We start from the raw sequence: 72,089 nt of genomic DNA on the forward strand, positions 1-72,089 counted from the left end.
GACTGGACTTTGAGGTCTCCAACACTCTGGACACACACACTGGGCACGACTGACCTCAGCAAAGACTTATCTCCAAAGAGAGAGAAGCTCCACCCAGGGCTTATATGGGGGAGACTAGCCCCCTATGTACAGGGGGGAAACAGGTGCAAGGGGCCCAGGGGACACTGTAGGAGGCTGCCTGACAGGACAGCAAGGGTACGGGGAAATATCTCCCATACTGGGCCACCACATATTTATATAGTGATAGGTGAAAAATGTAACTAGACCCGGTTATATTGAGTGTAAGCTCTTGTGCCCAGAACAAAGCAGGACAGCTTCATGAGACATATGCCGTCTATAGAAACACATGGAGTCACGTACATACAACCTTCATGTGAGCATTACATCAATTACATAGACATAGTGAGGTCTCAAGTGGGTCACATGATATTGTACAGGTTACGGTAGAATAAGTTCTTGAAGGTGTCTGTCACCAAAATAAGTCGTGACTGTCACTTACCTGTACAGGTGTCTTGTGCCCGGCTGCAGACTACGATTGTCCATAGTAGGAGGCCAATGTTCTGTGGGGAGAGGATCATGGTTCCTTCTGTGATCTCTGGTTTTACCTTCTAACACAGCAGAATTTATAGACAAGTGTCCTCTTGGCTTCTATCTACTGACAAAATCTGGGCGGTTAGTTAACGGGAAACAGGGATTCCGGACAATGACCCGTATCGATCTGTAGGGACATAATAAGGCAGGGGGGGGGGGGATCAACTCTTCTGGGTGACACCAAGCCAACTAGGATTAGGTGGGTAAGGGTTAAAGAGAAAGGGGTGAATTTTAGGCCCTCCGGGATGCGTTTGAGTAGGTGAAGGGGGCTCATTGACTCTGGAAGAGTATATGGAGGAAGGGGCAGGACGGCCCCATGTGGTGGCCCAGTGTTACCCCATACTCCTGCTGTCCTGTCAGGCAGCCTCCCTCCAGTGTCCCCTGGGCCCCCCTTACATCTGTCCCCCATGTAAATATGTTTATTATGTATTATACTGTGTAATGTGTGAAGAAAGCGTTGTCACTTTAAGACTGTTTACCATGTGAGTTGTCATGTGATTGTTACCCAGGAGGTATCAGTGACCAGATGACTTAAGGGTGACCAATGGGACCCCACCAGAGTCTCCCCCAAAATTTGTCCTGGGTGGAGCCTCTGCTCTCTCTCTCTCTCTCTTGCTTCCTGCTGAGGTCCAGTCAGTCATCAGTCACAAGTCAAGTCAGTCACAGTCATCATTTGTCAAGTCAACGTGGCCTGCATTAAATTGACCTCATCTACTACAAGTCCCAGCAAGCCCTTAAAGGGGTTATCCAGCATAAGAGGATTTTATTTTGTACCTGGCAGACAGTAACGGACATGCTTAGGAAGGATCTGCGCTTGTCTGGGGCTAAATGGCCATGCTGTGAGATTACCATAACACTGTGGCTAGCTTTCTGTGAACTTGTATTTCCTGTTTTCAGTTTTCTTGTTTGCCTACAAATCCCATGATACCATTTCCCTCCTTCCCACACATCAGCTACCCCACCCATTGAAACATAAATGAGCTGCAGACATGTGGTTTTCAATCAGGGTGCCTCCAGCTGTTGCATTACTTGCAGATTGATCCCTCCACCCATTGAAGCAGACAGGCTCCCTGTCATCAGCTGACTAGTGAGTAAGGTCTCGACCGCATTGCAAGCTGGGAAAAATCCGAGACAACAGTCATTTTGTATGGTGGTAAAAATAAATATTGGGATGAAAATCACAGAAGAATTGTGAGAAAACCGTCACACACAGGTACAGACACTATAATATCAACAACACTAACTTTATTGCCCCTGTAGCATAGTCACATAAAAAAATTCCTGGAATACCCCTTTAAGATCTCTGAGTCACTGGTCACCTCCGTGGTCCCTGGCTGAACTGTATAGACTTTACCACCTGTCTAACCTCAGTAAAACTACCGTTATCTGTAACTTGGCGTCGGAGTCATTATTGCCCCCGTGCCTAGCCCAGGATCCAGCGGTATACCTTCAGGTGACATTGAGGATAAACCACGCCCTGGCGTCACGGATACAAGGGGTTAATGCCATCTGCCCCTAGGGTAATTCTATCCACCCTTTGCATTACACCCCCATACCACACCCATCCTACTGTTATAATACAACCCCCCCCCCCCCCCCTTCTGTTCCAGCACTTTGGAAATGTATCAGTGCTGCCAGGAAGCTAACCACCCTCCTGCCTCCTGCCAGGAAGCTAACCACCCTCCTGCCCTTTGTCTGTTATATATTTATTTGTATGATTGTTTTGTGTTTTACCTTTCCTGTACCAAACCCACCAGCACATCGAAGGGGGGGAGGGATAATGGCAAAAGGCATCAGAGGGAGGGGGAATTATGGCACAGGGGGATTAAGATGGAAGGGGGTAATGATGATTCCCACCTCCATCTTTATCCCCTTGTGCCATTATTCCCCCCTCCCTGTGATCCCCTTTTGCCATATCGGTTAATAATGGCACAAGGGGATTAAGATGGAGGGGCGAATTTATGCACAAGGGGTACCTGGGAACATACTTTCCCCCTTTGGGGGTACAGTCGCGAAAAAGGTTGAGAACCACTGACCTAAAGTGTATGGGCACCGTATAGATGGATGGTATCCCCTGACATGGAGCGCCCCCGCCATTGTAGTATAATACCAGGTGGTGACTTTTTAGTGTTGTTGACAGAACAGCTATAATCCCCTTTATAGCAATGGCCGGGGGGGACTGTGTCCACTGGAAAGACAAACCTAGTAACAACTGGAAAGAAAGTTTGATTGAGAATGAATGAGTATAATATTCATACCATGGATGGAAGGAAGATGACATGGTTCAATATCGATCCATCATTCCGGATAACAGGTCTCATCGGTAACGGAAGACGGAACACAGGGGATTATATAGTTACAAAAAACATATAGAAGAGAGAGGTTTATATGACCCAGATATACGAGAACAGAGAACTGTAGTCCAGCGCAGCTGATCGTACATAAATATTTCTTGCTTTATTCAAACAGGTAGAAACACATCAGGACAGAAGGACAAACAGGAAGTGACGCATTTCGGATGTAGAGAAAACACTTAATCGTACTACTAAGGGTGCTCACTTCCTGTTTGTCCACCTGTCCTGATGGGTTTCTACCTGATCGAATAAAGCTTAAAGCATAAAGAGGGACATTTATCAATGTTTGCTTATGTATTCTTTTTAGTAATTTTTTCCTTACTTTGTTTTTTGCTTATGTGTGATTTACCGTATTTTTCGCCATATAAGACGCACCTTTTCTTCCCCAAAACTGGGGGGGAAAAGTCGGTGCGTCTTATACGGCGAATACACCCCTATCGCGGCGGTCCCTGTGGCCATCAACGGCCGGGACCCGCGGCTAATACAGGACATCACCGATCGCGGTGATGCCCTGTATTAACCCTTCAGACGCGGCGATCAAAGCTGACCGCCGCGTCTGAAGGGAAAGTGACACTAACCCGGCTGTTCAGTGATTTCACCGCGGCGTCCCGAACAGCCCGACTGAATAGCCAGGTTAGTGCTTATAGGACACCGGGAGGGACCTTACCTGCCTCTTCTGTGTCTTCATCCCCTGTATGGCCGGCGCTCTCCTTCCTCGTCATGTGACGGCGACGTACGTGCGTCGGCGTGCGTAAAGATGTGACGACGGCAACGGAGAGCGAGGATACCCCGCCGGCAGCAGAGACGTTCCGGAGCGACGGGAACACGGCGACAGCAATGGAGCGACATCCAGGGCAGCGGTGACGGGTCCGGAGCGGCGGGGACAGGTGAGTATTACCTCCTATGCAGTGGTCTTCAATCTGCGGACCTCCAGATGTTGCAAAACTACAACTCCCAGCATGCCCGGACAGCCAACGGCTGTCCGGGCATGCTGGGAGTTGTAGTTTTGCAACATCTGGAGGTCCGCAGGTTGAAGACCACTATTGGGTTCAAAATCTTTATTTTTTTAGATTTTGCACCTATAAATTGGGTGCGTCTTATACGCCGGTGCGTCCTATAGGGGGTGAAAAATACGGTATTTATCAATTGGTTTCAGCCTGTTGATAATTTTCTTTCACGTAAGCAATTTTTCCTTTTTCTGCTCCATGTTTGAGCTGGAGTAAATGTAGTAAATTTTTAACCTTGTTGCGACTTTTTTTTTTTTGCGCAGTCGCGACTGTCGCAGTTGATAAATACCCGACTAAAGCAAATCCATTTTGAAAAATTTACTACGCAAGCAAGTTTGAATTTTCTTGCTTTTCTTGCTCTTCATGCAAATTGTCGCACGAAAACACACGTAGTCGCAGTTGCGACAATTTTGCAACAATTATAGTGAAGAAAACCTGACTAAACCTGTTGATAAATGTCCATCAAAGTTTTTACGCGCGAGCAGCGACGCCGGACTACAGTTCTTTTATTCCTGTTTTGCTTTTTGCCTTTTTTTACACTAGGACAAGTATTGCTGTACCGATTATTTTGTGTTCTATAAACCTCACCTTGACTTTTGACCCCTCAGGTATTATATGGGGGGAAAAAAATTATAAAAATGTATATGTGCCAGACACTCTGCAATGACAAGGACTAGTATTATCCCAGTTTGTTTTGTCTATTTGCCCTTCATGTTTGCAGTCTTCCTGCTGTGCTGCACTTTGTTCTGTGACAACCGTAGGATTCCTGTAAACCACATGATTTCTCTCTAGTTATAGAAATATATATATAAATATAGTGTCAGTGACCGCACCGCCTCTTCACATCTGTAATTTGCAATGTGATTACTGCAGATAAGGTGAAATCGCTGTCTGTTGGGATCAGAGCTACTGAAGTACATTCCTGATAGGACGGATCGATAACCACGGGCACCCAAGAGCAGGGAGGAAGCTATAGGGCATGCTTGTTAATATAAGAGCCACATTGGATAGACTTCACATACATAAAAATTAAGAATTACATGTAGCAGCCCCCTGTAGGTAGTTGCAGCCCCCTGTAGTAGCAGCAGCAGCCCCTTATACAGCCCCCACAGAAGTTACTTAGCTTCTGCTGCTGCTCACGTCACGTCTGCTACATGAACGCCTGCTCTTAATCTATAATAGGACCACAAATGCCAAGTGCCACTTATAATACAGGGGTCTTCTTATGTGGCACAGGGGCCTCAAGGCTCCCTGAGGCACCAGGGCCTGGATGTGGCTGATACCTGTGTACACCCTATAGCAGTGGTCTCCAACCGGCGGACCTCCAGATGTTGCAAAACTACAACTCCCAGCATGCCCGGACAGCCGTTGGCTGTCCGGGCATGCTGGGAGTTGTGGTTTTGCAACATCTGGAGGTCCGCAGGTTGAAGACCACTGCCCTATAGCAAGGGTGGCCAAACACAGCCCCCCCCCCCCCCCCCACTATATGTAAAGTAGTGACCCCAAATGGGAGGACGTGTTCTTTTTTAGCTCCTTGAATGATAGTTCCTAAGAAGAAGTGAAGCAAAAGAGAACATTTTGGTGATAATTTTATTCAGAAAAAGACAGGTGGCGCTGTATATATATATATATATATATATATATATATATATATATATATTATTATTATTATTAGAAATGTTCTAATTTTTCTGCATAGAAGCATGTCCGCAGGTTTTACTATATACAAGTGTCCAGCAGTAAATACAGTGAGGTCTGCACGATACGTATACATTCTCTTTCCCATACTAATACAACACCAGGCAGATTATGACGTGCAGGGCTCTGGGCAGCTGAGTGACAATCGCGGTAGATATAAAGATGGCCCGTATTGGGGGGGGGTCACTCCATAAGAAAACAACTCCAGTACTGAACTTCTCTCCTCTATCCCGCAGGTCTGATTTTCATCTCCGATCTCTTGTAGGAATAGTTATAACCTTTTCCCGTATACCAGTTAATGCCGTCAGCAAAGGATTCATGTTTCCCGGGATGGTAGAGCCCATTCAGGTTGGATTGGTGACATTGGTTATACCACCAGGCTCCCTTGTACACATCAACACAACTTCTTGGATCAGCGTCGTTGTCTTGGTCCAAGGTGGAGAACTTCATGCCATTGTGGTACGACAGAGAATCTCCTAGAGCAGGATACAAGTATATAATAGTGAGGTCCATGACTTGTGTGGTCACTAAGGGTGGCATATATGATGTACTGATGACTGAGATTAGAGTTCGTGACGCCAGGAGTGTTAACCACCACACTACCAAGGGTTAGCGGTTGCCTGTGCCAGGTGCTCAAATGCCAGGTTAGGGGAACCCCTTTTACTTTACTTTCAAAAGCTTGCAGGATACACTGGAACAGTGCAATTTTAATGCAATGTTCACAGAAGGATGTTGTTGGGAATCGCAGTTGCACGTGGGCACTATGGGAATTGTAGTCCTCCTCGACTACATTTAAATTGAGTGTAGGTAGGTCTGAACTTGAACTGAACAGACTGACTGGAACTCGACTTTAGATCAGAAGTTCGGACATCAAAGGTCGGCAAAAATGGACATCAATGGAGCGCTGGACCATCAAGGATGCACGGCAGATATTGGCCCTGATTTACTAAGAGTGGAGCGTTCATTCTGGAGTGATTTCAATATCACTCGCCTTTTTTTTTTCAGGCTTATTTACCGTATTTTTTGCCATATAAGGCGCACTTTTTCTTCCCCAAAACTGGGGGGAAAAAGTCGGTGCGTCTTATACGGCGAATACACCCCTATCGCGGCGGTCCCTGGGGCCATCAACGGCCGGGACCCGCGGCTAATACAGGACATCACCGATCGCGGTGATGCCCTGTATTAACCCTTCAGACGCGGCGATCAAAGCTGACCGCCGCATCTGAAGGGAAAGTGACACTGACCTGGCTGTTCAGTCGGGCTGTTCAGGACCGCCGCAATTTCACCGTGGCGGTCCCGAACAGCCCGACTGAATAGCCGGGTTAGTGCTTACAGGACACCGGGAGGGACCTTACCTGCCTCCTCGGTGTCTTCTCCGTTCAGGGATCCCCTGTATGGCCGGCGCTCTCCTTCCTCGTCATCACGTCGTCGCGTACGTGCGTCGGCGTGCGTAACGACGTGATGACGGCGACGGAGAGCGAGGATACCCGGCCGGCAGCAGAGACGTTCCGGAGCGACGGGGACACGGCGACAGCGATGGAGCGACATCCAGGGCAGCGGTGACGGGTCCGGAGCGGCGGGGACACGTGAGTATTACCTCCTATGCAGTGGTCTTCAATCTGCGGACCTCCAGATGTTGCAAAACGACAACTCCCAGCATGCCCGGCTGTCCGGGCATGATGGGAGTTGTTGTTTTGCAACATCTGGAGTTCTGCAGGTTGAAGACCACTATTGGGTTCAAAATCTTTAATTTTTAAAATATATATATATATATATATATATATATATATATATATATATATATATATGACAAAAGGAATTGGTTCCAGGTCGAGTCACCGGATGGAAACCAATTCCCACAGGTACTGTTAAAACACATACAATTGCAGAAAGAATGATAAAATCACTTAAAACTGCAGGTAATGAAAAAGGATAGCTGCAACTAAACAAATAAATGTATAAGTAAAGAATTGGATAATGTAACATAGCATATTTGACAAATTGAGTGCAGACAGAGGAGACAGTAATGTAGTGCCCTCTTGTGGTCAGGGCAAAAACTACCACTTGTTGGTAGTGTGAAAATTGTGATCAGTTATGTAGTACTGGCTTCGAAGTATAGGTGGAGCTGAAGCTCCATGTGCGGGGAACAGAACAGGAGAAAAAGGATGTCCGGAGGGAGGGCAGATGGACAACGATGAGGTAGTACGTTGAACGATCAATATTGAACGACCTTCCGAACTTCTGATCTAATTCAATCCGGTACGAGCATCCCTATACCGGTGGGACCCGTGTGCAGCTGACCATTCACTTTCTATGCAATTATAGGTGTTGTGCTCTGAGCATAACACTGCTTGGTAAGAGACAAATCTTCCTTCCCCCTACCACTATCCTTGCCCTACGATCTTCACCTGGTGCGCACCGTTCTGTTTTTTCCACTTTTGCTGGAACTTGACTTTAGTGAACTTGAATTGGACTTGGGAGCTGACAATCACTGAATCTGCACTTCACTTGTGGAATCCTGTGTTAGAGCTTACCACCAGGGAGGACGTGTATGGGCCGGAGTTGCCTGAGGCTTTCACTTTCGTTATCCTCTTTTTTGGCAAATAGGGTCCATGGGCTCAATGTGAACTTGGGTCTGAACCTGACTGGACAGACCTGGTGGACGGCACCCGGTGAAGAGTGATGTTGCTAAGGAACAGATTGACGCAGCAACTGCGTACCTTAGGCTTGTCCTCATATGGTGAGCTACAGGTCCACAGCAGAGATCTGGAGTTGACCTCCACTCTCTCTCCTCTCCAACTCTTACTAGCTCCTCCCCGTCTAGACAGACCTGAGGGAGAGGGAGCCCTGATTGGCTAAAGCATTCATGTGATCCCTTAAGCATCCTCCTGCACAGACAAGATTAACTCTTAAAGAGACAATAATGCATACAAGTGCATTTAACAATGCATATCAAAGTACAATAATTTATAAAACACATTACAAATAACCCTGAGCAGTGGGCCCGGAGCAGGTGCGTTAAAGAGACATTCACCTGACAGGGCAGGTAGACAGGTGTGTTCTGCATCGGTACACCACACTTGTCTATGACACGCCCATTATTACAGCATTGTTTCTTACCTGCATCACCACCAATAAAGTCTCCGAGTACCAACTTGTATTTCTCACTTTCTTCCATTACTTTAAAGGACTTGTATTTAGCAAAATATTTTACAGTATCGAAGTCCTGGAGATCAATGCGCAGCTCCCATGTACCTGTGATGGAAGAAACATAATTCATCTCCAAAAGCTTAAAGGGGATTGTCCAGCGGAACATGTTTTTATTTTCCAAAAAGCATGCCCGGGCTGCCGGCTTAAATTGAAAAAACTGTACTTACCTCTCACCCTATCCAGCCAGATAACGGAGGCTGCAGAGGAGCGCAGGAGGTAAGTACAGATTTTTTCTATGTAAGCAGGCTATATTAAAGGGATTATACAGGTTTTTACTACTTTTATGTTATGTGCCCCTGATGTTAAATCTGTTTTAAATTATTTTTAATATATTTTTATTGCCCCCGAGAGTTCAGCATTCTACGGCACTATAGATCAGTGTTGTCCCGGCTTGCTGTGCGGCTCAAGACAGTGGGTCCCAAGTCAGCTGATCACAGGGGCATTGATGCTTCTCATCTGGCCTGACAAGCCCCCTGATGAGGCGTGCTGCCCACCTGAATGTCCCACTGTGCCAGAATCATATGTGTCCCCGCTATGTGCAGACTGTGCTAAAATCACGTGACAGCGGGGGGCACATCCAACGCAGCACATCATCAGGGGGATGGCTTTTCTGGCGAAATGAGTAGTAGCCATGCCAACTGTGATCAGCTGACTTGTGACACATTGTCTCGAGCCGCACAGGATAATGATCTGTAATCCATTGAAACCGTAATAGGAAAGCCTGATGAGGATTTACCGGATGAGGTTATCTTGTGGATGTTTTCATTCCCCAACCAGAACTCAGATAGGCGGCTGCCGAATCCCATCTTGTAAGACGCCCAACCACGTAGGAAATCAACAGAACCATCGGAACGTCTCTGGAAGACCTAGAAAGGAAAGAAGGCTGAGACCTGGACTGTTGTATTTCATGTAGACATCTAAGTAACATATGTGCGCTATATTCCCAGCATAGCACGCCACGGCCAATCATTCGGTGCTCACTATAGTTATGTATTATTGAGGTTATGATATTGCTCCATGTCCAGCCAGGGCTGCCATCAGGAATTCCAGGGCCCCTTACACAGCTCAAGGCCTTAAAGGCGCACTCAGTGTTGAAAGTTGCGGCTGCTCAGGAATTCAGGACAGGTGTCCCAGATTCCCTGGCGGCCTCCCCTTCACCTGCGGGCCCGGTCGCAGGGGGTGCGGCGGGCCCACAGTTGAAGGGTCCGGTTACTCCACTGCAGGGACCGTGCCACCACGGTTCCTAGCATGGAAGTTACCGACAGGGTGCAGCCATAGGGCTCTGGGCCCCCTTGGGGCCCAGGCCCCTTACTGGAGTACCTGCTGTACCCCCCTGATGGCGGCCCTGTCCATGTCCAATCGAATTTTCTAGTTCCCTAATTCATGGATACCTGATTCAGCACATGTGGGAGGGGGGGGGAGGGTCGTGAAGTTGAACCCCCCCCCCCCACTGGATCTGCAGGAACTATCTGTATTATCTCATATGAGGATGGGGGAAGTATTTGGTAGCTGGCAAAAGGCTTCCACCAGATGGGTGCTCGAGTGGTTGACTATAGAATATTGATACTTGTAGAATGCCCCAATTAAAATTGTTCTTACTTTCTGCCCCTCTAATAATCCCAGTAATGATCCTTTTAGCTTTAGGATTCCCCACAAATCATGAGAATAGAAGACGTACAATCCAGCCGCCCCCGTCGGTGTGCATGTCACATAGGACTCTTAGCGGTTGTTTTCCATCAGGGTATATAATGTACCAGTCACTGAGGGTAAAACCTTTCTCCAGCAGTGATTTACAGTCCCGAGCAGCTGGAAGACACAAGAATAAAGGTAAGTAACAGGAAGGAGAAGAGAAAACTACAAGAACATAGTTTAGTATATCTCTGAATGGAGTCTGGGTTGGCAGTGGACACATGGATGGATTCATTCACCATCTGGGCTCTCGGTCTCTCATAACTTCGACCTCCCTCTTTATTAATCTCCACATATCAGCCTAACCAGAACCACCAACTTCTGTATTCTTAAAGGGATATTCCCATCTGCCCTAAAGGCTTCTCAGCCCCCGCCCCACCAGAAGTGACGAGTTTTGCAATTTGCGTAACTTCCATTGATGTTAATAAAATGGTGTAGCCATTCGAGCTCTTAACAAGTCCCTTGTAAAATAAGTGTGGTGAGCCACAGGGTGTGAAGGTGAGGTGTATGGGGCAGATGTTATAGCCCAGGGTATTAATCCCTAAATGTTCCGCTAGTCCTAGTTAGGCAGGGTAATAAGAGTCCAAGGCCAGGTCAGGGTTAATGGTAGCTTTACTGAGGTAGACAGATGGTAATAGTCTTTACAGCTCGGCCAGGATCCCAGAGAGGTGACCAGTAACACGAGGGACCTCGCAGCTTGCTGGGACTTGCAGTGACTTGACAGACTTTAGCACAGCCACGCTGACTATAAATGACTTGAGTTGACTGAAGATAGTGACAGCAGACAGAGATGACTTGACTTACTGACTTGTGGCTGTAATTTAGGTTGAGGCCTCCAGATGTGCCGGACACTGGCGCTGAGACGTCTGGACTGGACTTGACCTCAGCAGAGAATGAATCACAAGAGAGAGATTGTAGAACCTCCCCCTCTTATAAAGGGGGCTGAGCAAGGAGCCCATAGGTCAAGCTGCAGATCACCTGGTCACCTGGTGCTCTCTGGGTAACAATCATGTGAATTGAACATGTGACCACGTTATCATGTGATTAACTCAAAGGTCCTTCATACATAATACATATAACACTATTGGGGAGACCCTGCAGGAGAGCCCATAGGACACAGAGGGCCTCAACCTGACAGGCCTCAAGCACTGTACGGGACTATATCCCATACTGGGACATCACACAAATGACCCCCAGTTACATCCATACGCCCTACATGTCTTCATGAGATAACCCCTTTAATTACCTTTTCCTATCTCTGGGTTAGAAGTCAGGTTCCTTTAAAGAGAACATGAACATGGGGTCTGAACTAGGTGCCATCAAGTTATGGAGCAGGAGGAGACAAACAATTTAAAGTATATTTAAAAAAAAAGTAAAAAAAAAAAAAATCAGCAAAACTTTAAATCCATATTCTGACTTTAGGAAATGAAAGAAGGGATCTGATTGGTTGCCATGGGCACCTGCACCCCTCTTCCTCTACAGAGATTTTGATAAATCTCCTTTTATATCTACTCAGCTCCTCCTGCTCCATAACATGAGGCCCAGTAGATTGAACTACTTTTATATGGTGACAGGTTCCTCTTTGCATCCTCTCAGGATACGGCTAAGGCTGGGTTCACACCACTTTTTTGCAATACAGTTCCCGTATCAGGTTCTTGTTAAAAATCGGAATCCACCGAACCAGATTAAACCGTATCAGAACGTGTGTACAAAAAAACGTATACATTATGAAAAATGATGTCCGGTTGCATACATTTTTAAAGAAAAAAACGTATACCTTTTCAACAAAAACCGTATTGCGCAAACCGGTTGGGACCATACGCACATACGGTTCTATATGGATCCCATTGACTTCCCATTGACTACCATGTTAAAATAACCGTATACGGTTTCAATTCGTTTTTTTACCCGGACCAAAAACCCTGGTATGCTACGGTTTTTTGGTACGGGAAAAAAACTGATAAAACCGTATAAGACACAAAACGTACACAACTGGATGCACCATTTGGCATACGTTTTTTTAATGGAGAGCCAATGCATACATTTTTTTATACGGTTCTGTATGGTTTTCAAATTGAAAACGTATACGGGAACTGTAGTGCAAAAACGTGGTGTGAACGCAGCCTAACAAGAAACCATGAAAGATAAAAAGAATGATATACTCACTATACGAAGCTTCCGGGGATCCTGGATCTCCCTTGTCTCCTGTGTACAAGAAGGAAGAGAATAATTCAGACGTTTCTCATAGTTTGATATTGGTTCCATCATAGACATAGGGGGAGATTTCTTAAAACCTGTTCAGAGGAAAAGTTGCTGAGTTGCCCATAGCAACCAATCAGATCGCTTCTTTGATTATTGAAAAGGCCTCTGAAAAATGAAAGAAGCGATCTGATTGGTTGCTATGGGCAACTCAACAGCTTTTCGTCTAGACAGGTTTTGTTAAATCTCCCCCATAGAACCATGGCTCTAGGTATTAAATACCCCCGCCCAAACCAATCACCATTATAAGACAAAATCTATACTGCCATACAATGCCAAATTATACGTCGATTAAGGGGGAGATTTATCAAAACCTTCTAGAGGAAAAGTGGCTAAGTTTCCCATAGCAACCAATCAGATCGCTCCTTTTACTTTAAATAGTTTTTTTTTATAGAATTTTACCACAGTAGAAAAACATAAACATGTATAAAGGGCAGTAAAGAAGCGATCTGATTGGCTGCTAAGGGCAACTCAGCAACTTTTCTTCTGTGCAGGTTTTGATAAATTTCCCCCATAGTCACAGTTCAGTGAAGTTGAATATATAATACTTTGCCTTTTAATCCTTGAAGCCCAGAAACTCCTGGATCTCCTGTATTTAAAAAAGAAATAAAAAATTATCCGTAAAGAACAATGTCACAGTATGAAGAACAAAGTGATCGAGTAGATGTGACGTCCAATAATAGGGTACGGGGGGGGGGGGGATAAGTAATAGAGAAGGAGGAATACAAAGACTTAGTAGGAGAAATATGAAGATGAGTGAATAAGATGGAAGCAATAATACCAAGCCTACCCAATATCTCCGGTCATGCTGGGTATTATAGTAGATGACATGGTGAGGACCTTCCTAGAGGTCGGAATGTCTTGGAGCACTTATCTATGGACTATGGAGACAACATCACTCACCTCTTACCCCTGCTGGTCCGGCCTTTCCTGGACTTCCTGGAGGACCTGAATAAGTAACAAGACACAAAATAAGGTCCTGTATAAGGAAAGTTTTAGTATTTTGTACAGTAAGGGGCATATAAAGTCCTCCCCCTCCCGTATGAACATCATACAACCAAACCAAATACAAACACTTTACCTTATACCTGCCCAGATTAAGGACTTGAAGGCACCACTAATTCAAAGGGGGGCCTCCTATTTACCCCCAGGCGTGCATCACCTAGCCCGGGGGGCACCAATTATCGGAGACCCACAACCCTCCCTGGAGGCCCCCATGCCCGCAGGGAATTATCCACCAGGCTGGGTACTGTCCCCAGCCTTAACTCAAACCACCTTTCCAGGTGCCACAAGAACCATACATGCCTCCAAGTCCCTATCCTGCTACCTCTGCTGTGACAAAACATCGTAAAAACTTAGGCCGGGTGGGCGGGACTTCTGCTCCTGTGGCCAAGCGCCAACTGACTCCCCCCACCCCGTATCGCCTATATATACCCCCTTAACTCCTCCCCTTTCCAGCCCCGCTCACTGACCTCTTGATAACCTTAACCCCTTCCTGACCACTAGTCTCCCCCTGTCATGTGCCCCTCCAATACTTTACGTTCCAGGGCTTTTTATCTAGAGAATACTACTAGAAAGAGTCCTGGAGAATCTGCAGTACCTTACCTGGTTAAGTATTGATAGATACTACCTGAAGGAGTTTTAGTAAATTCTACTTGGGGAAGTCTCAGTAGATTCTACCTGAAAATGTGTCAGTAAATAAGACTTTGAGAGGTCACAGATATTACTATGAGAAAACCATACACCATAAGGAGAAGTCGTAGCAGATCCCACCTGGAAGAGTATCAGAAAATTCTACCCAGAGAATTGTCAGTAGATACTTCTAGTCTTACTAAATACTATCTGGAAGTCTCAACATATAGTACTACTACTATAAGTCAGGGATAATAACTTGATGTTGGAGCAAATACTAGGTGACAATTCAGGAAAATAAACTTGAGTTTTTTCTGGGCGTTGGTTCACCAAAGGAGGAATTTGGACACAGTTACAAGTCCAAAATGTTTTTTATTGCACTAAAACAACGCGTTTCTGGTGCGAACAGGGCCCTTCCTCAGGTAGGCACCTTAACTGAGGAAGGGTCCTGTTCGGACCAGAAACACGTTGTTTTAGTGCAATAAAAAAACATTTTGGACTTGTAACTGTGTCCAAATTCCTACATTGGTGGTGAACCAGCGCCCAGAAAAAACTCAATTTTATTTTCCTGCTGCAGGTTCCCAACCATACTCCAGATGTCTTCTTAGGTGTTTTGCTCTGAGCGCAACCCTACTTGGTAAGTGGTTTTCCATCTACCTCTGTGGAGAAGTCTCAGTGGATACCCCCCCCCCGCCCCAAAAAAAAAGTAAATGCTTAGAGAAATCTCTGTAGATATTACATAGAAGGAGCTTTAGTATATGCTTTTTTGTACTTGAGCTACAATATACAAAATATTGGGGGTTATCCAGGATTTTAAAAAATGTAGATGTTTCTTCTAGAAACAGCGCCCCTCTTTTAAGTTTGTTTTAGAAGAAAGCAGTTATGTTTTTTCTAATCCTGAACAACCCATTAAATCTGTGTAACAAAAAAAAAAATATATCCCTAAAATGGAACTACAGTATGGGTTTTTAGTCTAGATCCAGTATCAAAAGGCTATTCTGAATGTATAAAATTGTTTATATGGTGCTGAGGTCGCTATAGAAAAAAAAAGTATACTGACCTACCTGGGTCCCTTGCAGCTCCCACCATGAAGTCGTCTAGTCCCCTGCTCATTGCTCTGCTTTCCTTTTTTTCTTTTTTTATAGCGCCCTCAGAACCATATACATTTTTTTGTATGTTCAGAATACCCCTCTAAAGACACCAACCTCTTTCTCCTGGTGGTCCACGTTCTCCTTTATCTCCTTGTGCACCTGGGACCCCTGGACATCCTCGAAGAACGGTCATCTGCTCTACGCCACCTGAAAACACCAACAACTTTCTTATATTGATATGTATTACCTTCGTATAGTAAAATTGTGAGCTGGGATGTGACTTCATCCCTTCATATTGACGTCTGATAAAATATTCAAAAACTGTTCTGAATTTCTTCTACCAGTATATGTAGAATCTGTGTGTATATATGTCAAAATAAATGTTTTTAGTGAAAGACATCCATTAAAGGGAACCAATCATCAGATTTTACCATATATAACGTTTTTGCCCCCAGGGATGCTAAAGAAATGAAATTATAAAGTGCCCCCCCCCCCCCAGCCGCCCCGCAAGTAGTCCCCTGGGCAAGGACTTACCAGCACCCATCGTTCCAGCCATGGTGACACCCCCTCGGCTTGATTGGCGGTTCGCGCCACTGCTCTGCTTCGACTGCTTAGGGAACAGAGCGATGACCCAAGCCGTCAATCAAGCTGATGGGGCGGGGTCACGGCCGGAGTGACAGGGAGCAACAGGTGGCGGTGAATATAAGTCTCCGCCCATCTTCACCATCCCTGGGGGAAAAAACATCCCCCCGGGATGGTGAAGATACAGATTTTACCTTATATAATCCATTTCCAAGCTTTATATATGGTAAAATCTGATGATTGGTTCACTTTAATCCTACAAATGCCTGTAAGAGATATTGAGCAATACCTACCACAGATGGTGTTTTCTGGTCTCCTGACCCCAGGACACTGACTTACCTGGACACGAGTCTTCAGCATTACTAAGAGTGAGGACCAAGAGAAGGACCATACATGCGGAGGAGGCCATCTCTGCTTCAGACGTGATCTCTCCCCGGCTGTGAATCTGGTCTTTTATAGAACAAGTTCTATATTTATCTGCTGAGAAGATCTTATCTGACTTATTCCGTATGATGTAAATCTATTCTGATTGTCCCACCACATATGGAGCCATAATCTGACAACTGAACCAAGAATGTCTCCATCCTGGTGTTTACTTTAAAAAGAACAGGGATATCACCTGTCAGGGGTAAGATTTCACAAGAAGAGTAACCAGGATCTTAACATAAACAGATGTCCCGAACAAGACTCGTAGTGATGATAAAATAATCTGATATTCTGCAACACTAACATCTCAAGCGATGACAGAGGCTTCACCCAAACCTTGGACTTAACATTGTACTGGATTATCATCATGAGATATTCGCTTCTTTCTTACTTGCATTGTTCTGGATTAATTTTTATGTTCAGAATTTACTAAGTCTGAGAGACAATTACTGAAAATTGTAATGGGATGGTCTTCTTGAAAACAGGGATACACAGCATAAAGAAGCACTGAAAATCCATTACAAAATATCTTGTTCTGGATTAGGGGTGTTCTTCTCAAGGAGAGGTTCAGGCGTAGTCGACAGTCCGGGTCATACACTGAAGAATCAAGCAGGTACAAGGTATGAGGCAGTAACAGAGTCAGGATGTCAGGTTCAGGACAGACACAGGTTTCCAGACACCTTCACTTGTAGATACTAAAATGTTGCTCAGGCACCACAGAAAGGGAAGAGTGCTCTAATATAGGTGGTGCCTGGCAAGAATTGGATAAGGACAAGAATGAGAAGGAGGCTTGTGCGCGTGCCCGGCCCACATAAGACATGACAATGCAGGAGATAAGGACGTCCAGAGCATAGAGCAAAGCAGGGGTTCTGCATGCATGAGGTGGTACTGGTAAGCAGAGGTACACGCAACACACCGGCGGACTCCAACCTCCGGCGTTACACATGCCCTTTACTATTGGTGGGTAAGAACCTGTACAGTACTCTATCTCTCCAGAAAAACTGCACTTTGGAGGTGAGGTGTGCAATTAGCCCAAAAGGTATGAAAAGGGAAAAACATGGTAGGTCCCCCAGAGTGATGGATGGTCTTTGTAGTCTCTCTCTTCATAACGTCTACAGAGACATCCAACTATAACAACTTCTTTCCATGTGCCTTAACAGGGAATACTGATGTCATCCAGTAGGATCTCCTGCTTGGACGCTCCTCTGGTAGCTAATAAACATCAACTCTTGCTCTGGTGGACCCAGTTCACCTATGTCTTACTTGGCTGGACGATCATTTTATTGGTTAGCATGTAAGGCCTCCTTTACATATATGCCTCATCAGTTTTTTTTCCCCCTCCGGCACTGCGGAAAATGCACCGGAGGGAAAGTGAAGCAAGAACTGATCCCATTCATTTGAATGGGATAGTTCCCAATCATCCGGCATCTCAGTTTGGACACTGGATGATTAGACTCGCCGGACCGGCAAAGACAGGGGAACGCATCTTGTTGCTTTCCCCCGTTCAGCGATCACAAACAATGGATGCCAGATGATGCACAACTGATGCCAACTGATGCACTTCTGGCATCAGTTGTGGCAATTTATGCCCAGTTTTGCCGGAGCTGGACACCGCATATATGTAACTCTAGCCTAAGGTTTGGCCATTTACAGCTTCCCTTTTCATTGGGTATTTACCCTGGGAGCTTTAATGGTGGCTATATAAGTGTCATCCAGCTTTGAAGGAATGTTTCTGGAAATTTCTAGAAATATAATAAACTAAAAGAAAAGGGGGAATCCAGGTCATTTGGACTTCTGGGAACCTATAAGTAAAGTGGGATGAGTGCTATGTGCTGGGATCACCACAATGTGGATTGGTGAGAGTTTCGGGCTGACAACCTGAGGAAAGTCTCTTTTCTTTTTTTGGTTCCTCACTTGTCAGGGTGAGATACTTTAGGGGAGCTGTATATAAAGAGTTTATTGTTGATGAAATGAGGAATTCTTTCCTTCACGAGAGATGGAATTACAGATATTACGACATGTGGAAGACTTGGATGTTTCATATATCGTACATGATCTAATGTTATGAGTGTGCACAGTATTAAATTATTAACTTATACGAGAAGTCTGTAATAGGTACCTGAAATACAAACATATGTGACAGGACCAGTTCATCACTTTCCATGAACTGAAGCTTTTTCCAAATTTTTTCAGCACTCCCTCAGATGACGGCTCCGCACAACAATTGCTCTACTATTGGATAGGGTCCAATATTATAAACCCCTCTACAAGACGTTAACTATATAACAAAACATCATATGTATTTAAGGTGGTGGGATCCTAAGGGACAACATCATGAAACCCTTATGATGGTGGCAACCAAACCTATAACAACATGTTCTATATTCACCTCTCTAGTCACAGGTGACTATGTGAATCAAAATAAAAAACACTTAGAAAGTCCCTTAGGGTAATGTTTTGCCTAAACCCAACTCGTGATAAGCTAAACCCATCCCTCTAGCCCTACTTAGTTAGATGATCCACCATAACTGACAGCCCCCAACTAGGCGATGGTCCCTACACTATGCCTGTAAAGTGTAGCTTCATGCACTAGTCAGAAAGGCCTGGTCAGAGGGGTCAGGTCCAGATCACAGTAACAATACACAAGAACACTGAGGCAAGTTATACCAATCACAGGTATCTGTGACCAGCAGACCCCTCTTAAAATAGACTGCCGGGACGTTGGTGTCATAAAAGGGGGGCGGGGATCCTGGAGTTAGTGAGCCCTAACTGTCCCTACAACCGCTGTCCCTTCCTAATGCCCATCCACCCTGAACGATGGAATGACCCTTTACTGAGGATGGACCCTATACTGCATTAAAGTTATGGGCATAAGAGTCAAAAAAAACTAACTGTACATGTCGGGAAACCAGTAAGGAACATAACGGGAATACTACAAAGCTCAAACAGATATATCAGGCAGGATATAGCATACTAACAAATAGTTCAGAAACCGGGATCAAGATTAATGTCAGATATGATAATATGAACAAGACTAGATATGTGGATAAGTTTAAAGCAGACAAAACCAGGAGATGCCGGGGATGAACAGGTTAACTGAATGTCAGAACATTAAACGGGTCAGGAAATCAAGAGCACTGTTCACACTAAACTCCAAACAAAGAACACACTGGACACCCCACTCCATACATGGAGGGACATCAATACTAAAGCCCCAAAAAAAACACTTCTACAAACACAAGACAAACTCACTCCTAGATATATGGATTAGCACAAGGCTCAGAACAGAATTCTATCCTAGGAAATCCAGGATTAAACAAGGTCAAAACAGGACTGACAAATGCACAGTCTGAACAGGGACTTGGGCAACACCAAGCAAATACAGAACGAACAATGCAAGAATAGTAAAACACGACAAAGTACTCAAACAAGGCAAGATATAAAATCTATATCACATAACTAGGACATGGAGCCATGGCTAACTAAAGACATTAGTGCACACAGACATAGCAAAATAATGACAACTTAGTCAGAGCAACAGGTGTAATTTCCAGCCCAGAGCAGCACCTGAAGAGGCCTTATATCCACTCCCAGTGCTGAAGTCAGGAAAGTTAACTCTTCCCAAACCAGGGAGAAAAAACACAGAAACTGTTGAGACATAATGTCTGAACAGGACTCAAAGCAGAAAAAGGCAAAATACAAATAAACAGACATTACAGTTGGTGTCGAGTCTGATTGGCCCTCTATGATTGGGCGGCCTTCCCTGCCACCTGACCCGACAACCAGCACTGACCCCTCCAGACGTTGCTGGCTGCCAGAGTAATGGAACAACGCAGGGCGGGAAATGGGACCATGGCGGGTGTCAGCCATGTCCAAGACTGCAACAAAATATACCGCATGCAAAGTAAAAATGAATGGCAGAGATCTGACGGCATGCTCTGGATTGCTGCTAAGGATCTGCTGTGTGAACATGTCCTAAATCAGACAATCTCGTGCCAATTCTGGGGCAGAAATGAACCAAAGGCCTGATGACTGAGCACATGAACTGCTACAGCTTACAGGCCTGGCCTCCTATAGTTGTGTAGCTGTCGCTGAATCATGAGATGTGTGAGATTGTAAACCTGGTAGACATTTTGGCAAATTGGGAAATGTTTACTGTGGAGTTACTGTTTTATGGTGATCTCTGGGTTATTGGGCTTATATAGCAAATATTTTACTTGTCCAACCTCTCAGTCTCATCCTGCCTCCACTCTCTGTAGAGCATTGAGTAACAGGACAAAGCTCAGTTGATGGACTGTAAGAGCAGAGCGGCGGTCATGGGGGCGTCTGTCCGGATGACACTTTCCCTACTTCTCTGGTACGCTGTAGCCGGTGTCTTCTGTACCAACAAATGTTCAGGTAAGAAACATTTCATCCTTGTCCTATGATCATGTGACAACCTCTATAACCACTGTTATACTAATGTGTAGACCGGGAAACCTCTTTGAGAAGACCACCCAAAATTGCATTGAAAAGAATTCTTCTATGGGGGTGATCTTCACAAAGGAAACTATTCTTGGCCGAAACGTCTTGCATGTACACTTTACGGTGGGACATAAATCCGAAGCCTTCTTGATATCCGGACCTCTGGTGTTCTTTTGCTGTTACCATTTGCCTTGTGGGATTATGGTCCCAGCTATGGCAAGCTGGCAGGTCACTCGCATGATCTAGAGGGAGTTGGCGCTGACGGTCTGCTGAAAAGGCCTGTCCGTATATTGACCGTGGCCCATTTTGCTTTTTTCTTTCTGTTTTTTTTAGGACCAAATGTATCAGTCCTTGCAGAAAGTTGGAAATATAGTCTGGATATTCTAAAAGGGTGTCCAGGCATTGCTGGGAAACAAGGACCCGATGGAGAACCAGGAAAGCCTGGATTACGAGGTTCACTTTTTTATTTTTTTGATGTTTTACTTCTTCATATAAGATGAAAATGAGTTAAGTTATATGTGGATATATGTTCATATCGCAACACTAGGTGGCCCCCACCCAAATTATACAATGAGAATGGTCGTCCTTTCAAACAAGCGGGCCAATATACAATGATATTTGGGGTTTGGTAGTGATCAGGGATGTGCACACATAGACTCAAAAGAGGGCTTGAGCCCCTGTCCTTTAAATGCACCTGCCCTATAGTGATTGGAACCTCTGTGGGGTCATATGGGTCCAATTCAGCTGACATGACTGCTCGGGGCCCCTTACCTCAAAAAATTGTGTTGTGTTAACAAATGTAGGGTTTTACAAACTTTTTTCGGTAAATAATGAGAAGTGCCCGTTTTTCTACTTGAGCCTCTGCCCCCCAAAATGTCTGTGCACATCCCTGGTAGTGATGGTTGCTCAATGGTTGGCATTTTTTACCCTATATCTCGAAAAATGTAATCTTCTTGTCCATTTATTTACCACAGGGTATGACGGCAATGTAGGAGTTAATGGCTTTACTGGTGAAAAAGGTGTTAAAGGTAAGTGATGTTTTGGACTAGAATTGTCCTCCATCCTCCATGGGAGTTCAGTTGTCCTTCATTTGGGATAATCACAGTATAATGCAGGGTATTCAGGAACATATTTCTACTCTGTAAGGAGGGGAACGCCATGTGTTCCCCTTGGTGCACCCGATAGGCTGATGGGGTAGAATAGTTCCATGCCAAAATGATATGATAATTAAGGCAAAAAGGAAAAAGTTCTAAATGTTCAGTAAAAAAAAAAATGTGGTTCGGCCAGATAATTCCTTGGCATCTTTATGGGGTTTGATGCAGAGACGGTCCAGTCGTTGCTGGTCATAAAGGTTGGAAGCAGGATCTGTGAAGTCAAATTGTGCCAAACCATTGAATATTGGTGATGTGGCTGGTCCATATGGTATGATCCATGGAAGGGAGGTATGCCACTGATATACATGCTAGCAGAAGCAAGAATCTAGTACTAGATATCAGGCTTTTGGACATAAGTCATCCAGGGCAGAGAGTACAAATATGTAGATGTTGGTGGGCAAAGAGGAGAGAAGGAGTCAGGGTGGGCATGGTGGTTGCTCTAGGCAGTAAAATCGCTGTGGGCTGGTTGGCTCCTTTAGGAGGGTGTTCGCTGTGGGCAGGGTGGTCACTCTAGGCAGGATGGTTGCTGTGGGCAGGGTAGTCATTCTGGAAAGAATGGTTGTTCTTGGCAGGGTGATTACTGTGGGCAGAATAGTCGCTGTGGGCAGGGTGGTAACTCTAGGGAGGATGGTTACTGTGGGCAGCATGGTCACCCTAGGCAGAGTGGTAGTTCTCGGCAGGGTGGTCCCTGTGGGCATGGTGGTCACTCTGGGCAGAATAATTGCTTTAGGCAGGGCAGTCGCCCTAGGCAGGGTGCTTGCTCTAGGCAGGTCGCTCTATGCAGGGTGCTCGCTCTAGGCTGGATGCTCGCTCTAGGCAGGGTGCTCGCTCTAGGCAGGGTGGTCGCTCTAGGCAGGGTGGTCGCTCTAGGCTGGATGCTCGCTCTAGGCAGGGTGCTCGCTCTAGGCCGGGTGCTCGCTCTAGGCAGGGTGGTCGCTCTAGGCAGGGTGCTCGCTCTAGGCAGGGTGGTCGCTCTAGACAGGGTGCTCGCTCTAGGCAGGGTGCTCGCTCTAGGCAGGGTGGTTGCTCTAGGCAGGGTGCTCGCTCTAGGCAGGGTGCTCGCTCTAGGCAGGGTGCTCGCTCTAGGCAGGGTGCTCGCTCTAGGCAGGGTGCTCGCTCTAGGCAGGGTGCTCGCTCTAGGCAGGGTGCTGGCTCTAGGCAGGGTGCTGGCTCTAGGCAGGGTGCTGGCTCTAGGCAGGGTGCTCGCTCTAGGCAGGGTGCTGGCTCTAGGCAGGGTGCTGGCTCTAGGCAGGGTGCTCGCTCTAGGCAGGGTGCTCGCTCTAGGCAGGGTGCTGGCTCTAGGCAGGGTGCTGGCTCTAGGCAGGGTGCTCGCTCTAGGCAGGGTGCTGGCTCTAGGCAGGGTGCTGGCTCTAGGCAGGGTGCTAGCTCTAGGCAGGGTGCTCGCTGTGAACCTTCCAGGCACCAACACCACATAACACTGACCGGCTTATTCTGCAGAATGCCCAAAGCTGATAGCTGTTCATTTCTTTTCTTTTTAGGAATCTCTGGTATGGCTGGACCTCCTGGAGAGTCAACTGGACCGCTAGGTAATGCCTTCTAGATGGATAAACATCTTACTTTTTACCTATTGTATTTAACTGAAATATAATTTCTGTCTTATTAGGAGAAATAGGAGAAAATGGGCCCCCGGGGCCTAAAGGTAAGACATCCAGTATACTCTATATATTATAATAATGAACATATATGATACATAGACTAGAATTCTGTACTCAGCAAATCTGATGAAATTATCTTGTTTTATACATTTAGTCCACTGCTTGTTTACTGCATATATCTGCTCATATATCTGCTCATATATCTGCTCATATATCTGCTCATATATCTGCTCATATATCTGCTTTTTACAGGAGAAAGAGGTGACCCAGCAGAAGGTAAACAAATCTGTCTGTCTCTCATATCTATCTATCTGTCTATCTATCTATCTCATATCTATCTCATATCTATCTCATATCTATCTATCTCACATCTATCTCATATCTATCTCATATCTATCTATCTATCTATCTCATATCTATCTCATATCTATCTATCTATCTCATATCTATCTCATATCTATCTATCTCATATCTATCTATCTATCTCATATATATCTCATATCTATCTATCTATCTCATATCTATCTATCTATCTATCTATCTATCTCATATCTATCTATCTAATATCTTATCTATCTATCTCTTATCTATCTATCTCATATCTATCTATCTCATATCTATCTATCTCATATCTATCTATCTCATATCTATCTATCTATCTCATATCTATCTATCTATCTCATATCTATCTATCTATCTCATATCTATCTATCTAATATCTTATCTATCTATCTCATATCTATCTCATATCTATCTATCTCATATCTATCTATCTCATATCTTTCTATCTGTCATTCTATAACAAAACTGTTGTGAAAAGGCTGAATATTGTTTTGTTGGTTTAGTTAGTGACTATGAATATTATCAATATATATTGCAGTTAAAGATGGTTTCTATTTGGTCTTAGGTCCAAGGAACTGTAGAGACCTTTACGATCTAGGACTGACCCTGACTGGGTGGTATTACATATATCCAGATGGAAATCCTATGAGAGTCATGTGTGACATGGAAAGCGACAATGGGGGATGGATTGTAAGTCTCAGGCAATTAAAGGGAGTTGTAGTTTTGCAACATCTGGAGGTCCGCAGGTTGAAGACCACTGCTCTATAAGCTTATATCATCTACAATCCTTATGTTTTCAGGTCTTCCAGAGACGCTGGGATGGGTCGGTAGATTTCAATCAGAATTGGGAGTCCTACAAGAGAGGATTTGGGAATCAGTGGAGCGAATTTTGGCTGGGGAATGAAAATATCCATTTACTGACATCCACAGGTATATAGCTCATCATGACTGTATATATGGTGTGTATCCCGGAGACAGAGGAGGAACCAGACACCATATAAAGGAAAGAGACCCCCAGACCCACACTATGGGGGATTCCATGAATATTCGGGGAGATTTATCAAAACCTGTGCAGAGAAAAATTGACCCGTTGCCCATAGCAACCAATCAGATTGCCCAATTTAGACACCTTTTTATATATTAAAGAAGCAATCTGATTGGTTGCTATGGGCAACTGGTCAACTTTTCCTCCGCACAGGTTTTCATATATCCCGTCCCCCATTATCTTTTGGTGGGGGATTTAATGTGACACTTCTACAATAGAGCCCAAAATTAAATAGAGCCATGTAGCGTCTAAATAATACCGCCATGCAGTGCTCACACAGTGCTGTCATATAGCAACTACAGCGTACGGAACCCCATTGTTTGGAAGGAGGAAGATGAGATGTAATACTGACATTATACTGCCCTAATAATACCACCATATGGTGATCACAGAATAATACCGTATAGTGCCAAAGTAACAGTGCTATGTAGCGCTGACATAATAATCTAGCAAATATTACCAGCAGGATGGTGGGAACTGCTCAAGGAGGATTGTGCCGAATTATATGGACCTGCTCACACCCCATTCACATGACAAAATTTGCACTCGTTGCCAAAACCTGTCAAAAAGGATTCGTCTATTGCAATGATTTCCCAGCGACATCATTGACTTTAAAGGGGTTATCCAGGAAAAAACTTTCTTTTTTTTATATCAACTGGCTCCAGAAAGTTAACCCCTTAAGGACTCAGCCATTTTTTGCAATTCTGACCACTGTCACTTTAAACATTAATAACTCTGATGCTTTTAGTTATCATTCTGATTCTGAGATAGTTTTTTCGTGACATATTCTACTTTAACATAGTGGTAAAATTTTGTGGTAACTTGCATCGTTTCTTGGTGAAAAATCTCAAAATTTGATGAAAAATTTGAAAATGTAGCTTTTTTCTAACTTTGAAGCTCTCTGCTTGTAAGGAAAATGGATATTCCAAATAATTTTTTTTAATTCACATATACAATATGTCTACTTTATGTTTACATCATAAAACACCAGAGGGCTTCAAAGTTCAGCAGCAATTTTCCAATTTTTCACAAAATTTTGAAACTCGCTTTTTTTCAGGGACCAGTTCAGGTTTGAAGTGGATTTGAAGGGTCTTCATATTAGAAATACCCCATAAAAGACCCCATTATAAAAACTGCACCCCCCAAAGTATTCAAAATGACATTCAGTCAGCGTTTTAACCATTTACGGGTTACATAGTTACATAGTTAGTACGGTCGAAAAAAGACATATGTCCATCAAGTTCAACCAGGGAATTAAGGGGTAGGGGTGTGGCGCGATATTGGGGAAGGGATGAGATTTTATATTTCTTCATAAGCATTAATCTTATTTTGTTCCAGGAATGTATCTAATCCTGTTTTAAAGCTGTTAATTGTTCCTGCTGTGACCAGTTCCTGAGGTAGACCGTTCCATAAATTCACAGTCCTCACGGTAAAGAAGGCGTGTCGCCCCTTGAGACTAAACTTTTTTTTCTCCAGACGGAGGGAGTGCCCCCTCGTCCTTTGGGGGGGTTTAACCTGGAACAGTTTTTCTCCATATTTTTTGTATGGGCCATTAATATACTTATATACGTTTATCATATCCCCCCTTAAACGTCTCTTCTCAAGACTAAACAATTGTAACTCCTTTAATCGCTCCTCATAGCTAAGATGTTCCAAGCCCCATATTAGTTTCACAGGAATAGCAGCAAAGTGAAGGAGAAAATTCACAATCTTCATTTTTTACACTCGCATGTTCTTGTAGACCCAATTTTTGAATTTTTGCAAGGTGTAAAAAGGAGAACATTTTTACTTGTATTTGAAACCCAATTTTTCTCGAGTAAGCACATACCTCATATGTCTATGTTAATTGTTCGGCGGGCGCAGTAGAGGGCTCAGAAGGGAAGGAGCGACAAATGGTTTTTGGGGGGCATGTCACATTTAGGAAGCCCTTTTTATTGGGGAGGGGAGGGGGGTTGTATAGGGGTATGTGTATACGTAGTGTTTTTTACTTTTTATTGTGTGTTAGTGTAGTGTTTTTAGGGTACAGTCGCACGGGCGGGGGTTCACAGTAGTTTCTCGCTGGCAGTTTGAGCTGCAGTTTGAGTTTGCCGCAGCTCAAACTTGCAGCCGGATACTTGCTGTAATCCTCCGCCCATGTGAGTGTACCCTGTACGTTCACATTGGGGGGGGGGGGGGGAAGAAACATCCAGCTGTTGCAAAACTACAACTCCCAGCATGTACGGTCTATCAGTGCATGCTGGGAGTTGTAGTTTTGCAACAGCTGGAGGCACACTGGTTGTGAATCACCGAGTTTGGTAACAAACTCAGTGTTTTGCAACCAGTGTGCCTTCAGCTGTTGCAAAAGCTACAACCCCCAGCATGTACGGACAGCGGAAGGGCATGCTGGGTCTTGTAGTTATGCAACAGCTGGAGGCATACTACTTTGGCTGGGGATGCTGGGGACTGTAGTTATGCAACAGCTGGAGACACACTGGTTTGCTACATAACTCAGTGTGCCTTCAGCTGTTGCAAAACTACAACTCCCAGCAGTCACCAACAGCCAACGGGCATGCTGGGAGTTGTAGTTATGCAACCAGCAGATGCACTACTACAACTCCCAGCATGCACTTTAGCTGTTTGTGCAAGCTGGGAGTTGTAGTTACACAACAGCTGAAGGTACACTTTTCCATAGAAAAAATGTGCCTCCAGCTGTTGCAAAACTACAAGTCCCAGCATGCCCATAAGGGCATGCTGGGAGTTGTGGTGGTCTGCCTCATGCTGTTGCATAACTACAGCTCCCAGCATGCCCTTTTTGCATGCTGGGAGCTGTTGCTTAGCAACAGCAGGAGGCTGTCACTCACCTCCAACGATCCTCGCAACACAGGTCAGTCCCTCGTCGTCGCCGCCGCGGCCGTCGCTCCTGGGGCCCCGATCCCAACATTGACGCCGGGGATCGGGGTCCCCAGCACCTGGGGTGCACGTCCCGCACCCGCTCACGTCCTCCGGGCATATACCGGTAACATAGGGTGGTGTTTCCCAACCAGGGTGCCTCCGGCTGTGGCGAAACTACAACGTATTTGGTATCACCACATGCGGAAATGTCTGAACTACTAAAATATAGTTCATGATCCTGCACGGTGAACGGCAGGGATTTTTGGTCACATCATTTGTCAGAAAAAAAAGTTATTAACAAGTGATCAAAAAGTCCCATGAAAACAAAATTAAACACAATTTTTAAAAAATTAAATTAAAAAAACTACAGATGAGCCCTCATACAGCCCCATATGTGGAAAAATAAAGAAGTTATAGGGGTCAGAAGAGGACAATTTAAGCATTTTGTAAAAATAACAAAAAATTAAAAAACGCTATATAAATCATAGGTAATTTTAAAGGGGTACTCCGGCGCTTAGACATCTTATTCCCTATCCAAAGGATAGAGGATAAGATGCCTGATTGCGGGAGTCCCGCCGCTGGGACCCCCATGATCTTGCACGCAGCACCCCGTTAAAATCAGTCCCCGGAGCACGTTCGTTCAGGGTCTGATTACTGGCGATCACAAGGCCGGAGCATTTGTGACGTCACGGCTCCACCCCATGCAACGTCACGCTCCGCCCCCTCAATGCAAGCCTATGGGAGGGGGCGTGACGGCTGTCACGCCCCCTCCCATAGGCTTGCATTGAGGGGGCGGAGCGTGACATCACACGGGTCTGATCGCCAGTAATCAGACCCGGAGCGAACGTGCTCCGGGGACTGATTTTAATGGGGTGCAAGATCACGAGTGTCCCCAGCGGCGGGACCCCCGCGATCAAGCATCTTATCCCCTATCCTTTGGATAAGGGATAAGATGTCTAAGCACCGGAGTACCCCTTTAAAATCGTATTGACCCACAGAATAAAGAGAACTTGTCAGTAAATAAAGCACTCCTGCCTCCCCCCCCAATAGTTGCAAAACCGTGTTGGTTTTTTGTTTTTGTTTTTTTCAATTCCCCCCCCCCCTCCCCCACAAAAATGTTATTTTGCTTTTGCCAGACATTTTATGGTAAAATGAAAGGAGTTATTAGAAAGTACAATTGATCCCGCAAAAAACAAGCCCTCTTAAAAGGGGAGGAGGAAAAACGAAAGCTGTGTCCTCAAGGGGTAAAAAAATAAAATAAATAAAAAAAATATAAGGTATTTATTGTCCTAGCCCCCGACATAATTCTGCCCTGTAAACATTGGCGCAATGTTTATACACCTGCTTGGCTACATATTAGTCAAGCAGGTACGGCCCTTGTGTACGGACATATATATTGAATTTATGTGAATCCACAGGAAACTTCCAGCTCCGGATAGACTTGGAAGACTTTGAGAACAAACGTGTCTACGCCACGTACAGCAACTTCCGATTAGGAGGAGAATCTGAGAAATATCGTTTACATGTGGGGAATTACACCGGAGGTGACTCAGGTAAGATGCTTTTACTCCGGCATCTCTCAATCCAGATATGAAGATCAGTAAATCAGGGGTACATTTAACCTTTATTCAATTAGCTGATGCTGCCCCCTGTATTACACAGTGACCATCACACATATAATTCCTGTAGCCAATTGTATAATTCCGACGTGTTTTGCCCTTACTGTTTGGGGTTCATCAGGGGATAGAACAGGAAACATAGAAAACGTAGGCAGCATTAGAAAATCATTGCAGTGATGGAATTGCAATCAGTGTGGCTGTAAACCCATACCTGCAACATCAGCTAAAACAGGTAAGCACATAGCAAACACAAGAATCTCTACATTGTTATCTAATAGACTATGCTGCACCTTATAAGCGGAGGAAAAAATTCCCAGAGTGCTTCTTTAAATAAAAAATATACCCTACATTTTTCTCTCTCTTCACAGGGGATTCTCTTTCTATGCACAAAAACCAGAAGTTTTCTACCGTTGACAATGATAATGATTCCAGCAGACGCGCCAATTGTGCGGCGTTTTATTCTGCCCCCTGGTGGCATACAGCTTGCTATGACTCCTCCTTGAATGGCGAATACCTACGAGGAGAACACAATAAAAAAGGAGGCATCGCTTGGTCGTCCTTCAAGGGAATTCAGTATTCTCTCAAGTTCTCAGAAATGAAGTTCCGTCAAGAAATGAGTGATTGATGGTGAAGGCGACATTAGGAGATGCCACAGGGGTCACATAAAGGGTGTAACACACGGACACTACAAACTCAATAGGAACTCTAAACTAGGGTCACATTATGTCCATGTGTGACCGGGAAATATTAATGCACCTTATACAACTGTGATGGCCCAGTGCGGGAGGTGTAATCCCGTGCTCCTGCTGTCCTGTCAGGCAGCCTCCTTCAGTGTCCCCCGGGCCCCCTGCACTTGTTTTCCCATTGTAAAGATGTTTTACCATGTAAAGTGTTATAAAATGTAATGTTGCTTTAAGAGTTATACCATGTGATATGTCATGTGATTGTTACCCAGGAGGTACCAGTGACCAGGTGATCCCAAAAGTGACCTATGGGCTCCCTGCTGGTCTCCCCCATATAAGCCCTGGGTGGAGCTTCTCTCTCTTTGGAGATAAGTCTTGGCTGAGGTCCAGTGCAGTCGCCTAGTGTGTGTGTCCAGAGTGTTGGAGACCTCAAAGTCCAGTCCTGCAGCCGCCATCAAGTCAAGTAAGATAAAGTCCCAGCTTTATGAGTCAAGTCAGTCCCTGTCATCTGTCAAGTCAGCCTGGTCTGCATTCAATTGTCCAGTCCTACTACAAGTCCCAGAAAACCCTTAAGGTCTCTGAGTCACTGGTCACCTCCTTGGGCCCTGGCTGAACTGTATAGACTTTACCATCTGTCTACCCTCAGTAAAGCTACTGTTGTCTGTAACTTGGCGTCGGAGTCTTTATTGCCCCCCGTGCCTAGACCAGGATCCAGCGGTATACCTTCGGGTGGTTATAGGCTAAACCACGAATACAAGGGGTTAATGCCATCTGCCCCTAGGGTAACAACATCTGCCCTGCACCACACACCCCGCCATACCACACAACATTGCGGAGATAACATGATTACAAAAACATGATTCTTCTCTTCCAAAAACAGCGCCACAACTGTCCACAGGTTGCGTGCAGAGTTGCAGTTTAGCCTCATTTACTGAGCTGTAATAAAACACACAACCCATTGTCCGGTGCGGTGCTGTATCTAGAAGGAAGCGGACATGTTTTTCTAATCCCCAAAAACCCCTTCATATATTTTATAATGGGCATTTACCTCCATTTCCGCTGTGATCTTACAGGAATTGTCACCTGTCTGCTGTGACACCCACAATCTCCCTGCAGCACCTGCATTCTATGGGGGTGCTGAATCTCCAGTTTCGGAAACCTCCAGGTTTCTGGGACTGGGGACGTGACGTCATGCCACGCCCCCTCCATTCATGTCTATGGGAGGAGGCGTGATGCCGTGGCCCCTACACCCCTTCATCCCCACCAGCCATCCCCACAGTAGAATCCACCTCATGGCTTACTCCCACCGGGGCAACAACCGGAACGAGGGCAGCAACTGAATGGGAGACCGAAGTCACCACACAGGTGACACCTATTCTCTGCACAAGAGGCAGCGAGATGGCCTATTTCCCCACATCTGTGACAGAGCTTCGGCTGACCCTGGTAGAAGATCTGGATACGATCTCTTCTGAGGAAGGTCGCAGATGGTATATGGGTAGCAGTGTTTTCTGAACGCCTAAGCTTGACCAAAAACATCCAGGCCCCTGACCAGATGCCATATTCATCCCTGTTCTTTTTTGGGACCTCCACCACTTCTCCATACCAACCTAGCCACGTCATGATGTCAATACAAGAGAGTGATTCGTTACAGGTTAAAACAATCACTTTCTTGACATTGTTTTGGCGAGACACCGCCTGAATGGCAAAATCTCACCAGCCGGGCTCGTTCTTTACCAACTCATAATTCGACCAAAAGAGCTCAAGCCCCTCCGGCCGAACAAAGCTGATATCGAACTCAGGGGTACCAAAAGGATGTATCAAGGCGTAGATGTCAGCTGCCTTAAAGCCCAACTTCAGCAGAAGCTCAACAACTTTAGATCTTGGAGGACATGTACCACTGCCTCTCCATCTCAGCCGGACCACATTCCTACGGAGACCACCTGGCCCGGCTGTAGGGAGGGACCACACAGTATCCCCCCCTCATTCCTCTCGGAAGGCTGAAAGACCATGTCTCTCTATCCAAAAGGATAGATCAACCTCCCTACCCTCTACATTGACTGATCTCTCCTTAAGACCCCCAGGAAATGCTGCTGCAATTTGCTCTCCCCAGAGCCAGAGGACGAGGAAGATGCTCCCCCCCCCCCCTCCCAGCGGTGACATTTGTGTAGCTGCGTACCGATGCTGCCATCGCTGGGGGTGCAACTGGACCAGGCCCTACATCCCCACCACTAATCTGTGCCCCTTCACCCCCTCCTCCACATCACCCATACTCAAACCATTGTCACCTATTTTAGCTGATGTGCCCCCCATACCTCCACCTGTGCTACCACCCATACCGCCATTCAAAGCCCCAGACAGATTTTTTTTTTTTACCAGATGCATTCACTCCTTCATTCACCCTTACATTAACCTCCTCATTCATACTGGCTGGACCGGAGTGTTCTGGCGCAGATTTTGTACCATCAGCATTGGGTTCAAACAGTGAAGCTTTATTATAAGACAAATAAGCAATACAAACATGAATACACAAACACCCGAAACATTGGTATGATACACAAGGTAAATGACATAACAGAGTACAGTACAAGCAAAATGAGGCAATAAGACACAATCCCAAGGAGCCCCCAAGAAATTCAATAGAGAAATAGGGGGAGATATATCAAAATCCGTCCAGAGGAAAAGTTGCTGAGTTGCCCATAGCAGTCTCCTCTAGACACTGAAGAGTAGATGGCATGGTGTCAAGTTGGAACAATGTAGGTTCTATAGAGAACTTTCAAAGATGTCTCCGCCAATGAGACCTGGTAACTACCCTCGTTAATAACCTTCAAAAATCCTGCCATTGGGGACGACATAGAGTAAAATGAAAGTCGGCCTCCCAGGCAAATATAAAAGGTAACTTAAAACGCGGCGGGCGGTAAGTTAAGATCACATATAGAATGGAGAGAACCCCCCACTGGGAGAATATTGTGTCATAGCCTCAAGAAATGTGACAGAAATATCACGAGAAGAGACTACAGACTTCTCAGGGCACTTTTTAGGGTTGGCTCCCATTGCCAAATAGATAAGGTGGTCAATTCTAATCAAAATCCTCCGGACATGCAAACATTCCCACCAGGTATGGAACATTGCGCCTTTGCTACCAAATCTACAAAACGCAACATGAAGCTGAGGAGAACATTCTAGACAGCCGGTCCAGAACTAAGTACCACCATAGGAGCACATTCCACCCGGCTTCCACTAAAGTCCATCGTAGGAGCACGTTCCACCCGGCTTCCCCTAAAGTCTACCGTAGGAGCACATTCCACCCAGCTTCCACTAAAGCCCATAGTTGGAGCACGTTCCACCTGGCTTCTCCTAAAGTCCATCGTAGGAGCACGTTCCCCCCAGCTTCTCCTGAAGTCCACCGTAGGAGCACGTTCCACCCAGGTTCCACTAAAGTCCACCGTAGGGGCACGTGAGGCCTGAAGAAGCACATACCTACTGTGCGAGAACGGCTGTTTGCCTCTGAGCAAATGCCCGAATAAATGTATACTTCAGGAACGGTGAGTGCATAGCTTATATCTGTCTATGGATTTGCTGCATTTTTCGTCTAGCTCTTTATTAGCATTGCACCCCGTTCAGTAGAAATTCCACATTGTTATGCGGCTGCTGTCCTGTTTATATATCGGTTTTCCCTGGACTATCCATGTGTATGGACTATTTTGACAGTGCCCTCTGTTTCCTTTTCTCTATTTTGGAGCACATTCCACCCAGCTTCCACTAAAGCCCACCGTAGGAGCACGTTTCACCCGGCTTCTCCAAAAGTCCATCGTAGGAGCACGTTCCACCCGGATTCTCCAAAAGTACATCGTAGGAGCACGTTCTACCCGGCTTCTCCAAAAGTCCATCGTAGGAGCACGTTCCACCCGGATTCTCCTGAAGTCCATTGTAAGAGCACGTTCCACCCAGCTTCCACTAAAGCCCACCGTAGGAGCACGTTCCACCCGGCTTCTCCTAAAGTCCATCGTAAGAACACGTTCCACCCAGGTTCCACTAAAGTCCACCGTAGGAGTACGTTCCACCCGGCTTCCCATAAAGTCCACCATAGGAGCACATTCTACCCGGCTTCCCATAAAGTCCACTGTAGGAGCACATTCCATCTGGCTTCCAATAGGGTCATATTATTCAACATCATGGTGGTGGACTTTACCATTGTAGCTCCATCAGAAAGATTCAACATCCAACCCAGGTCCCATTTTGACATATAGGCCATCTTCCCTTTGGTAAGGCCAGGAGATTTAAAAAAAACTTTACGTCCCCAAGGAGCCCATAGAAAGGGATTCAGACACTGAACCTGTCGTAATGTCCATAGACGTCCATTTCAGGCCACTTATCTATCTGGTTGTATTAGATCTGGAAGTTTATGTACAGTCTGGACCCCAGTTTCTCTATAATGTTTCTATACTCTTCTAAGGGAAAGAACAGCAAGCCAAACTGGTTGACACCATGATGGAATCTTGATGGACCCAATCATAAGTCGTGTTATGGATCTGGCACTATGTTGTTGTCCGGGAGATCCAACATTCAGCTGAAACCTTAGTTTTTCTGTAGCACTCCCACAGGTGAAATAAAGTATTACATCAAGAAGACATTATGGAGAATGGAGGGGCAAGCTGTGCATAACTAGCTTGCCCCCTGACTGGTGAGCAGTTAAGGGGTTAAGAAATGTACAGGCAAGGTTTTTTTAGCCCCCTCCCCCGCCTGTAAAACTTGTGGGTAAATATAGTGGTATGTCCCATGGGTGGGGGGGAAGGAGTACACCAATCAGGGGCTTAATAGTTTCCCGGGCTTTCAGGAGCCCTCCCCTGGGTATTTATATCTGTGGTGCCTCCCTTCCCCCCCTCAATCTGCCCAGGACCTGGAGTTTTGGCTGCTGGTGGGTATGTTGCTGCCCCTTATTTATAGCCTGGATGGAGCAGGAGGGTGAGGGCTGGCATGCTCCCTTGTGGCTGAGCTGGCCTCCCCTCCTGTTGTGTCCATGGCGGGCTCGGGAGGCTGGCGGACCTCTTATTAGTCCTGCCCTCCCTTCCCACTGTAATCCCTGTGAGCCCTGTCCCGTTCTTTTGCCCTCTCCCCTGCCTGTGCTTTGATTCCTCCTCCGGGCGTGCTCCTGGAGCAGGCTCTGATTTCCTCCTTGCCCCCTCCGTCCTTTTTCCCCCCTGTATGCGCCCACTCATCCCCCCCCCCTGTTGCGGTCCCCTTCATCTCCTTCCCCCCCCCTCTTGTCCCCTCCCCCCCTGTTGCGGTCTCCTTCACCACCCCCCCCCCCTTGTCCCCTCCACTCTGGAGGTGGCGGCCCCTCGGTGGCTGCTGCGTTAACCCCCCTTTTGCGCAAATGGACGTTTAGTAACGTCCATTTGCGCGTCCCCAGCTATAATGTGCTCTCACAATGTGAGCGCGCATTGTAGCCGGCGGATCCCGGTTGCTGTTAGCGACCAGGACCCCTGCTAATGCCGGACATCGCCGATCTGGCAGATGTCCGGCATTACCTCTTTAGACGCGGCGTTCAGATTTGATCGCCGCGTCTGAAAATGTAATTGTACGCATCCCGGCTGCTCAGCGGGCTGATCGGGACCATCGCGATAAAATCGCGATGTCCCGATCAGCTGGGACGCAGCAGGAGGGTCACTCACCTGCCTCCTGCGCGTCCGCTCCTCGATTGATTGCTCCAAGCCTGAAATTCAGGCTTGAGCAATCAATCCTTGATAACACCGATCATTGCCATGTTAATACATGGCAAGTGATCGGTGTCAGGTTCAGCGTGTGCAGTGTTATAGCTCCTAGGGGAGCTATAGCATTGCAAAAAAAAAAAAAAAAAAAAAAAAAATTTAAAAATAAAGTTGAAGGATTTGAATAGTTTAGTTAATAAAGATTGTTTAACCCTTGCAATATTTCACATTTGATCACCCCCCTTTTTCCCCATAAAAAAATAAATAAATTAATTAATTAATTAAAAAAAAAATAATAATAATAATATTATAATAATTATAATAATAATAATAAAAAAAATAATAAAAAATAATATTATATATATATATATAAATATATATATATATATATATAACAATAATAATAAATAAATAAATAAAAATATATATATATATTTTTTTTTATTTTTTTTTTTATTTTATAAAATAAATTAATAATAACACATAAAATACTGTATATTACAACAAACATACACATGTGTGGTATCGCTGCATGCGTACATGTCCGTAGTATAAAAAATATATCGTCCTTTGAGGCGCTCCATCTATGGCGTACGCGTATTAAAAAAAAAATAATAATAATAATAATAATAAAAAATTTAAAAAATTTTTTTAAAAAAATAATAAAATAATTTAATCAAGGAATAAAATACATAAATAAGTAATATTACTTGAATGAATAAATTTCACAGTCCAAAATAGCGTATTTTGGATCCCTTTTTTATACCGTAAGTATGACTAAACAGCGATCTCAAACTCAATCAAAACGACAATGGTACTGCGGAGCCCTCATACCGTCCCCACTCCTTTGCCCGGCTCCTTACCCCCACCACACTAGCACTCTCCCCCTGCCCACTGCTGCTGTGGCTGCTGCTGCCCCCCTTTTTCCTCGTGCTCCCCATGGTTCTTGCAGCCACTGCGCCCCCACGCCTCCCCGTCACCTTTCTGCCCAGAGTTCCCAACCCCCCCCCCCTGCTGCCGCTGCTGTCTTCCTTCCTCCTGCCTCTCCAATGCCCCCGTGGAGGGGTAGGGAGTGCTCCCCTGATTTTGTGTTGCTCTTCCCCCTCTGGGGCCGGATGGGAGCATAGACGTATTTGTCGCCGCTCTCGCTCTGGCCCTGGGAGGCGGCACGGGCGGTGTTTTTTGGGCCTTCTTCTCACTTGCAGGGAGTAGGTGTTTCGTTTTTTCCCGCAGGGGTTCTCCCTCAGAGTCCTCTACTGCTGGTTTCACGGCGTGGTTTCCGGCAGCGGCCGAGTGCCCGCGATCCAGCGGTCTCCGGCGTGCCTTGTCCCACGCCTGCGGCGGTGGTGAAGTGGTTCCTCCAGCTGTTGTGCGTCTCCATTTTCTGGAATTGGTGAGTGTTCTGATGTGGGGCTTGGCCCCTTCCCTGGTTTGTGTGCTTATGGCTATGTTCTGTGTAGCGTTCGTCCTTTTGTCCCGTGTGTTTGTTGGGTTTGGGTCTCGAATATGGGTGTTATGTCTATGTTGGTCTCTGGTTGTGATTTGGGTACGTCTCTTCTTGACGGGGTGCTTTGGTAGGGTATCATTTTTGCAGTGCGCGTTTGGGTGTGTGGTCTTTTGGCCTTACGCTCTGGGTGGCCGGGGTTTTGCTGACTTAGCTCCCGAGGCTTGTTCCTTTTCCTGAATCGGTGCCAGTCACGGTTTTGTTTCTTTGGGTTTTTCTCCCCCTTTGTTTGGTTTATCTCTCCATCTTAAGTTGTAGTCTCTCTCCGCTTCTCCATTTGTCCTAGTGTATCTGTCTGATGTTTTTTCCTGTTTTGCCCAATCTCATGTAGGCATGGGACTCCTGCATGTCGTGCTGGGTGCTTTGGCTGATGTGGCGGTGGGTAGGTTTCGCTAGTGTCTCCGTTTGTCTTGCCTGTGTGGGTTCTTCTGTTCGTGGTGGTATTCCGGAGAGTGATTCTCCTGTGCTTTACACTTGTTGGGGTGTGGTTTGTTGCTGCAAGGCTGACGCACAAATTTGTGAAGCGTCCATATTTTGTGCTCGCTTCGGCAGCACGTATGTTAGAATTGGCACGATGCTGAGGGGATTAGCATGGGTTCCGCATGCCGTGTTGGCGTTGGTCTGCTGCTTTCCTGTGGTCAGGGAGTGATTGCGTTTTCTCTGTTTTGGTTTCCTCAGGGCTCGCTAGGTGCCCCGATTCCGGTCCTTGCTGGTTTACTGAATGTTCCACGTGGAATGTGTTTCTGGGCGGAGTTTTTTCCTGCAGGTTGTCTCTGGCTGCCGAGGGTGTGTGGTATCTGTGTCCCCGCATATGTGCCCCTGGTGCGCTAAGGGCTGACGTTACGGTTGGTTGGGGTTTTTCAGGTGTAATGCAGTGGTCCGGCCTGCTTTCAGTCCCCCGTTGCAGCTCATGGGGAGCTCGCTCTGTTCCCAGGTGTGGCTGGTTTGGTTGGTTGCTGGTGTGGTGTTTTGGTTTTCCAATGGTGCTGCAGGGTGGTTTACTACTGGGTGTCTTGGTAGTCAGTGGGTTTCTGCCATGCTTGGGTTTTTGTTTGCGCTTTTTCCTTTGGTGTTGGTTGTGGGACTTTGAGTGCTTGCTTCGGCAGCTCATGTTCTCGAATTGTAACGATACTGTGTGGGTTGGCGTGGCCCCTGCGCTTGGTTGCGCTTTAATATGGTGATGCTTTTCTTTTTAGGGTGTGATTTGAGTGATCGGGGGCGTTTTGTCGGTCTGACATTTGGGGCGTTGTCACTGCTATTATTTCTTTCTTTCAGCTTTCTTCCTGCGCTCGGCTTGTTGCACCTAGTGCTTCGCTGTTTGGAGTTAAGGTTTATTTTGCGGCTGTACTCCCTGGGGTCGGTATTGGGTGTTGACGCTTTGTCCCGTTCTCTGGCAGTGGTTCCGGAGGTTGCTCCCTCGGGTGGAGCCGGAAGGTTTGCTCCTGTGGCTGTGGAATGGGAGACCACCTCGGGTTGGGGTCCCGGGATAGGACTGAGTGATACAGTGTTGTGGTTAAACTTTCGGCCTGTGGGTCATCGTGGAGAGTGGTGTATTTCTTGGTCCACTTTGGTGGCTCCTGCGACTTGGTCGCACTCACGGTGAGGCGCTTGCGAGTGGTTGGGGTTGGTGTGGAGGCCGGGATGTCTACAGTCGAGGGTCCCGGAGGTTCCAAATGTTTCTGTGGATAGGTGATTTGTTTTTGTACCTACAAGGTTCTGATGTTTGATTTCCTATTTCGTTTTGATAGGCTGTGATAAAATAAGTTAACTGCTGTGTCTCCTATCCAAGGAGGTTCGAGATTTGGGCTGTATTCTGCATGTATCCAATTAACATTCTTAGTATGTGACGCTGGGTATCTTCACCTGTTCGTGAGAATCACCTACTACTTAATGCAAAAAAAATAAAAAAATAAAATAATAATAAATTGCTTGGCTTTCCCGCTGTGCTGCGATCCAGTGGGGTGAGGTTGCATGGCGGGGGGTGATTTTTCTTTTCTGCTTTGCGGTTGGTGGGATGTTGGTGTATACCTAGGGGCTGGGCCCGGGAGCGGGTGACCTTGCTGTCGGCGATCGGTTTTTCCTATCAGTTTTTGGGTCGCTTGGTGGCGGCTGTGGGTCGGATTTTTGGTTGTCGCTTTTGCGTTGTTTTTTTATTTTTTTATTTTTTATTTATTTGTTTATTTTTTATTTTTTATGATCCGAGGTTTTGCGCTGGCTTTTTTCGGGGCTAGGTGGATGGGGCACTTTCTTTCTCCTCGTCTCCTTCCATGGCACTTGGGTGTCTGATGTGTTTTTTGGGTGCCTATTTTGTGCGTTTTCAGGTCCGTTGGTCCGAGACTGCTTAGGCGATCTGGGACACAGCTTGTGCTGCATGAGGGTCCACGAATGACTGTTTTTTCCGGTTGTCGTCCTATTGTTGACTGGACGCCTTTTTTCTTTTTTGCTCCCCGCCCTCGATTGTCTGTTTTGGGTTTTGGCTTCTTTTTGTAGGATGGGGTGTTGTGAGTTTGGGATTCGCTCTCTTTTTGTATCGGTGTCGGCGGAGAGGGCTTGGTTTCCGGAGAGGGTAGCGCGGGCGATCTGCATGTTGCGTTGCTATTTTCGCCCAGTTTGATGTTTCCCATATGTGTTTTTGTTTTGCGAGCGGCTTTCCGCAAGAAGGTGCGAGTGCTGCGGCTCTCTTCGGTGTATGGGCGAGTCTGAGAGAGATGAGTTCACACGAGAGTTAGTGCAAAATAAAAAATAAATAAAAATAAAAAAAAAAAGGAAATGCAAAAACATAGGTCCTGGCGGCAGGTACCTCGGATTTCCTGGAGAGGAAATGTGTTGGGCGGATGTCCTGGAGAGGAAATGTTTTGGGTGTGTTCGGGGGGCTGAGGTGGCCCCAGGTGTTGGCTATCCAGTGTCTCTTGGGTGGGGGTCGGAGCCCAGTGTAGGGCTAACTGGTCTCCTCCGTGGCGGTAAGAAGACGGTGAAAGCGGGGTCAACCCGGGGTAGACCTCCACACAGGACGGTGTGGCAGCACCTCTCGGGTTGGCAAGAAGCCAATCGGTGTCTTTGTTACAGTTAAATTGTTATTTATATATAAGTAATTTTATAAATAAAGCTGTGGCCGATTCCCACCCACGGAAAAGTTGAATTGTTGTTGTGTCAGTTATTATTTAATAAATTATTGTAATAAGAGGGAGGGGTAGTTATAGCCTGCTAGGAGCTAATTGGGTCTCAACAGTCTGGAGGGGCAAGCTGTGCATAACTAGCTTGCCCCCTGACTGGTGAGCAGTTAAGGGGTTAAGAAATGTACAGGCAAGGTTTTTTTAGCCCCCTCCCCCGCCTGTAAAACTTGTGGGTAAATATAGTGGTATGTCCCATGGGTGGGGGGGAAGGAGTGCACCAATCAGGGGCTTAATAGTTTCCCGGGCTTTCAGGAGCCCTCCCCTGGGTATTTATAGCTGTGGTGCCTCCCTTCCCCCCTCAATCTGCCCAGGACCCGGAGTTTTGCCCTCCCTCCCTCCCTTTTTTGTATCTCTGTTTATTGTAAGTCACAGCTTGGCGGTAAGAAGACGGTGAAAGCGGGGTCAACCCGGGGTAGACCTCCACACAGGACGGTGTGGCAGCACCTCTCGGGTTGGTAAGAAGCCAATCGGTGTCTTTGTTACAGTTAAATTGTTATTTATATATAAGTAATTTTATAAATAAAGCTGTGGCCGATCCCCACCCACGGAAAAGTTGAATTGTTGTTGTGTCAGTTATTATTTAATAAATTATTGTAATAAGGGGGAGGGGTAGTTATAGCCTGCTAGGAGCTAATTGGGTCTCAACAGTCTGGGATTTCCACGTCATGTATAGGTTCTCTGCACAAGCTCCTTGGTGGAGGGTCCCGATGGTGGACCCCTCTTTATCACTACGGTAATGCAGTATTTGAAGACCAGTCATAAGATGTTACTTTCTACCATTTTATGGTCCATTTAGGAGGAATCCAAGACCATTATTCCATTGTCGGGCTAATTATATCAATACAAATGATGTTATGTTATCATTGATTCCCCAATATTGGATTTCATAAGATTGTCTGACACAAGTTTTCTGCCAAGCTGGATGTGTCTTGTATGGGCGTCACTGTTGTAATGTTTGCGCAGGGCTTTCTCATTTCTAGGAGGGATGCAAACAGATACAAAGGTTTTGTTTACAGTGAGATACCGTATATATCGGGGTATACCACGCACCGGCCTATAACACGCACCCTCATTTTACCAAGGATATTTGGGTAAAAAAAGTTTTTTACCCAAATATCCATGGTAAAATGAGGGTGCGTGTGTGCACGTGTATACCCCGATATACCCCCAGGAAAGGCAGAGGGAGAGAGGCCGTCGCTGCCCGCTTCTCTCCCCCTGCCTTTCCTGGGGTCTAGAGCGCTGCTGTCGGCCCTTCTCACCCCCTGGTTATTGGCGCCGCTGCCCGTTCTGTCCCCCTGACTATCGATGCCGGCGCCGATAGCCAGGGGGAGAGAAGCGGCGCCGACAGCCAGGGGGAGAGAAGGGGCAGCGGCACCCATTGCCGGCGCCGCTGCCCCGTTGCCTCCCCCCATCCCCGGTGGCATAATTACCTGAGTCGGGTCCGCGCTGCTGCAGGCCTCCGTCGTGCGTCCCCAGCGTCGTTGCTATGCACGGCGCGGCGCACTGACGTCATGCGCCGCGCCGTTCAGCGCATAGCAACGACGCCGGGGACGCACGCCGGAGGCCTGCAGCAGCGCGGACCCGACTCAGGTAATTATGCCACCGGGGATGGGGGGAGGCAACGGGGCAGCGGCGCCGGCAATGGGTGCCACTGCCCCTTCTCTCCCCCTGGCTGTCGGCGCCGCTTCTCTCCCCCTGGCTATCGGCGCCGGCACCGATAGTCAGGGGGACAGAACGGGCAGCGGCGCCGATAACCAGGGGGTGAGAAGGGCCGACAGCAGCGCTCTAGACCCCAGGAAAGGCAGGGGGAGAGAAGCGGGCAGCGACAGCCTCTCTCCCTGCCTTTCCTGGGGTTGTATCGGCGTATAACACGCACACAGACTTTAGGCTAAAAATTTTAGCCTAAAAAGTGCGTGTTATACGCCGATAAATACGGTAAATACAATAAAGGAAAACTTGGTCTAGATATCCTAAAATCCTAGAGTAAAGCCACGCTTCACAATAGTTTATAATACACGTGTATATATCACCAGATCATGGGGAATGGGATTGTGGATGTTTGTAGTCACAGTTAGTTTCACGTTTAGGATTGTGAAACTGTCTTATCAATGGGGGGGTCATAGGATCGCTCTGCACACACTGAATAGTCAAGGTGCCTCATCGCAAACATGAAAACATGATATGGACTGTGTAGGTAAAGAGAATATGTTAAATAAGATAGTTGTCAATTTTATTTTAACTACAGTGGTCCCTCAAGTTACAATATTAATTGGTTCCATTGTATGTTGAAACCATTGTATGTTGAGACCATAACTCTATGGAAACCTGGTAATTGGTTCTGAAGCCACCAAAATGTCATCCAAAAATAGGAAAAAGTGAGGATTAAAGAAAAATAAGTAGAAAACTAATATAGATAAAGCAAATCCTTACATATAAAAGTAAGAAAGATCTGCTGGGAGCTGTAATCACTGTCTAGGTCAGTGATTCCCAACCAGGGTGCCTCCAGCTGTTGCAAAACTACAACTCCCAGCATGCCCGGACAGCCGTTGGTTGTAAATCACTGTCTAGGTCAGTGATTCCCAACCAGGGTGCCTCCAGCTGTTGCAAAACTACAACTCCCAGCATGCCCGGACAGCCGTTGGCTGTCCGGGCATGCTGGCAGTTGTCGTTTTGCAGCAGCTGGAGGCACCCTGGTTGGGAAACAATGGTTTATGTAGGGGACAGACGCTTCTTCAGGGTCCTGTACAGTACACACAGTGGCCCAAATGGAGCCGCCCTTACTTGGTGTCCAAAGGAGCAGCTAAATCTGGCACAGGTAAGGAGTAGTACGGAACTTGTAGTTCCTCCCTGTACTGTAGGGGGCGCTACTAGACACCAGTCAGTGCATACACTTCAGTAATACAAGTAAAGAGTAGTACAGAACTTGTAGTTCCTCCCTGTACTGTAGGGGGCGCTACCAGACAGCCAGTCAGTGCATACACTTCAGTAATACAAGTAAAGAGTAGTACAGAACATGTAATACCTCCCTGTACTGTAGGGGGCGCTACCAGACACCAGTCAGTGCATACACTTCAGTAATACAAGTAAAGAGTACAGAACATGTAATACCTCCCTGTACTGTAGGGGGCGCTACCAGACACCAGTCAGTGCATGTACTTCAGTAACACAGATGATTTACCAGTGAATGCCCATTCTGATTGGTCGGTTCCTCCAGTTATGACACGTTTCACAGATCCTGACTGTCCGTACATTGTATGTTGAGTCTGGTTTCAAGTTACGATGGTCCAGAAAAGACCAGTGTATGTTGAAACCATTGTATGTTGAGGCCATTGTAAGTTGAGGGATCACTGTATTCCTGTGACCGTGCTGCAAAAAAAAACTCACCTTCCTGCGTTCCCCCGTTGCAGAGATATCGGGTCCCGTTCCGGGGTGCTACTGGTCTTCTGGCTTCTATAGGCTCAAAACGTCACGGAGCTGTCAGCGTATCGCCGGGCGCATGTGTGTCATCCTTGGCCAGTCCTGTAATGCTGGGACTTGTAGTTTTGGAATTGTTGGAGTTATAGTGTTTGGATAACTTTTTTTTTTTTTTGCAGCAGTGTTGCCTTCAGCTGTGTGCCTACAGCTTTTGCAAAACTACAACTCCCAGCATGCTCAGACATCCTTTGACTGTCCAGGCATACTTGGAATTGTAGTTTTGCAACAGCTGGAGGCACATGTTTGGTAAAACTCTGTGTTACAGCAGTGTTGCTGCAGGCTGTGTTCCTCCTTCAGCCTTGTCCATCAGCCATCTGGTGTCCATGACCCTTGGACACACTCATGCTGCTGTGGGACTCATCAGTGTCCCAGGAGGTATGGGGACCCCTAGTGGTGGAATTTTCAAAGGCACTTTTCTTTAATAAAATGTGAATTTTTTTTAAAGAAGTATATAGAAAAACTATTGCTTTGCCAAGATTTCCAACATATAATTTTAATTTTTTTTATATCCCCCAGTGCCCATTTAACCTCTTAAGGACACAGGATGTACCTGTACGCCCTGCGCCCACTCCCCTGCTATGACTTGGGCTCATGGGCTGACCCTCCGTCATAGCCGGGACCCATGTCTAATGCCGGACATCATCGATGCCTGGCATTAACCCCTTAGACATGGCAATCAAAGCAGATCGCCGCATCTAAGGTAAAAGTAGAACGGTTCCCAGCAGCTCAGTCGGGCTGTTCGGGACCGCCGCTGTGAAATCGCGGTGTCCCGAACAGCTGAGAGGACAGGGGAAGGGTCCCTACCTGTCTCCTTGCCATCCGATCGGCGATCTGCTGCTCCATGCCTGCTCAACAGGCTGGAGCAGCAGAGCGCCAATAACACTGATCAATGCTATGCTAGGGCATAGCATTGGACAGTGTATGCAATCAGGAGATTGCATGTAATAGTCTCCTATTTGGACTAAAAAAAATGGTGTAAAAAAGGGAAAAACAAAAGTTAATAAATGTGAATTAACCCCTTCCATACTAAAAGTTTAAATCACCCCCCTTTTTAATTAAACAGCAAGGTCAATGGCGAACACGTAAAAAAAAAATTAAAAAAAAGTCCAAAATTGCGTTTTTTACATCATTTTGTATACCCTAAAAATAAGTCCCATCAAAACAAAAATGGTACCGATAAAAACGACACACCACGGTGCAAACAATGAGCCTCGTATAGCCCCGTATGCGGAAAAATAAAAAAGTTATAGGGGTCAGAATAGGACAATTTTAAACATACAAATTTTGATGCATGTCGTTATAATTTTATTAAAGTTGTAAAATAAAATAAAACCTATATAAATTGGGTATCCTGGCAACCGTATGACCCTCCAAAATTAAGATAAGGTGTCATTTTTACCGAAAATTGCACTGCGTGAAATCAGAAGCCCCCAAAATTACAAAATGGCCTTTTTTTATTTTTTTTATTTTGCCCCACAAATATTTTTTTTCTGGTTTCGGTGTAGATTTTGCAGTGAAATGATTGATGTCATTACAAAATAAAATTGGTAGCGCATAAAACCAGCCTCATAGGGGTCTGTTGGTGGAAAACTGAAAGCGTTATGATTTTTAGAAGGTGAAGAGGAAAAAAAAAACAAAAGTGCAAAAACTGAAAGGGTTGAAGGTGTTATTGGGATTTGTGTTAGCGCCATCTTGTGGCTGAATCTGGGTACTGCATGCTGGTGCATATTATTGGGTTTTGTGTTTAGTCATTTTATGGTGTTGATATTTTATTGTATAATAAGTCATTTAAATACTTTGCCTAAACATTTGTACCATGTTTTACTAATTGCACAACATCATTTCCTACCCTTCATCTCTTGGCAAACTGTGGACCTCCAGCTGTTGCAAAACTACAACTCCCAGCATGCCCGGACAGCCGTTGGCTGTCCGGGCATGCTGGGAGTTGTAGTTTTGCAACAGCTGGAGGGCCGCAGTTAGGAGACCACTGTTCTATGGATTCACAGGGGGGCAGCACTCACTTCTTCTAGTCCCAGTACATTATGGGGCAGTTAGTTCAGGATTCATGCCCCATACAGAAGAATCACAGGTAACTTATTAATATGACTTATTTGGAAATTTCCACGAAAAATACCCAAAATCCACCAGACATCTATATGGTGTAAAGTGCACTAACAAGACCTTCACCTCGGTTCGGTAAATACATTGATCAGCCAATGGCGACATGTTAGACTTTTCCTTTAATTCTGAAGAAGTGCTAACGGGGGAGGAGGGGGCGGTCACCTGGGCTTTAAGGGAAAGGTGACTATTAGGACATTGTGTGTGTTTGCAGCCGGGTTAGGGATCAGTGAGCTTCCGGCAGTGTCGGTGGACGGCGGAGAGGAAGGAGCTGGGAAGATGTTGTCGCAACGTATAATCTGCCTCCTCAGTGCCGTCATAGTCGTGTACTGTCAGGGAGAGAAGGGCACCTGCCCAGGTAAGGAGAAAAGGGATGTGTCCGGAAAGTGTTAGATGTGACAAGAGATAGATAGATAGATAGATAGATAGATAGATATGAGATAGATAGATAGATATGAGATAGATATGAGATAGATATGAGATAGATAGATAGATAGATATGAGATAGATAGATATGAGATAGATAGATAGATAGATAGATAGATATGAGATAGATAGATAGATAGATAGATAGATAGATAGATAGATATGAGATAGATAGATAGATAGATAGATATGAGATAGATAGATAGATATGAGATAGATATGAGATAGAAATGAGATAGATAGATATGAGATAGATAGATAGATAGATATGAGATAGATAGATATGAGATAGATAGATAGATAGATAGATAGATAGATATGAGATAGATAGATAGATATGAGATAGATAGATAGATAGATATGAGATAGATAGATATGAGATAGATAGATATGAGATAGATAGATAGATAGATAGATAGATAGATATGAGATAGATAGATAGATATGAGATAGATATGAGATAGAAATGAGATAGATAGATATGAGATAGATAGATAGATAGATATGAGATAGATAGATATGAGATAGATAGATAGATAGATAGATAGATAGATATGAGATAGATAGATAGATATGAGATAGATAGATAGATAGATATGAGATAGATAGATATGAGATAGATAGATATGAGATAGATAGATATGAGATAGATAGATAGATATGAGATAGATAGATAGATATGAGATAGATAGATAGATATGAGATAGATAGATATGAGATAGATAGATAGATAGATAGATAGATAGATATGAGATAGATAGATAGATATGAGATAGATAGATAGATAGATATGAGATAGATAGATATGAGATAGATAGATATGAGATAGATAGATATGAGATAGATAGATAGATATGAGATAGATAGATAGATATGAGATAGATAGATAGATAGATAGATAGATATGAGATAGATAGATAGATATGAGATAGATAGATAGATATGAGATAGATAGATAGATATGAGATAGATAGATAGATATGAGATAGATAGATAGATAGATATGAGATAGATAGATATGAGATAGATAGATATGAGATAGATAGATATGAGATAGATAGATATGAGATAGATAGATAGATATGAGATAGATAGATAGATATGAGATAGATATGAGATAGATATGAGATAGATAGATAGATAGATAGATATAAGATAGATAGATAGATAGATAGATAGATATGAGATAGATAGATATGAGATAGATATGAGATAGATAGATATGAGATAGATTGATAGACATGATATAGATAGATAGATATGAGATAGATAGATATGAAATAGATAGATATGAGATAGATAGATATGAGATAGATATGAGATAGATAGATATGAGATAGATAGATAGATAGATATGAGATAGATAGATAGATATGAGATAGATAGATAGATAGATAGATATGAGATAGATAGATAGATATGAGATAGATAGATAGATAGATAGATAGATAGATATGAGATAGATAGATATGAGATAGATAGATAGATATGAGATAGATAGATAGATAGATAGATAGATAGATAGATATGAGATAGATAGATAGATATGAGATAGATAGATAGATAGATATGAGATAGATAGATAGATAGATAGATATGAGATAGATAGATATGAGATAGATAGATAGATAGATATGAGATAGATAGATATGAGATAGATAGATAGATAGATATGAGATAGATAGATAGATAGATAGATAGATATGAGATAGATAGATAGATAGATAGATAGATAGATAGATATGAGATAGATAGATATGAGATAGATAGATAGATAGATAGATAGATATGAGATAGATAGATATATATGAGATAGATAGATAGATATGAGATAGATAGATAGATAGATATGAGATAGATAGATATGAGATAGATAGATATGAGATAGATAGATATGAGATAGATAGATAGATAGATAGATATGAGATAGATAGATAGATAGATAGATATGAGATAGATAGATATGAGATAGATATGAGATAGATAGATAGATAGATAGATATAAGATAGATAGATAGATAGATAGATATGAGATAGATAGATATGAGATAGATAGATATGAGATAGATAGATATGAAATAGATAGATATGAGATAGATAGATAGATAGATAGATATGAGATAGATAGATAGATATTATATAGATAGATAGATATGAGACAGATAGATAGATATGAGATAGATAGATATTATATAGATAGATAGATATGAGATAGATAGATATGGGATAGATATGAGATATAGATAGATAGATATGAGATAGATAGATAGATATGAGATAGATAGATATTATATAGATAGATAGATATGAGATAGATAGATATGGGATAGATATGAGATAGATATGAGATAGATAGATAGATAGATAGATAGATAGATATGATATAGATAGATAGATATGAGATAGATAGATATAAGATAGATAGATAGATAGATAGATAGATATGAGATAGATAGATATAAGATAGATAGATAGATATGATATAGATAGATGGATATAAGATAGATAGATAGATATGAGATAGACAGATAGATAGATAGATAGATAGATAGATAGATATGAGATAGATAGATATAAGATAGATAGATAGATAGATAGATAGATATGAGATAGATAGATATGAGATAGATATGAGATAGATAGATATGAGATAGATTGATAGACATGATATAGATAGATAGATATGAGATAGATAGATAGATAGATATGAGATAGATAGATATGAGATAGATATGAGATAGATAGATATGAGATAGATAGATAGATAGATAGATAGATAGATATGAGATAGATAGATAGATAGATATGAGATAGATAGATAGATAGATAGATATGAGATAGATAGATAGATATGAGATAGATAGATAGATAGATATGAAATAGATAGATATGAGATAGATAGATAGATATGAGATAGATAGATAGATAGATAGATATGAGATAGATAGATAGATAGATATGAGATAGATAGATAGATATGAGATAGATAGATAGATAGATAGATAGATATGAGATAGATAGATATGAGATAGATAGATATGAGATAGATAGATATGAGATAGATAGATAGATAGATATGAGATAGATAGATAGATAGATAGATATGAGATAGATAGATAGATAGATAGATATGAGATAGATAGATAGATATGAGATAGATAGATAGATAGATAGATATGAGATAGATAGATAGATATGAGATAGATAGATAGATATGAGATAGATAGATAGATAGATATGAGATAGATAGATATGAGATAGATAGATATGAGATAGATAGATATGAGATAGATAGATAGATATGAGATAGATAGATAGATAGATATGAGATAGATAGATATGAGATAGATATGAGATAGATAGATAGATAGATAGATATAAGATAGATAGATAGATAGATATGAGATAGATAGATATGAGATAGATAGATATGAGATAGATAGATATGAAATAGATAGATATGAGATAGATAGATAGATAGATAGATAGATAGATATGAGATAGATAGATAGATATTATATAGATAGATAGATATGAGACAGATAGATAGATATGAGATAGATAGATATTATATAGATAGATAGATATGAGATAGATAGATATGGGATAGAAATGAGATATAGATAGATAGATATGAGATAGATAGATATGAGATAGATAGATATTATATAGATAGATAGATATGAGATAGATAGATATGGGATAGATATGAGATAGATATGAGATAGATAGATAGATAGATAGATAGATATGATATAGATAGATAGATATGAGATAGATAGATATAAGATAGATAGATAGATAGATAGATAGATAGATATGAGATAGATAGATATAAGATAGATAGATATGATATAGATAGATAGATATAAGATAGATAGATAGATATGAGATAGACAGATAGATAGATAGATAGATAGATATGAGATAGATAGATATAAGATAGATAGATAGATATGAGATAGACAGATATGAGATAGATAGATAGATATGAGATAGATAGATAGATATGAGATAGATAGATAGATAGATAGATATGAGATAGATAGATAGATAGATATGAGATAGATAGATAGATAGATAGATATGAGATAGATAGATATGAGATAGATAGATAGATAGATAGATAGATAGATAGATAGATATGAGATATAGATAGATATGAGATAGATAGATAGATAGGAGATAGATAGATATGAGATAGATAGATAGATATGAGATAGATAGATAGATAGATAGATAGATATGAGATAGATAGATAGATAGATATGAGATAGATAGATATGAGATAGATAGATAGATAGATAGATATGAGATAGATAGATATGAGATTGATAGATAGATAGATAGATAGATAGATAGATATGAGAGAGAGATAGATAGATAGATAGATATGACATAGATAGATATGAGATATATAGATAGATATGAGATAGATAGATAGATAGATAGATATGAGATAGATAGATATGAGATAGATAGATATGAGATAGATAGATAGATAGATAGATACAGACAAAGACCGCCGGCGGAGACAAATTTGCGAGCTAAGTGCCTCACTATTTCATAGTTTCACATTTGCATCTATTACACCATAGCTGTATAGTCTCCATGTTTTAACTACATATTCATGTTGCACCTATATCCTTGTGCTGGCAGTGTGCTGCTGCATTCTTCTGTTGCTAGATAGATAGATAGATATGAGATAGATAGATAGATAGATAGATAGATAGATAGATAGATAGATAGATAGATATGAGATAGATAGATATGAGATAGATAGATATGAGATAGATAGATAGATAGATAGATATGAGATATAGATAGATATGAGATTGATATGAGATAGATAGATAGGAGATAGATAGATATGAGATAGATAGATAGATATGAGATAGATAGATAGATAGATAGATAGATATGAGATAGATAGATATGAGATAGATAGATATGAGATAGATAGATAGATATGAGATAGATAGATATGAGATAGATAGATAGATATGAGATAGATAGATATGAGATAGATATGAGATAGATATGAGATAGATAGATAGGAGATAGATAGATAGGAGATAGATAGATAGATATGAGATAGATAGATATGAGATGGATATGAGATAGATAGACATGAGATAGATAGATATGAGATAGATAGATAGGAGATAGATAGATATGAGATAGATATGAGATAGATATGAGATAGATAGATAGATAGATAGATATGAGATAGATATGAGATAGACAGATAGATATGAGATAGATAGATATGAGATAGATAGATAGATATGAGATAGATAGATAGATATGAGATAGATAGATAGATATGAGATAGATAGATATGAGATAGATAGATATGAGATAGATAAATAGATAGATAGATATGAGATAGATAGATAGATAGATATGAGATAGATAGATAGATAGATAGATAGATACATATGAGATAGATAGATATGAGATAGATAGCTATGAGATAGATAGATAGATCGATAGATAGATAGATATGAGATAGATAGATAGATAGATAGATATGAGATAGATAGATAGATAGATATGAGATAGATAGATAGATATGAGATATATAGATAGCTATGAGATAGATAGATAGATAGATAGATATGAGAGAGATAGACAGATAGATAGATATGAGATAGATAGATATGAGATATATAGATAGATATGAGATAGATAGATAAATAGATAGATAGATAGATAGATATGAGATAGATATGAGATAGATAGATAGATATGAGAGAGATAGACAGATAGATAGCTATGAGATAGATAGATAGATATGAGAGAGATAGACAGATAGATAGATATGAGATAGATAGATATGAGATAGATAGATAGATAGATATGAGATAGATAGATAAATAGATAGATAGATAGATATGAGATAGATATGAGATAGATATGAGATAGATAGATAGATGTGAGATAGATATGAGATAGATAGATAGATATGAGATAGATAGATAGATAGATATGAGATAGATAGATATGAGATAGATAGATAGATATGAGAGAGAGAGAGATAGATAGATAGATATGAGATAGATAGATATGAGATATATAGATAGATATGACATAGATAGATAGATAGATATGAGATATATAGATAGATATGAGATAGATAGATATGAGATAGATAGATAGATAGATAGATATGAGATAGATAGATAGATATGAGATAGATAGATATGAGATAGATAGATAGATAGATAGATAGATAGATATGAGATAGATAGATAGATAGATATGAGAGAGATAGACAGATAGATAGATATGAGATAGATAGATATGAGATAGATAGATAGATATGAGATAGATAGATAAATAGATAGATAGATAGATATGAGATAGATATGAGATAGATATGAGATAGATAGATATGAGATAGATAGATATGAGATAGATAGATAGATGTGAGATAGATATGAGATAGATAGATAGATAGATATGAGATAGATAGATAGATAGATAGATATGAGATAGATAGATATGAGATAGATAGATAGATATGAGAGAGAGAGAGAGATAGATAGATAGATATGAGATAGATAGATATGAGATATATAGATAGATATGAGATAGATAGATAGATATGAGATAGATAGATATGAGATAGATAGATATGAGATAGATAGATAGATAGATATGAGATAGATAGATATGAGATAGATAGATATGAGATAGATAGATAGATATGAGATAGATAGATATGAGATAGATAGATATGAGATAGATAGATATGAGATAGATAGATATGAGATAGATAGATATGAGATAGATAGATAGATAGATAGATATGAGATAGATAGATAGATATGAGATAGATAGATATGAGATAGATAGATATGAGATAGATAGATAGGAGATAGATAGATATGAGATAGATAGATAGGAGATAGATAGATATGAGATAGATAGATAGATAGATAGATAGATATGAGATAGATAGATATGAGATAGATATGAGATAGATAGATATGAGATAGATAGATATGAGATAGATAGATATGAGATAGATAGATAGGAGATAGATAGATATGAGATAGATAGATAGATAGATATGAGATAGATAGATATGAGATAGATATGAGATAGATAGATAGATAGATAGATAGATAGATATGAGATAGATAGTTATGAGATAGATATGAGATAGATAGATAGATAGATAGATAGATATGAGATAGACAGATAGATATGAGATAGATAGATAGATATGAGATAGATAGATAGATATGAGATAGATAGATATGAGAAAGATAAATAGATAGATATGAGATAGATAGATAGATAGATATGAGATAGATAGATAGATAGATAGATAGATAGATAGATATGAGATAGATAGATATGAGATAGATAGATAGGAGATAGATAGATAGATATGAGATAGATAGATATGAGATAGATAGATATGAGATAGATAGATATGAGATAGATAGATAGATTGATAGATAGATAGATAGATAGATAGATAGATATGAGATAGATAGATAGATAGATATGAGATAGATAGATAGATAGATAGATATGAGATAGATAGATAGATAGATAGATATGAGATAGATATGAGATAGATAGATAGATAAATATGAGATAGATAGATAGATATGAGATAGATAGATAGATAGATAGATATGAGATAGATATGAGATAGATATATATGAGATAGATATGAGATAGATAGATAGATAGATAGATAGAGAGATAGATAGATATGAGATAGATAGATAGATAGATATGAGATAGATAGATAGATATGAGATAGATAGATATGAGATAGATAGATATGAGATAGATAGATAGATAGATATGAGATATATAGATAGATATGAGATAGATAGATATGAGAAAAATAGACAGATAGATAGATATGAGATAGATAGAAATGAGATATATAGATAGATATGAGATTGATAGATATGAGATAGATAGATATGAGATAGATATGAGATAGATATGAGATAGATAGATATGAGATATATAGATAGATATGAGATATATAGATATGAGATAGATAGATAGATAGATAGATATGAGATAGATAGATAGATAGATAGATATGAGATAGATAGATAGATAGATAGATAGATATGAGATATATAGATAGATATGAGATATATAGATATGAGATAGATAGATAGATAGATAGATATGAGATAGATAGATATGAGATAGATAGATAGATAGATATGAGAGATATATAGATAGATAGATAGATATGAGATAGATAGATAGATAGATAGATAGATAGATATGAGATATATAGATAGATATGAGATAGATATGAGATAGATAGATATGAGATAGATAGATAGATAGATATGAGATATATAAATAGATATGAGATAGATAGATATGAGATATATAGATAGATATGAGATAGATAGATATGAGATAGATAGATATGAGATAGATAGATAAGAGATAGATAGATATGATATAGATACATATGAGATAGATATTAGATAGATACATATTAGATAGATACATATGAGATAGATATGAGATAGATATTAGATAGATACATATGAGATAGATAGATATGAGATAGATATGAGATAGATAGATAGATATGAGATAGATAGATAGATATGAGATAGATAGATATTAGATAGATATGAGATAGATAGATAGATATTAGATAGATACATATGAGATAGATACATATGAGATAGATAGATAAGAGATAGATATATAGATAGATATATAGATAGATATGAGATAGATAGATATGAGATAGATAGAGGTTTATAAATAATAATATTCCTTATCTTGCACACGTGTTGCTCCCAGTAATTCCCCCGGACTGTATTTCTGGATGAACAGGCACCAGTCCTGGATTTCCCATCAGTCCTTCTCTACAGTAATAATAACCTTCTATCCATGTCACATATATTCTTCTTATCTCTATTATGTCACATATATTCTTCTTATCTCTATTATGTCACATATATTCTTCTTATCTCTATTATGTCACATATATTCTTCTTATCTCTATTATGTCACATATATTCTTCTCATCCCTATTATGTCACATATATTCTTCTTATTCCTATTATGTCACATATATTCTTCTTATCTCTATTATGTCACATATATTCTTCTTATCCCTATTATGTCACATATATTCTTCTTATTCCTATTATGTCACATATATTCTTCTTATCTCTATTATGTCACATATATTCTTCTTATCCCTATTATGTCACATATATTCTTCTTATTCCTATTATGTCACATATATTCTTCTTATCTCTATTATGTCACATATATTCTTCTTATCTCTATTATGTCCCTTATATTCTTCTTATCCCTATTATGTCACATATATTCTTCTTATCCCTATTATGTCACATATATTCTTCTTATCTCTATTATGTCCCTTATATTCTTCTTATCTCTATTATGTCCCTTATATTCTTCTTATCTCTATTATGTCACATATATTCTTCTTATCCCTATTATGTCACATATATTCTTCTTATCTCTATTATGTCCCTTATATTCTTCTTATCTCTATTATGTCCCTTATATTCTTCTTATCTCTATTATGTCACATATATTCTTCTTATCTCTATTATGTCACATATATTCTTCTTATCTCTATTATGTCACATATATTCTTCTTATCCCTATTATGTCACATATATTCTTCTTATCCCTATTATGTCACATATATTCTTCTTATCCCTATTATGTCACATATATTCTTCTTATCTCTATTATGTCACATATATTCTTCTTATCTCTATTATGTCACATATATTCTTCTTATCCCTATTATGTCACATATATTCTTCTTATTCCTATTATGTCACATATATTCTTCTTATCCCTATTATGTCACATATATTCTTCTTATCTCTATTATGTCACATATATTCTTCTTATCCCTATTATGTCACATATATTCTTCTTATCCCTATTATGTCACATATATTCTTCTTATCTCTATTATGTCACATATATTCTTCTCATCCCTATTATGTCACATATATTCTTCTCATCCCTATTATGTCACATATATTCTTCTTATCTCTATTATGTCCCTTATATTCTTCTTATCTCTATTATGTCACATATATTCTTCTTATTCCTATTATGTCACATATATTCTTCTTATCCCTATTATGTCACATATATTCTTCTTATCTCTATTATGTCACATATATTCTTCTTATCCCTATTATGTCACATATATTCTTCTTATCCCTATTATGTCACATATATTCTTCTTATTCCTATTATGTCACATATATTCTTCTTATCCCTATTATGTCACATATATTCTTCTTATCTCTATTATGTCACATATATTCTTCTTATCCCTATTATGTCACATATATTCTTCTTATCTCTATTATGTCACATATATTCTTCTTATCCCTATTATGTCACATATATTCTTCTTATCTCTATTATGTCACATATATTCTTCTTATCCCTATTATGTCACATATATTCTTCTTATTCCTATTATGTCACATATATTCTTCTTATCTCTATTATGTCACATATATTCTTCTTATCTCTATTATGTCCCTTATATTCTTCTTATCCCTATTATGTCACATATATTCTTCTTATCCCTATTATGTCACATATATTCTTCTTATCCCTATTATGTCACATATATTCTTCTTATCTCTATTATGTCCCTTATATTCTTCTTATCTCTATTATGTCCCTTATATTCTTCTTATCTCTATTATGTCACATATATTCTTCTTATCTCTATTATGTCCCTTATATTCTTCTTATCTCTATTATGTCCCTTATATTCTTCTTATCTCTATTATGTCACATATATTCTTCTTATCTCTATTATGTCACATATATTCTTCTTATCTCTATTATGTCACATATATTCTTCTTATCTCTATTATGTCACATATATTCTTCTTATCTCTATTATGTCACATATATTCTTCTTATCCCTATTATGTCACATATATTCTTCTTATCTCTATTATGTCACATATATTCTTCTTATCCCTATTATGTCACATATATTCTTCTTATCCCTATTATGTCACATATATTCTTCTTATCTCTATTATGTCACATATATTCTTCTTATCCCTATTATGTCACATATATTCTTCTCATCCCTATTATGTCACATATATTCTTCTTATCCCTATTATGTCACATATATTCTTCTTATCTCTATTATGTCACATATATTCTTCTTATCCCTATTATGTCACATATATTCTTCTTATCCCTATTATGTCACATATATTCTTCTTATCTCTATTATGTCACATATATTCTTCTTATCTCTATTATGTTACATATATTCTTCTTATCCCTATTATGTCACATATATTCTTCTTATCTCTATTATGTCACATATATTCTTCTTATCTCTATTATGTCACATATATTCTTCTTATCCCTATTATGTCACATATATTCTTCTTATCCCTATTATGTCACATATATTCTTCTCATCCCTATTATGTCACATATATTCTTCTTATCCCTATTATGTCACATATATTCTTCTTATCCCTATTATGTCACATATATTCTTCTTATCTCTATTATGTCACATATATTCTTCTTATCCCTATTATGTCACATATATTCTTCTTATCCCTATTATGTCACATATATTCTTCTTATCCCTATTATGTCACATATATTCTTCTTATCCCTATTATGTCACATATATTCTTCTTATCTCTATTATGTCACATATATTCTTCTTATCTCTATTATGTCACATATATTCTTCTTATCTCTATTATGTCCCTTATATTCTTCTTATCTCTATTATGTCACATATATTCTTCTTATCTCTATTATGTCACATATATTCTTCTTATCCCTATTATGTCACATATATTCTTCTTATCTCTATTATGTCACATATATTCTTCTTATCTCTATTATGTCACATATATTCTTCTTATCCCTATTATGTCACATATATTCTTCTTATCCCTATTATGTCACATATATTCTTCTTATCCCTATTATGTCACATATATTCTTCTTATCCCTATTATGTCACATATATTCTTCTTATCCCTATTATGTCACATATATTCTTCTTATCCCTATTATGTCACATATATTCTTCTTATCCCTATTATGTCACATATATTCTTCTTATCCCTATTATGTCACATATATTCTTCTCATCCCTATTATGTCACATATATTCTTCTTATCCCTATTATGTCACATATATTCTTCTTATCCCTATTATGTCCCTTATATTCTTCTTATCTCTATTATGTCACATATATTCTTCTTATCCCTATTATGTCACATATATTCTTCTTATCCCTATTATGTCACATATATTCTTCTCATCCCTATTATGTCACATATATTCTTCTTATCCCTATTATGTCACATATATTCTTCTTATCTCTATTATGTCCCTTATATTCTTCTTATCTCTATTATGTCACATATATTCTTCTTATTCCTATTATGTCACATATATTCTTCTTATCCCTATTATGTCACATATATTCTTCTTATCTCTATTATGTCACATATATTCTTCTTATCCCTATTATGTCACATATATTCTTCTTATCTCTATTATGTCACATATATTCTTCTTATTCCTATTATGTCACATATATTCTTCTTATCCCTATTATGTCACATATATTCTTCTTATCTCTATTATGTCACATATATTCTTCTTATCCCTATTATGTCACATATATTCTTCTTATCTCTATTATGTCACATATATTCTTCTTATCCCTATTATGTCACATATATTCTTCTTATCTCTATTATGTCACATATATTCTTCTTATCTCTATTATGTCCCTTATATTCTTCTTATCTCTATTATGTCACATATATTCTTCTTATTCCTATTATGTCACATATATTCTTCTTATCCCTATTATGTCACATATATTCTTCTTATCTCTATTATGTCACATATATTCTTCTTATCCCTATTATGTCACATATATTCTTCTTATCTCTATTATGTCACATATATTCTTCTTATCTCTATTATGTCACATATATTCTTCTTATCCCTATTATGTCACATATATTCTTCTTATCCCTATTATGTTACATATATTCTTCTTATCCCTATTATGTCACATATATTCTTCTTATCCCTATTATGTCACATATATTCTTCTTATCCCTATTATGTCACATATATTCTTCTTATCCCTATTATGTCACATATATTCTTCTTATCCCTATTATGTTACATATATTCTTCTTATCCCTATTATGTCACATATATTCTTCTTATCCCTATTATGTCACATATATTCTTCTTATCCCTATTATGTCACATATATTCTTCTTAACCCTATTATGTCATTGCTTTCCTGACCTTCTCTCCTATTAGAAGTAAAAGTCCTAGAAGTTGGCGATTCCAATAAGATGGTCGTCCTACAAGGATGTCCTGGACCTGAGGGAATTGCGGGAATTAAGGGACCACCAGGACCCATTGGACCCAAAGGTATCCTGACCCAGTGCACTCATATAGGCTGATATGTTTGTCATACATCTTCATCATGGGCCCCTATGGGAGTGCGTACAGACCCTAGGGGGGCCTCACCACCCCCCCCAAAATCTCACGTCTTATTATTATTATAGTCCTAATACCTCTTCTGTATTATTTAGGAGATCGAGGGTTTGATGGGCTCTCAGGACTACCGGGAACGAGAGGTAAAAAGTAAAAACCAGAATAGATAACTGGTCCGGCTTCGGTTCTATAGGTCTAATGCGGTGTTTCCCAAGCAGGGTGCCTCCAGCTGTTGCAAAACTACAACTCCCAGCATGCCCGGACAGCCAAAGGCTGTCCGGGCATGCTAGGAGTTGTAGTTTTGCAACAGCTGGAGGCACCCTGCTTGGGAAACACTGGTCTAATGGTTTATGTTTTACTTTTAGGTGAAAAGGGGGATCCTGGAGATCCGGGAGAACCTGGACCCCCAGGACCACAAGGTAATGAAGATATATCTCAGTACATCTATAATAATACATTCTAGGCCTGAACCTTTTTTTTGACCATATATAGGGTCGCCACCTTTCTAGCAAAAAAAAATACCGGCCATGCTAATTTGCATAATTAATTATATATGCGTGACATCACAGGATACACATATGCGGGGGAAATTTTGTCCTATTCTGACCCCTATAACTTTTTTTACTTCTCCTTATACGGGGCCTATGTGAGGGTCATTTTTGCGCCACGATCTGTAGTTTTTAACGGAACCATTTTTGTTTTGATGGGACTTTTTGATCGCTTTTTTTTTTATTCAATTCGGGAGTTGCAGTTAGTTACTTACTACAACTCCCAGCATGTCCTGATACAGCCTGTGGATCAGCAGTTTCAGATCACGGGGGGGTCTGACTGCCGGGGCCCCGTACAGGAGATCGCGCGGGGGGGGGGGGCCCTGCGGTCCGTCCCCCCGCAATCTGAAACTTATCCCCTATTCTAAGGATAGGGGATATGATTTTTCAGGACTGGACTACTATAACTCCCATCATGGTTGCAAGTTGTAGTTTTGCAAGATCTAAAGGGCCACAAGTCAGAGACCACTGGAAAGTCTCCACACCTCAAGATAACAATGATTATTATTACTGGGAAACAATACTACTTGTTCCCTAATATCTAAAAATACTACTTGTTCCCTAATATCTAAAAATACTACTTGTTCCCTAATATCTAAAAATACTACTTTTTCCCTAATATCTAAAAAAATACTACTTGTTCCCTAATTCCTAAAATACTATTTGTTCCCTAATACCAAAAAATACTACTTGTTCCCTAATACCTAAAAATACTACTTGTTCCCTAATACCTAAAAATACTACTTGTTCCCTAATATCTAAAAATACTACTTGTTCCCTAATATCTAAAAAAAATACTACTTGTTCCCTAATTCCTAAAATACTATTTGTTCCCTAATACCTAAAAAAATACTACTTGTTCCCTAATTCCTAAAAATACTATTTGTTCCCTAATACCTAAAAATACTGCTTGTTCCCTAATATCTAAAAATACTACTTGTTCCCTCATTCCTAAAATACTACTTGTTCCCTAATACCTAAAAATACTACTTGTTCCCTAATATCTAAAAATACTACTTGTTCCCTAATACCTAAAATACTATTTGTTCCCTAATACCTAAAAATACTGCTTGTTCCCTAATATCTAAAAATACTACTTGTTCCCTAATTCCTAAAATACTATTTGTTCCCTAATATCTAAAAATACTACTTGTTCCCTAATTCCTAAAAATACTACTTGTTCCCTAATACCTAAAAATACTACTTGTTCCCTAATACCTAAAAATACTACTTGTTCCCTAATACCTAAAAATACTACTTGTTCCCTAATACCTAAAAAATACTAATTGTTCCCTAATACCTAAAAAATACTACTTGTTCCCTAATACCTAAAAAATACTACTTGTTCCCTAATACCTAAAAATACTACTTGTTCCCTAATACCTAAAAATACTGCTTGTTCCCTAATATCTAAAAATACTACTTGTTCCCTAATTCCTAAAATACTATTTGCTCCCTAATACCTAAAAATACTGCTTGTTCCCTAAGATCTAAAAATACTACTTGTTCCCTAATTCCTAAAATACTATTTGTTCCCTAATACCTAAAAATATTACTTGTTCCCTAATACCTAAAAATACTACTTGTTCCCTAATAGCCAAAAATACTACTTGTTCCCTAATACCTAAAAAATACTACTTGTTTCCTAATACCTAAAATTACTACTTGTTCCCTAATACCTAAAAATACTACTTGTTCCCTAATACCTAAAAATACTACTTGTTCCCTAATACCTAAAAATACTACTTGTTCCCTAATACCTAAAAATACTACTTGTTCCCTAATACCTAAAAATACTACTTGTTCCCTAATACCTAAAAATACTACTTGTTCCCTAATACCTAAGAATACTACTTGTTCCCTAATATCTAAAAATACTACTTGTTCCCTAATACCTAAACATATTACTTGTTCCCTAATATCAAAAAATACTACTTGTTCCCTAATATCTAAAAATACTACTTGTTCCCTAATACCTAAAAATACTACTTGTTCCCTAATACCTAAAAATATTACTTGTTCCCTAATATCTAAAAAATACTACTTGTTCCCTAATACCTAAAAATACTACTTGTTCCCTAATACCTAAAAATACTACTTGTTCCCTAATACCTAAAAATACTACTTGTTCCCTAATACCTAAAAATACTACTTGTTCCCTAATACCTAAAAATATTACTTGTTCCCTAATTCCTAAAATACTATTTGTTCCCTAATACCTAAAAATACTACTTGTTCCCTAATATCTAAAAATACTACTTGTTCCATAATATCTAAAAATACTACTTGTTCCCTAATTCCTAAAATACTATTTGTTCCCTAATATCTAAAAATACTACTTGTTCCCTAATACCTAAAAATACTACTTGTTCCCTAATATCTAAAAATACTACTTGTTCCCTAATACCTAAAAATACTGCTTGTTCCCTAATATCTAAAAATACTGCTTGTTCCCTAATATCTAAAAATACTACTTGTTCCCTAATATCTAAAAATACTACTTGTTCCCTGATACCTAAAAAATACTACTTGTTCCCTAATACCTAAAAAATACTACTTGTTCCCTAATATCTAAAATACTATTTGTTCCCTAATACCTAAAAATACTACTTGTTCCCTAATATCTAAAAATGCTACTTGTTCTTTTGGGGCAGGAGTAAGAGGACGACCAGGAGTGTCGGGAATACCAGGTAAAAAGCTCTTGTGTAATTAACAACATATAAACAACATATAAATAATGCTGCCACGTAGTCCATATAAATAATTCCATCATATACAGTAAATATAAGACCATAAAATAAAACCTCCATATAAACTTATACATTACACACATCACACTATACACATTACACACATCACTCCATACACATTACACACATTACACCATACACATTACACACATCACACCATACACATTACACACATCACACCATACACCTTACACACATCACTCCATACACATTACACACATTACACCATACACATTACACACATCACACCATACACACTGCACACATTGTGGTAGCATATGCCGGTAATCCCAGTAATAAGGGCTCTGTCATGGTGGAAGTTAGAGCATTGACAGGGCACTAAGTAACCAATGATATCTATTTGTTTGTGAATTTCCCCCAGGTGGCAAGGGTGACAAGGGCGTCTCATGTCCGAAGGAGTTTACTGGTAAGTACCTGACGTGGATGGCGATGGTTCTTGTACACTGGTATTATTGGTCTCAGTATACAGGATTTGATCAGTAACAGTATGATGGTAATATGTATGGTGATGATATTCCTCCTTGTATACAGGTATTATTAGTGATATTGGTCTCAGTATACAGGATTTAGTCAGTTACAGTATGATGGTAATATGTATGGGGATAATATTCCTCCTTGTATACTAGTATTATTGTTAATATTGGTCTTAGTATACAGGATTTGGTCAGTAACAGTATGATGGTAATATGTATGGTGATAATATTCCTCTTTGTATACTGGTATTATTGGTTATATTGGTCTCACTATACAGGATTTGGTCAGTAACTGTATGATCATAATATGTATGTTATAATATTCCTCCTTGTATACAAGTAATATTGGTCTCAGTATACAGGATTTAGTCAGTAACAGTATGATGGTAATATGTATTCTGATAATATTGGTCTCAGTATACAGGATTTAGTCAGTAACAGTATGATGGTAATATGTATGTGATAAATTTCCTCCTTATACACTAGTATTATTAGTAATCTTGGTCTCAGTATACAGGATTTGTTCAGTAACAGTATAATCGTAATAGGTATGGTGATAATATTTCTCCTTATATTCTGATATTATTGGGTATATTGGTAATATTGGTCATTATACATAATTTGGTCAGTAACAGTATGGTGGTAATATGTTTGGGGATGATATTTCACACTTGCATATTGGTACTATTAGTCTCAGTATCCAGGATTTGGTCAGTAACAGTATTAGTGTAATGTGTGTGGTGATAATATTCCTTTATGTATACTGGTATTATTCATAATATTGGTCTCAGTATACAGGATTTCGTCAGTAACAGTATGATAGTGAGTGATATGAATGGTGATAATATTCCTTCTTGTATACTGGTATTATTGGTAATATAATTATAGGCCAAAACGACCAAAATAACCCTGACTGTTCATCTACATGACTGTTCATAGGTGCCAGGAGCTGTAAAGAGCTTAAGGACATTGGTTTTCACCTGACCGGATGGTATACGATATACCCTGATGGCAGGCGGCCATTGGCAGTTCTGTGTGACATGGATACAGACGGGGGAGGATGGATTGTAAGTTACTCATACCCTATTGCCAACGGCTGTCCAGGCTTGCTGGGAGTTGTATATTTGCTACAGCTGGAAGCACACTGGAGATGATGTAGATACAGCAGTAACTATGGCTGCAATAAGCCTTCAAAAGAAATGGGCCCAAAGTGGAGCCCATGATGATTTACATCAATAAGTCACATTCAAAGCTCCCCTTATGGGCGGGACTTCTCCACAGGGTAGAAGAGCGGCACCCCAAATCCCTGTATTTGCACAGTACTGTTTTGGAACTGATAGATTTCTGACCAATCCCGCCCACTCCTGCAACATGTGTCCAATCCTGCCAGCTTCCACAACACGTGTCCAATCCCACCTACTCCTGCAACATGTGTGTCCAATCCCGCCCGCTTGCACATGTGTCCCATCCCATCTGCTCCCACAACATGTGTGTCCAATCCCACCAACTCCCCCAACATGTGTGTCCAATCCCTCCCGCTCCCACAACATATGTGTCCAATCCCATCTGCTCCACAACATGCGTGTCTAATCCCTCTCGCTCCCACAACATATGTCTCCAATCCCGTCTGCTCCACAACGTGTCTCCAATCCCGCCCGCTCCCACAACATGTGTGTCTAATCCCGCCCACTCACACAACATGTGTGTCCAATCCCGCCCACTCCCACAACATGTGTGTCCGATCTTGCCTGCTCCTGCAACATGTGTGTCCGATCCCGCCTGCTCCTGCAACATGTGTCCGATCCCGCCTGCTCCCACAACATGTGTGTCCAATTCTACCCACTCCCGCAACATGTGTGTCCAATCCTGCCTATTCCCGCAACATGTGTGTCTAATCCAGCCCGCAACATGTATGTCCAATCCTGCCCACTCCCACAACATGTGTGTCCGCTCCCGCCCGCTCCCGCAACATGTGTGTCCGATCCCGCCTGCTCCCGCAACGTGTCCATTTCTGCCCGCTCCCGCAACATGTGTGTCCAATCCTGCCCGCTCTTACAACCTGTGTGTCCAATCCTGCCTATTCCCGCAACATGTGTGTCTAATCCAGCCCGCAACATGTGTGTCCGATACCGCCCACTCCCACAACATGTGTGTCCGATCCCGCCCGCTCCCGCAACATGTGTGTTCAATCCCGCCCATTCCCACAACATGCGTGTCTAATCCAGTCCGCTCCCACAACATGGGTCCCGTCCACTCCACAACATGTCTGTCCAATCCCGTCTTCTCCACAACATGTGTGTCCAATCCTGCCCACTCCCGCAACATGTGTGTCCAATCCTGCTCACTCCCGCAACATGTGTGTCAAATACCACCCGTTACCGCAGAAATTCTGTGTTAGTAATGGTGGCTGTTGTACGTAGTACGTACGTGACATACTACGCCTCCTCAGTGCCGCACTAGTACCAGATGGCAGGGGGGAGGAGACAGCAGCACAGGACAAGAGGCTGCGCGTGCGCAGTGCACACACACAGCATGACGGCGGGTGAGCTCAGCTGGGACTCGGAACGGGAGTTGGGGTGGAACATATAACTATTAGAGGCCATTTCCACAGTGGGGGAGTGTGCAGGATCTGTGAGACCCACAGGCACAGTACGTGACAGCCTCCTCCTGCCTGCAAGAGCCTCATTAACGCTCATACTCGCAAGTCTTAGTATACAGGATTTGGTCAGTAACAGTATGATAATAATATGTATTGGGCCTCAAAAGACCCACGGGATCCCAATCCCGAAGGAGGGCTCTAATGTATACTGTAACCCAACCAAAGCCCACCTTGTGTTGTAGAGTAAATCTCTCTTCCCGGCCCATGTTCTCCTAGGTGTTTCAGAGACGTGTGGATGGTTCAGTGGACTTCAATCGTGGCTGGAGCAGCTACCAGCAGGGCTTCGGGAGTCAGCTGAGCGAATTCTGGCTCGGGAATGAACATCTGCATCGCCTCACAAACTCAGGTAACGTTTGACAAGATGGAGGAGGATGGGATCAATATGATGTTATATCTTCTGTGGGCACAGGTGGCAGACGTCCAGGACACCAAATACTGGTTATTGGACGATGGCAAAGTTTAGGTACAACTCCTCAAGGGGCCCACCGGCAGGTTCAAATGGGTCAAGTTGTCTCTAAAGAAAACCACAACGGCCATCAGCTGATCACCACATGTCCAGCCATCATGGATACTGGTTGTGTTGAGTCTTCCAGAGTTTCTCTGTTACTCCTGGGTCTCCTGAGGGATCTCGACCCACCCTCTGCGCACATTTGCCACCTGCAGGACACATTAGAGGGGACACCCCACCCTAAACTCTGGGTATGGTGGGGATGGGGCAAACGTAAGATGCAATGGAACGTTAAACAATGGCGGCTATTTCTTGCAGGATCGTATCAACTTCGCTTTGACCTAGAAGACTTTGAAGGCAACCGGACCTATGCCACATACAGTGACTTCAAAATTGGGATGGAGTCCGACCAATATATCCTGCAGTATGGCTCATTCATTGGAGGAACGGCAGGTAAATGCAACTACCAACCCTACTCATATAAGGTGCCCATAATCTTCTCTTCCTTAAAGGGGTACTCCACTGGCCAGTGTCCGGAACTAAATGTTCTAAACGCTTTTTTGCGCTGCGGCGGTCGGCCATGCCCCTCGTGATGTCACTGCCACGCCCCCTCAACGCAAGTCTATGGGAGGGGGTGTCACGCCCCCTCCCATAGACTTGCATTGAGGGGGCGTGGGTGTGTCATCACGAGGGGCATGGTCGACCCCCGCAACATGAAAACAGAATTCAGAATATTTAGTTCCGGACACTGGCCAGTGGAGTACCCCTTTAACAACTGTTGGGAAAGAGGCCACCATACACATTATGTCAGGGAGGTGTCAGCTGGAGTGATGAGACGCCTGATTGTCAGCCAGATGCCTGATTCTCAACCAGAGAATTCATAGGAAATGTAGGCTCCATTACAACAAGAAAACGCATCAAAATTACACCTAATGTGAACTGACACCAACCCCTGGGTCACCTTCAGCACCAGCAGCCTAATTAGATGATCAGGTGCACTGATCAAATGCCACACCCTCTTTCTGCACAGCCAGAGGATTTATGGGAAATATAGGCAGCATTATCAAGTCATTTCAGTTATTATCTGTAATCAGAAATGGCTGAAATCTCACGCCTGCCACATCAACTAAAACAGGTAAGCACAAGGCATATACAAGAATCTCTACATTATTCTCTAATAAGCAGCTAATAATATAGCTGCACTATGTGTAGAGTGCACTGTGCTTCCTTAATTCCTCGTCCTCCTATCTTTGTTCTAGTCTCATTTTGCAAATTGTGGAACATAGCAATAGATCAAAATGCTATTATCCCTAAACCAATATTTTATTGCGACAACCAACCTCCTGTTCCTTTAAAGGGTTAAAAGTGGCCATAAACATTATAGGTAAGTTGGCCAACCCTGTCAATTTTGGGGGATCTGGCAGACTAGCAAACATGTATCTTCCCTAATGGTAGATGTTAGGCGAAGGAAGACTCGCAGTGAAAGATAGGATCACACAAGAGTTGAGCCGCTGCCAGAGGAGGCAGAACATATACTGTATGTCTACTGAAAGGGGGAAATATTTGGTATTGCAATTTTTTAATTATTGTGCTGTTTTTGGGGGGATTTTTTCTTCTTCTAGGTAATTCCTTAGTAACACAGAAGGATCAAGCCTTCTCCACCAAAGACCGCAACAACGACAAGTCTAATAGAGCGGAACAAAGCTGCGCCGAATACTTTAAAGGAGGATGGTGGTTTGAATCCTGTCATCTCTCCCACCTGAATGGGGAATACATAAAGGGATTGCATTTAGTCAAGGGCAAAGGGCTCATCTGGTACAGTTTCAGGGGCAACTTTTACTCCCTAAAGTCCTCCGAAATTAAGTTTCGCCCTGTTAAAATTTAGATGGGCCCCGGCCTGGGAAGGGCGGTCAGATTCCTGTATTGTCAGATTAGTTATTAGTGAGTACATGGCAGTATCATAGCCCCTATTCTATATGTCAGTGTTTTCCAACCTGTTTGCAAAACTACAACTCCCAGCATGCCCAGACAGCCTAGAGTCCTGTGCTGAACTTACTAGAAATCTGGGTTTTGCACTCCCTATCCTGGGAATTGAAGTGGAATAAGACTGTCTTTAGCAATCATTGGCTAAAGACTATTTTGCAACAGCTGGAGGCACACTGGTTGGGAAAAACTTCATAAGCCTAGGCCAGTAGTTTTTTAACCAGAGCGCCTTCAGCTGTTGCAAAAACTACAACTCCCAGCATGCCCAGACAGCCTTCGGCTGTCCGGGCATGCTGGAAGTTGTAGTTTTGCAATGGCTGGAGGCGCCCTGGTTGAGATACACTACTGTATGTGCTTTGTGTTCCTCTCCATTAGATTCAGCTAGTGAGACTGACACATTACACACTGTATTTGAAGAGATGAATGAGAAAAAAATGTAGAATTTGCAATAAAATATTTAAATCGGTGTGTTGTATTTGATTTTCTACTGAATCGGAATATTGAATTGAAAGCTGTGATTTCAGATTACTTTTCAGGATATGCTGCCCTGTGTGAACATAAGGAGCAGCACTATTTTTGTCCATTATATAACTTGTATATGGTATTTTTCAGCAGATTTCTACTAAGCATGCTTCACCAATAATTTGCAGTTCTCTCAGAGCTAGTGGGTGAAGCTCCCTCCTCCATAGACTTGTATTGCTTGTCTTGAGCTCCTTCCTCCACCTTCCATAGACTTGTATTGCTTGTCTTGAGCTCCTTCCTCCACCTTCCATAGACTTGTATTGCTTGTCTTGAGCTCCTTCCTCCACCTTCCATAGACTTGTATTGCTTGTCTTGAGCTCCTTCCTCCACCTTCCATAGACTTGTATTGCTTGCCTTGAGCTCCTTCCTCCACCCTCCATAGACTTGTATTGCTTGTCTTGAGCTTTCTCCTCCTCCCTCCATAGGCTTGTATTAGTCCGTATTGAGCTCCCTTTCTTCCCTCTCCATAGACTTGCATCGCTTGTCTTGAGCTCCCCCACCATAGACCTGTATTGCTTGTCTTGAGTTCCCCCCACTATAGACTTGTATTGTTTGTCTTGAGCTCCCTCTTCCTCCCTCCATAGGCTTGTATTAGTCCGTCTTGAGCTCCCTTTTTTTCCTCTCCATAGACTTGTATAGCTTGTCTTGAGCTCCCTTCTCCCCCTCCATAGACTTGTATTGCCTGTCTTGAGCTCCCTTTCTTCCCTCTCCATAGACTTGTATTGCTTGTCTTGAGCTCCTTCCTCCCCCTCCAAAGACTTATATTGCTTGTCTTGAGCTCCCTCCTCCCCTCTCCATAGGCTTGTTTTAGTCATTTTTTCCTTCTTAAGCACCCTTTCTTCCCTCTCCATAGACTTGTATTGCTTGTCTTGAGCTCCCCCACCATAGACCTGTATTGCTTGTCTTGAGCTCCTCCCCACTATAGACTTGTATTGCTTGTCTTGAGCTCCCTCCTCCCCTCTCCATAGATTTGTATTGCTTATCTTGAGCTCCCTTTCTTCCCTCTCCACAGACTTGTATTGCTTGTCATGAGCTCCCTTCTCCCCCCCCCTCCATAGACTTGTATTGCCTGTCTTGAGCTCCCTTTCTTCCCTCTCCATAGACTTGTATTGCTTGTCTTGAGCTTCCCCCACCATAGACTGGTATTGCTTGTCTTGAGCTCCCTCCTCCCCCCTCCCCCTCCATAGACTTGTATTGCTTGTCTTGAGCTCCCTCCTCCATAGATTTATATTGCTTGTCTTGAGCTCCCTCCTCCATAGACTTGTATTGCTTGTCTTGAGCTCCCTCCTCCCCCCTCCATAGACTTGTATTTCTTGTCTTGAGCTCCCTCCTCCATAGACTTGTATTTCTTGTCTTGAGCTCCCTCCTCCATAGACTTGTATTGCTTGTCTTGAGCTCCCTCCTCCATAGACTTGTATTGCTTGTCTTGAGCTCCCCCCTCCATAGACTTGTATTGCTTGTCTTGAGCTCCCTCCTCCATAGATTTATATTGCTTGTCTTGAGCTCCCTCCTCCATAGACTTGTATTGCTTGTCTTGAGCTCCCTCCTCCCCCCTCCATAGACTTGTATTTCTTGTCTTGAGCTCCCTCCTCCATAGACTTGTATTGCTTGTCTTGAGCTCCCTCCTCCATAGACTTGTATTGCTTGTCTTGAGCTCCCTCCTCCATAGACTTGTATTGCTTGTCTTGGGCTCCCTCCTCCGTAGACTTGTATTGCTTGTCTTGATATGAGCCAATGACAGTATTTTAACCCCCTAGATGCCGCTGTCACCACTGATTAGACGATTACAAGTTGCCACCAGGAACATGTGAGGTCCGATCGCCACCACACAATTGCCAATTATTTGTCATGGCAGCCTCTAATGTTTTCATGATCGGAGTCTGGTCACAGTCTTCCATTTGACAGTTCACTGATATTGATGTGTTTTATAGTGAACTGGAAAACCAAGCAATCACAAAATAAAGGCCACTTTAAAAATGTAATTTTATAAAATTAAAATGTTTCTAAAATATAAAAAAAAAACTAAACAAAAACAAAAAAAATCTATAGAACAGTGTTTCTGTGTTTTTTCATTAAAAAGGTGTAAGTTTAAAATATATATATATTAATTGAATTTCTGCACGTAGAAGTGTCTGAACTAAAATATAATAAATGAAGAATGTTAGAAATGAAAATCTTTCCCAATGTCTGTAATGCTGCTTTTTGAGTCACCTCACGTCCCAGAAAAATAATGGAAATATCGCATACAGCTCGAAAGGGGTCACTAGGGGAGTCTGTCCGGCCATAGAAAGCAATTGAGTCTGCTGCTCCCGTTTACCGTATATGTCGGCCTCCCGTTATTGGCGCCGTGCCGACGAATGCACCTAATGGGAGAAGTGGCGTAGTCGAAATCTG

General features: G+C 41.8%; 4 protein-coding genes across 10 annotated transcripts in view; 2 read left to right on the forward strand and 2 right to left on the reverse strand.

Annotated features, from left to right (window-relative positions):
• Positions 1-5,606: 5,606 nt before the first annotated feature.
• On the reverse strand, positions 5,607-24,985 carry LOC130291811 (ficolin-1-like). 7 transcript variants are annotated; one of them, XM_056541109.1, is made up of 10 exons: positions 16,453-19,069; positions 15,646-15,738; positions 13,712-13,756; positions 13,362-13,397; positions 12,716-12,754; positions 10,539-10,666; positions 9,597-9,726; positions 9,028-9,057; positions 8,771-8,905; positions 5,607-6,126 (listed from the first exon to the last, which is right to left on the reverse strand). In XM_056541109.1, exons 1-10 carry the CDS (start codon positions 16,520-16,522, stop codon positions 5,876-5,878), a joined length of 957 nt encoding a protein of 318 aa, XP_056397084.1. In that variant the 5' UTR covers positions 16,523-19,069; the 3' UTR covers positions 5,607-5,875. The 7 variants fall into 7 exon arrangements, with proteins under 7 accessions (XP_056397084.1, XP_056397087.1, XP_056397088.1 ...); XM_056541112.1 differs by lacking the exon at positions 16,453-19,069 and adding an exon at positions 24,721-24,985 and having other exon boundaries at positions 5,608-6,126; XM_056541113.1 differs by having other exon boundaries at positions 5,608-6,126; positions 18,659-19,068.
• LOC130291459 (ficolin-1-B-like) lies at positions 19,155-30,841 on the forward strand. The gene is made up of 10 exons (XM_056540196.1): positions 19,155-20,937; positions 21,337-21,456; positions 21,978-22,031; positions 23,657-23,704; positions 23,782-23,817; positions 24,026-24,049; positions 24,681-24,805; positions 24,916-25,045; positions 29,450-29,584; positions 30,019-30,841. The coding sequence occupies exons 1-10, from the start codon at positions 20,829-20,831 to the stop codon at positions 30,273-30,275; spliced, it is 1,038 nt and encodes a 345-aa protein (XP_056396171.1). The 5' UTR covers positions 19,155-20,828; the 3' UTR covers positions 30,276-30,841.
• Positions 30,842-46,371: 15,530 nt separating this feature from the next.
• On the forward strand, positions 46,372-69,571 carry LOC130291810 (ficolin-1-A-like). The gene is made up of 10 exons (XM_056541106.1): positions 46,372-46,668; positions 60,112-60,225; positions 60,390-60,434; positions 60,657-60,710; positions 63,494-63,529; positions 63,972-64,016; positions 65,023-65,150; positions 66,959-67,088; positions 67,509-67,643; positions 68,813-69,571. Exons 1-10 carry the CDS (start codon positions 46,590-46,592, stop codon positions 69,073-69,075), a joined length of 1,029 nt encoding a protein of 342 aa, XP_056397081.1. The 5' UTR covers positions 46,372-46,589; the 3' UTR covers positions 69,076-69,571.
• Positions 69,572-69,630: 59 nt separating this feature from the next.
• The window catches only part of LOC130291809 (trichohyalin-like), a 12,192-nt gene continuing 9,733 nt past the window's right edge, over positions 69,631-72,089 (reverse strand). The window contains exon 2 of the mRNA XM_056541105.1: positions 69,631-71,630. Coding sequence (XP_056397080.1) covers positions 69,782-70,831 — 1,050 coding nt within the window. The 5' untranslated portion in view covers positions 70,832-71,630 and the 3' untranslated portion in view covers positions 69,631-69,781. The remainder of the gene's footprint in view (positions 71,631-72,089) is intronic.

The sequence above is a fragment of the Hyla sarda genome, chromosome 9 (assembly GCF_029499605.1).
Source record: "Hyla sarda isolate aHylSar1 chromosome 9, aHylSar1.hap1, whole genome shotgun sequence".
NCBI lineage: Eukaryota > Metazoa > Chordata > Amphibia > Anura > Hylidae > Hyla > Hyla sarda.

Bases quoted from the DNA above. Each gene is read 5' to 3' on its own strand.
- LOC130291811 (XM_056541108.1), bottom strand. From the start codon at position 15,817: ATGAAGTCACATCCCAGCTCACAATTTTACTATACGAAGGTAATACAT. The intron at 9,727-10,538 runs GTACGTCTTCTA...TTTCCTTTCTAG, and splicing joins CCGACGGGGGCGGCTGGATT to GTCTTCCAGAGACGTTCCGA. The intron at 9,058-9,596 runs GTAAATCCTCAT...GCTCCTCTGCAG, and splicing joins CCACAAGATAACCTCATCCG to CCTCCGTTATCTGGCTGGAT.
- LOC130291459 (XM_056540196.1), top strand. From the start codon at position 20,829: ATGGACTGTAAGAGCAGAGCGGCGGTCATGGGGGCGTCTGTCCGGATG. The intron at 20,938-21,336 runs GTAAGAAACATT...TGTTTTTTTTAG, and splicing joins CTGTACCAACAAATGTTCAG to GACCAAATGTATCAGTCCTT. The intron at 29,585-30,018 runs GTAAGATGCTTT...CTCTCTTCACAG, and splicing joins TTACACCGGAGGTGACTCAG to GGGATTCTCTTTCTATGCAC.
- LOC130291810 (XM_056541106.1), top strand. From the start codon at position 46,590: ATGTTGTCGCAACGTATAATCTGCCTCCTCAGTGCCGTCATAGTCGTG. The intron at 60,711-63,493 runs GTAATGAAGATA...CTTTTGGGGCAG, and splicing joins TGGACCCCCAGGACCACAAG to GAGTAAGAGGACGACCAGGA. The intron at 67,089-67,508 runs GTAACGTTTGAC...TATTTCTTGCAG, and splicing joins GCATCGCCTCACAAACTCAG to GATCGTATCAACTTCGCTTT.